The sequence below is a fragment of the Mixophyes fleayi genome, chromosome 1 (genome assembly GCF_038048845.1).
Source record: "Mixophyes fleayi isolate aMixFle1 chromosome 1, aMixFle1.hap1, whole genome shotgun sequence".
NCBI classification, from domain to species: domain Eukaryota; kingdom Metazoa; phylum Chordata; class Amphibia; order Anura; family Limnodynastidae; genus Mixophyes; species Mixophyes fleayi.
This window is the reverse complement of record NC_134402.1, coordinates 443,855,595-443,927,683: the sequence shown is the minus strand read 5'-3', so window position 1 is coordinate 443,927,683 and position 72,089 is coordinate 443,855,595. Positions and strand designations below refer to the sequence as shown.

Here is a 72,089-nt window from a genome sequence, read left to right as displayed (position 1 = left end):
AATAAACCATCTTGCTTCAAAGTCCTGCTTGGAAACATCTTCAATATTGCTGTTTTCCTATGATTTACAGATTAGACCCTAAAATCTAATCCGTTCTCCGGCTGACTCCGCGGTTTGGACCCAAGTTTTTCCAGTACCAATACTCTGCCTGCTACCCATGCAGCCCTGGTCTATGTGATAGGCCAGGTGGGATCCATTCACAGCAACCTCGATCCATAGTAAGAGGTCCGGAGTTACCGGCCCAGGTACATCAGCAACGAGGTACACTAGCAGCGTCAGTGACCCAGAAGAAACCCGGTTCTGGATGCCGGTATAGGAGTCCAGTGGTGGCAGCAGCCTAAGCCCCTCCTACTGTGGTAAGAGGGCGCTTTTTGGATAACGAAAGGAAATGGTGACAAAGTAAGCCCTGTCGGTTCCCAGCAACAACAGACAGGGTGGCTTAGACGGTCCATCCTGTCACACACAGGTTATGCATGATCCATCTCTGACGCTCCTCAGGGGTCAGTCTTGAGCACCCCAACTGCATGAGCTCTTCAGGTGGTTGCAGCAGTTGAAAGGGAGGAGCCAACTTGATAGTTGGATGTCGAGGAAACTTTTTCTCACAAGATCTTTCCCAAAAGTGAATATCCACACGGTAACAGAGGAATATCAATGCATCCAAGGTAGAGGATAGTTCCTAGGAGACAAGAACATTTTTGATCCAGTCAGAAGGCCGCTACCAGGGCCTCATCGTACCAACGTAACTCAGAAAATATTATTTGAAAACGAATGACGTACTGGGCCACGGATGTAGAACCCTGGCATAGTCTAAGAATACAAGTGAACATTGGTTGAGAAACTCACGACAAGCTTTAGTATCGCCAGAAAATTTAGGAGGCAAAAGAAGTTTCAAAGTAGAAGAGGCAGCCGATGCTTGGGGTGCCTGAGGTTCAGCAGCAGGTACGGGAGCAGCCCAAGGTAGGGCAGCCTGTAGAGGATCTAGGCAGGTAGAGAGGTGCCTGTAAACAATGTACCAGATGTTGATTGGCATTTTGTTGTTCAGCTCACCCTACCAAATTTTGCAGCAACTCTTTAGCAGAGGGTTCTCCAGCTGGGTCCATACTCATACTGGCCAGTTCTTAGTGTCAGAAGTCAGGAATTGGGTAGGACCCTTTAGACCTGCCTATCTGGCACTACCTCCCAAGAGGCACGGAGTCTAACGACACAAAAGGTTTTCACCAGTGACCCTCGCAAGGGGACATGGTCTTGTCTGCTTTTGTGCCACAGGTCACGGCCCCCCTGCTAGTGGAGACATTGAGGTAGAGAAGAAGATGATGTAGGACAACAGGAATAAAAGGTCAGGAGTCTATGGTGCAGTAAGTACTAGGTCCAGCTATGGTGGAAGTACAAAAGCAGAGTTGGTAGGAGAATAGTGATAGTAGTAGAGGTCCAGGTGTAATTCAATAGTTAATATAAGTACTGGTGGAGATATGGATCTGCGACTAGATGTACACTTGGGTCAAGATATGCTTCGGAGCACTGAGGCTGGATCATGAGGAGTACAGCATTCATGGCAGGGATCCACATACTATTTATAAGACAATACAGGTACTGGCAATGATTATGGATCTAAGGCTAGATGTAGACTTGGGTCCAGATATGCTTGGGAGGACTAAGACTGGATCAGGAGGAGTACAGCATTCACGGCATCAATCCAGGTAGAACAGAGTACACAGTATTGGTGTAGCAGAGAAGGCAGAACTGCGGCCAGGCAAATGCTACAGGTACAAATAGACTGGAGGCACAGTAGTAGCTGTCAAAGCAAACATTAACCAGAATTACATCAATAAACTAGGAGAGACTCAAAGAACTGGCAATCAATAGTAAAAGGAGGTGTCTTAAATAATGTCAGGATGAGGGCATAAATGTCAGGGCCCAAATAAAATATTACATTGATACATAGAAGTGAAGATGATTTTCCCTTCAGATAAAAGTTTGTTTCCTTTTTAAAACATTTAGTCAATGAGCCCAGTAAGACGTAATTAGGTTGAGCAGACTCTTTGTGAGAAAACCAGCTTAAGAAATGCAGATCCTAGCCATCCATTGATTTGTTCTTGTATTCCACTTCCTAATTGACTTCCTTTCAATAGGTATTGTAAACCCAAAAGAACCACTAGGTGTAAATTAGAGAGAGCCATATGCCTTGGTGAGAATCTTGGAGACAGAGGCAAAATCTGAAGGCTCTTTATATATATAGGTATATAGAAATATGAACTTAAAAGAAAAGGCCTTCATATTTTATATTTTGGGAAATTCGTGAGGCTCTCCATACTGAGGGGCAGAAGTCACACCAGGGTTGTGAATTATACTTACCAGTGGTGCCAGGGAACAGCTATAGTCACATGTCTTTGGGAAAGATATGTCATATTGTCATAATTACATCATGTTTGGTATTTAAATGTGCGGGAGATTATGACTGGTTTATTGATGGGGGAGTTATGTCTCTGGAATATACCAAAGGAAAGTTAGGTCACATAGTAGAATTGGGTAGTAAATCAGGTAATATGCCAATGTTGATTCTACGCTGTAAGTAAATTGTTGATTATTAGTTAATTAGGGTCTCACTGAATCCTTTATATGATCTGTAAAAAAATCTGTGTAAATCTTATCAACTGATATTCTTCTGTTTCACCTCAAATTATTAAATCAAATATCATCATACTGATATCTTATAAACTGATATTCTTCTTTTTCACTTCAAATTATTAAATCAAGTATCATCATGGGTGGGTTTTTCAAAGAGGAGAGGAAGTGACAACAAAGGAGCAGTCTTTTGTGTGACAAAGGGAGAGACACACAGGCAGCTCTGAAGCAACAACAGCAACAGAAGCAGCCCACAGAGAAGATTCCAGAACGGAAGTGTTTTCGAGAGCAGCTGCGGAAGGACTCTCAGTGACCAGGAAGAAACAGGTAAGTGCTCTTTGTTTGTGTGTGTGCCCCAGCATAGTTTCAGGCCTCCACCCCCAGCTCCCATCCCTGGCCTCTTAACCCTTAGACCGGCCATCCCTAGTCTCCTCTCCCTTAAGCTTAGTCCTAGGCCACAGCCACTGCCCACAGGCCTGATTCACAGTCACAGGCCTGCTTCACAGTCACAGGCCTGATTCCCAGCCACTGCCCCTAGGCCACAGCCACTACCCCTAGGCCTCAACCTCAGCCCATTGGCCTCCCTACGTCTCCCGGCCTGTACCCCTACCCCAGGAACACCTTAATAGGCCACCCCTATCTTAATGCCCATAGTGAGTGTGTTTTATTGTATCGCCTAGTGTTTATACTCTGTACCCTCTGCCTCTATCTCTGATTGTCCTCTTCATTGTATCATTGCTGTGTTGAGTATATCTTGTTGCAAATTGTGTATGTCAGATAGTTGTCAGGGTTTGGTGCGCAAGCGAGTTTAGAAACGTAGCAGCAGTTAGGATAGGGACAGCCTAGGTAGGAAGTCTGTGCTCTGTTTACAGGCATCAGTCAGCAGACAAGGACACTGTAAGACCCCTGCCAGTGAGAACCCCCTGGAGTAGCAGGGACAGAGGGAGTCGCCATAGTGGACCAGCTTCAGTGAGTATAGTCTGGCAAGGACTGTTCCCTGTGGTGCACTCACCATGTGAAACTGTCCTCCCTGCCTTTCACCGCACCACATTACATTAAGAGGAGTGCCCAACATACGAAATAAGGGACTCTCTCCCCTGTTGCGTTTGGGCACTCGGACATCCCCACCCTCTTCTGCGCAGACACCGATGAGGAGAATGGAGACTCTCCCGAGGACAACCAGAGACCGGCGCGGTGTGTAGTGTAAGTGTCAGTTCCTTTCCCGTCCCAGGCCCCCATCCATAACCCCACCCCACCAAGCATTTAGGAACAACAGCCACAAAGCGGAAGACCACTTAAAATCACAGAGCGGGGTCAACAACTGCTAAGGCGCATGGTGCGTAAAAGTCGCCAACGCTCTGCTGATTCCATAGCTGAAAAGTTCCGAACTTTCACTGGCATTAATGTAATCACAAAAAATGTGCAGTGGAAGCTTAATGGAATGGGTTTCCATGGCCAAGCAGCTGCATGAAAGCCTCACATCACCAAGACCAATGCCAAGCGTCGGATGAAGTGGTGTACCGGACACCGACACTGGACTGTGGAGCAGTCAGATGGGCGAGTCTGGGTTTGGCGAATGCAGGGAGAATGTTACCTGCCTGACTGCATTATGCCAACTGTGAAGTTTTGTGGAGGAGGGATAATGGTATGGGGCTGTTTTTAGGGTTTGGGCTAGGCCCCTTATCTCCAGTGAAGGGCAATCTTAATGCTTCAGCATACCAAGTCATTTTACAGAATGCTATGCTTCCAACTTTGTAGCAACAGTTTGAGGAAGACCCTTTTCTAGTCCAACATGACTGTACCCCAGTGCACAAAGCGAGGACTACACAGACATGGTTTGATGGGTTCAGTGTGGAAGAGCTTGACTGGCCCGCATAAAGCCCTGACCTCAAACCCATCGAACACCTTTGGGATGAACTGGAACAGAGATTGCAAGCCAGGCCTTCTCGTCCAACATCAATGCCTGACCTCATAAATGCTCTACAGAATGAATGGGCACAAATTCCCACAGAAACACTCCAACATCTTGTGGAAAGCCTTCCAAGAAGAGTGGAAGCTGTTATCACTACAAAAGGGGGACCAACTCCATTTTAAAGTAGAGATGGTCACTGACCCCCGTGTTTTGGTTTTGGATTCGGTTTTGGATCTGGATTACCGTCGTGTTTTGGTTTTGGTTTTGGTTTTGCAAAACCGCCATTGCGTGTTTTGGTTTTGGTTTTGGTTTTGTTTGGTTTTGTTTTGCTTTTTTTTGGAAAATCCATGTTTTTGGGCCTAAATTAACCCAATTTAGTGCTCCAACTGTTTTAGAGACAAGTAATCTAATTGTTGAGGTAATAAATCATCCAAAAAAACAGTTTAATTCTTCGTTGGTAGGCCTATTCTACACACAAAACAGATTGTCTTCCTCTCCATCTATGCATATTGGCAATGCAGCCATCGTCTTTGAATGTATATTACACCCTACACTTATAGTTAAATATGTAAAGAAATGGAAAAAGCCAGTTTGGTTTCTGTCTCTCAAGGCCCCCCTCCACTTGTATAAAATACCAAAAAATTCAGCCATTATAGACTGTACAATATTAATTGACATGGAGAAAGCCAGTTTGGTTTCTGTCTCTCTAGGCCCCCCTCCACTTGTATAAAATACTAAAAAATTCAGCCATTATAGACTGTACAATATTAATTGACATGGAGAAAGACAGTTTGGTTTCTGTCTCTCTAGGCCCCCCTCCACTTGTATAAAATACCAAAAAATTCAGCCATTATAGACTGTACAATATTAATTGACATGGAAAAAGCCAGTTTGGTTTCTGTCTCTCTAGGCCCCCCTCCACTTGTATAAAATACCCAAAAATTCAGCCATTATAGACTGTACAATATTATGAAAAATGGACAAAGCCAGTTTAGGGTCACTCTGTCTATGACACCCTACCCTTAAGGATAAATTGCCCTAACAGCAGCCTTTCAAGATGGTATGTGATATGGAAATGCCACAAGTCCCTTTCCTCTTTGGGGGTAGATTGCACCCTACACTTACATAGAAAGTTTTAAAAAGATGTTATCGGCATCATCTTCAGCTTAATCCTCATCCGCCATTAGAGAACAGTCAGTGCTTGGATGTCTTGGATGGTGAAGGCCTTCCTCGTGGAAGATGTAGTTCATTTTTATAAACATCATTTTCTCCACATTTTTGGGAAGTAACCTTCTACGGCGATCACTGACTAAGTTCCCTGCTGTGCTGAACACTCGTTCAGAGTACACACTGGAGGGTGGGCAGCTTAGGTATTGCAAAGCAAGTTTGTACATGGGTTTCCAAATGGCCTGCTTTTCTTCCCAGTAAGGAAAGGGACTGTCTGACATTTCCATATCAACTACCTCTTGAAAGTAATCCTCCACCATCCTTTGCATGTTTATACTCATATTGGATGGAGTTATGGGCAAAGTGACACATTTTTTTGAAAAATCCTTCAAACCAGCCCAGATGTTAAATTGTTCTGGTCTGCCCCCTGTGTCTTCCCTGCTTCTTTTTTGGAAATTTAATTTTTTACGAGCAACAGCTTGAGAAAGTGAAGGAGGACACGTCGTCAAGCCGAGGCCCAGTTTAGCGGCCAACTTGCTGAGCAATAGCTCCTTGCAAAAGTTCACATCTCGCTCATTTACAAGTAAAGACTCAATGTAGATTTTAAACCTTGGATCAAGCACAGTGGCCAAAACGTACTGATCCGAGTTCAAGATCTTAATAACTCGAGGATCATTGTGAAGCGAATTAAGTACTTGATCGACAAGGCCAACATACTTTGCTGAATTGCTTGCTTTCAGCTCCTCCTTCATTTTCTCAAGCTGCTTTTCCAATAGTCTAATTAAAGGAATGACTTGGCTCAAACTAGCAGAGTCTGCACTGACCTCACATGTCACAACTTCAAATGGTTTCAGCACCTTGCACAGCACTGAAAGGATTCCCCACTGTGCAAGAGTGAAATACATCCCCCCTCCTTTCCCAATGTCATGACTTGTGCAATATGCTTGGATGGCTTTGCGCTGTTCCTCCATCCTCTGAAGCATGTACAGGGTGGAATTCCACCGAGTTACCACCTCTTGCTTAAGTTGGTGGCAGGGCAAGTTAAACTGCTCTTGGAGCTGCTGTAATCTCCTACATGCTGTGGCTGAATGCCTGAAATGGCCTGAAATTTTACGGGCCACCGAAAGCATCTCCTGCACCTCACGGTTATTTCGTAGGAAGCTCTGCACCACCAAGTTGATGGTGTGAGCAAAACAGGGAATATGTTGGAAATCACCCAGCTGTAATGCTCGCACTATATTGTTGGCGTTATCTGAAATGACATACCCTGGGGAGAGTCCGAGTGGTATAAGCCATGCATCAATCACATCTCTCAGTTTGCGTAACAAATTGTCAGCCGTATGCCTGTTAGTGAAGCCGGTGATACAAAGAGTGGCCTGCCTGTGACAAATGTTACGTAGTGGTGTACATGCTGCTGCTGTTCCTGCTGGTGAAGGTGAATGACCAACCCAGTGGGCTGTCACAGTCATATAGTCTTTGGTTTGGCCACTTCCACTTGTCCACATATCTGTGGTTAAGTGAACAGTGGGCAGAATGGCATTTTTCAGCGCAATCTCTACATTTTTACACACTTTTTGGTATAGTTGTGGAATAGCTTTACGGGAGAAATGGTGTCGCGATGGAATTCTGTAACGCGGACACAAAACCTCAATTAACTGTGAAAAACCAGCTGCGTTTATTGTGGAGATTGGACGCAGATCTAACACTAACATTGCAGCCATGGCGTCTGTGATTCGCTTGGCGACTGGGTGACTGCTGTCATATTTGCTTCCCCTCGCAAATGATTGTTTCACAGTTAATTGCTGAAATGTAGGACTGCTCATTTTATTAACCTGCCTCTGGGATGACGATTCACCCCCAGCAGCAGCAACAGCAGCAGCAGGACTAACGCTTTCTTCAGAGGAATCAATAATAGTGCCGGAGTCATCCAGCCTTAAGTGGGATGCCGGGCTAACTCCGAGCGCTACTGAGGATATTGATGAGGATGGTGTGGTGGGTGTATTTTGTAGCCGTCGGTATGTCGGTGAGCGGAGGGTCTTAGCTGATGAGGGAGTGCTTGTATTCTTTTGGGAAGAACTTTCAGCTTTTCCCAACACTTTGCCATGAACTCTCGTTAAATGGCGTAACATAGACGAGGTTCCAAGATGGTTAAGGTCCCTCCCTCGACTGACTGTGGCTTCACATACACTACAAATGGCTATACAATTGTTGTCTGGATTTGGGTAGAAATAATTCCACACATAAGAAGTGGATTTTTTTGTTTTATGCCCAGGCATGACAATGGCCTTTTTCTTGTCACGTGCCAGAACTGCTGCCACTAGTGCAGGACTTACACAAACAACCTCATCCTCATCAACATCCTCATTAGCGCCCTCGTCGCCTACACAAATCTCCCCCTCATCCTCTTCTAATTCCAAAGTGGCATCCTCAATTTGGGTATCACCGGCTACACTCGGGCTATTAAGGCACACATCAGCAGAATGCTCACGATTAGACATCCTACTGTTGGATGGACTCTCCACAGGGATTGTTGTCATTTGTGAATCAGAGCAAATATTCTCCTGTAATGCCTCACTGTTATCTTGCAGCTCGGCTTTGACGCGTAACAGTAGTTGTGCACCAATTGTAGGCTGGGTAACTTTTTGGGATCTGCCACTAATAGCCAAAGGTGAAGGCCTCATTCTCTCTTTGCCACTGCATGTGTAGAATGGCATGCTTGCAATTTTTTTTTTATCGTCACTTAACTTTTACTCAGTTACACTTCTTTTTCGCTTCAATACAGTAAAAATTTTTTTGGTTTTTGTTTTTTGCACTAATTTGAAAACACTCTGTTGTTTGACATCGCCTTGGCCAGATGACATACTGGGAACACTAACATCAGGACTGGTGACAGAACCTGGTTGCTCATTCAGATCATATGTGGACTGCTTTGAATCCATTCTGAGCGCAAACCACTGGGGAGTGCTAAAAATTATTAAGAAGATACTGCTGACAGATATGACTTTTGACAGCCAGAAATATTAATGCACAATTAGGGAGGACACCCCAAAAGCACTGAGGAGTGCTAAAAATTATTTAGTAGATACTGCTGACAGATATGACTTTTGACAGCCAGAAATATTAATGCACAATTAGGGAGGACACCCCAAAAGCACTGAGGAGTGCTAAAAATTATTTAGTAGATACTGCTGACAGATATGACTTTTGACAGCCAGAAATATTAATGCACAATTAGGGAGGACACCCCAAAAGCACTGAGGAGTGCTAAAAATTATTTAGTAGATACTGCTGACAGATATGACTAGTTTTGACAGCCAGAAATATTAATGCACAATTAGGGAGGACACCCCAAAAGCACTGAGGAGTGCTAAAAATTATTTAGTAGATACTGCTGACAGATATGACTTTTGACAGCCAGAAATATTTATGCACAATTATGGGGGACACCCCAAAAGCGCTGGGGAGTGCCAAATATGAAGAAAAAATAATAAACCTCTCTGCACTAGCGATTTTGGTTAGAGCAATTGCAAGAACAATATTGTATTCTCTGTCCCTGCTCTAATTAGCCTATGACTACACCCTGCTCTCTCCCTCTGTCAAATGGCGATGGATTGCTGTGGAGGCGTGTATTTATAAAGTTGAAGTATCGCGAGAACCGAGCCCCGAGATCCGACGACGTCACAATGACGTTCGGCCTCGATTTGGATTCGGAACGGGCGGGAGAGTACCGAGCTGCTCAGCTCGGTACTCGGATACCCAAAGTTCGGGTGGGTTCGGTTCTCGGAGAACCGGACCCGCCCATCTCTATTTTAAAGTATATGTATTTGAATATAATTTCATTACAGTCCCTGTTGGTGTAATGGTCAAGTGAATACTTTTGTCCATATAGTGTACTTAAGGAAGGGTGATGTTAACAAATCGGAGCTCTCCTGTTTCTTTGATCTATTATCTGTGTATTTACTGCTACTACTATGTGTAGGACCATTCCAGCAGTTTACTGATTCAGCTGGTTGCTAGATAAATAGATACAAGCTTTATTCAGGTCTCAGTCTGGCAGCTTCAGGTGTGCAATCACCTACCACACTAATGCAGCTAATCATCCTGCAGTTCTGATTGGTGCTGCTGCCTTTATAAACCTCTTCCTTGCAGCATACTAATGCTGGTGATAGTTCCTGCTTGACCTAGTGTGTCTTGTTTCCTGACCTGTTCTGCTATCAGTGTTTGACCTGTATTGTTTATAGGAATTTCTGTCTTCTCCATTCCTGACTTTTGGCTTTGTTAAATGGATTTGCTCTCATATCTCTACCTGCCCTGACACCTAGCTTGATTAAAGGATTATGCTCTCTTCTCTACTCCTGATCCCTGGTCCACTCCATTAGACAAGTGCCAGACTACTCTGCAATAACACTTGCCTGTCTGGCTCAGAGTTCTACTGTGCTCTGTCCTCTCCACCAGGCTGGTGCTAGATCAACAACTGCTACTACCTGTTATGAGCCACTGCTCCCCGAAGGGCCGCCGCGACTCACTTCTGGCGGTCCCAGGCGTCCCGGCCGTCTCTATGACGACCAGGGCGTCACTTCCGCCTCCTGTGTCCCGGTTGCCTAGGCAACAGCCGGGACGCTCTGACCCGCCTGCCACAACGCCCGGCCGGCTGTCATACAGCCGGGCACAGGCGAGCAGGAGGAGATTATGAATCGCAGCTGCCAGGGACTCTGGAGGACGGTAGGCGGTATGCTTCTTCTCTCTATTTTGTATTACAGTACTTTAGGAACTATTATGCTGTCAGGGATGGGCTACATGTATGGGAGGAGATTCTGCACGTTGCCTGATTGGTTCCTCTCACTATTTAAGGCAAGTGAGGACATAGCCTCATTGCCAGTTATAGCTTCCTGTTTAGCTAGGCTCCTGTTCCTGTTTCCCTGCTCCTGTGCTTATTCTATTATTGGATTTCCCGTGTATGACCCCTGGCTTGTTCTTGGACTTCGTTGTATTGCCTGTGACCCCTGACTTCGGCTCGTTTTCTGTTATTCCTGTCTGCTGCCGGCCCTTGACCTTTGCCTGGATCTCACATCGCTGTGTTCTACTACGCTGCCTCAGGGTTCTCCCCAGTCAGTGCACACTACACGACCCTCCGTTCGTCTGCTGCCAAGTCTGTCCCCACCACTAGGGGCTCCAGTGAACACCAGACAGCGGAGCAGATTCCGGGTTCTGTCGTGCTGACTGAAGGAGTTCCTAACATTATAACTGGCCGAAAATAAAGACGATCCTATTTTCCACCGATGGAACCCAGTCCGGCTCAAGTCCTGGCAGGGCAGATCCAAGTTGTGTCGCAGATGATTCAGGATCTCTCACACAGGCTTTCTGCTCAGGAAGAAGCCGCCAAGGCCTCCCAAGCAACTCCTGCACCTGAGCCAAAGTTAAATCTTCCGGACCGGTTCTCTGGAGACAGGGCCTTATTCCGAAATTTTAAGGAGGGCTGCAAGCTGTATTTCCGTCTCAGGCCCCGCTCCTCGGGCTCGGAGCAACAGAGGGTCGGTATTATCATCTCCTTACTCCAAGGCGATCCCCAATCCTGGGCATTCAGTCTGACTCCTGCTAATCCAGCTCTGCAGTCTGTAGACGCCTTCTTCAACGCACTCGGTCTCTTATATGATGACCCAGATAGGGTGGCCTCGGCCGAGTCCCACCTAAGAGCGCTGAAACAGGGACGGCGGACAGCGGAAGAATATTGTGCCGAGTTCCGACGTTGGTCGGTCGACAGTCAGTGGAATGACCCCGCACTACGGAGTCAGTTCCGGCTTGGGCTCTCGGAGCAGATAAAGGACTCCTTAGTCCAATATCCTTCATCACCTTCCTTGGAGGCCTTAATGCAACTAGTTATTAAAATTGACCGTAGGATCAAGGAAAGAAGCTCCGAGAAGGAGGCCGCCTCACCATCCTGGTCCTCTCCAGCCGTCTACCCAGTTCCTCAGGATTTACCAGAGGCCATGCAGTTAGGGGCTTATCGCCTGTCCCCCGAGGAAAGATCCAGGAGACGATCGCTGGGACTATGTCTATACTGCGGCAATAAGGGTCATCTCTTGCGCACCTGTCCTAACAAGGCGGGAAAAGACCAGGCCTAGGAGTAAAGGAAGAGGTACGCCTAGGTCTCCAAATGGTCTCTTCCAAGAATTCTGTTCTCATACCTGCCCGGGTCATGTATGGAAATCGGTCTGTTTCCATCCCTGCTTTCATAGATAGCGGTGCAGCTGGGAATTTTCTGGATGTAAAATTCGCCCAAGTACTGGGGATTCCTTCTGTAAACTTAGACTCGGAGATCACGGTCTGCGGATTGGATGGTAAACCGTTGACAGATGGAAGGATCTCATTCAAAACTCCGCCTCTGCACCTTACCGTGGGAGCCCTCCACTCCGAAGTCCTCTCATTTTTCCTGATTCCCTGTTCCTCTGTGCCATTGATTTTAGGGCATCCTTGGCTCCAACTCCACAATCCTCACCTCGATTGGGGCACCGGGGAGATCCTACGATGGGGTAAGACCTGTTCATCAACCTGTCTCACCCTTCCCCTTTGGGTGGTTCTGCCTAGTCCGGAAACTCTACCTTCATCATACCAGGAGTTCCACGATGTGTTCTCCAAGAAGGAGGCTGATTCTCTTCCCCCGCATCGTAGCTACGATTGCTCCATTGATCTGGTTCCAGGTGCCAAGCTTCCTAAGGGAAGGTTATATGCTCTGTCCATTCCTGAGACCAAGGCTATGGATGACTATGTGGAGGAGAACCTACGTAAGGGATTCATTCGGCCGTCTAAATCCCCCATAGGAGCCGGTTTCTTCTTTGTGGCCAAGAAAGACGGGACCCTTCGACCATGCATCGACTATCGGGGCTTGAATGGGATTACCGTGAAGAATACCTACCCTTTGCCTCTCATCTCTGTGCTCTTTGATCAGCTCAAACAGGCCACGATCTTCTCCAAGATTGATCTGAGAGGAGCATATAATTTGATCCGGATCAGAGAAGGGGATGAGTGGAAGACGGCTTTCAACACCCATTCAGGCCATTACGAATATCGGGTCATGCCCTTTGGCCTATGTAATGCCCCCGCGGTGTTTCAAGATTTTATCAATGATGTCCTACGAGAATTTCTGGGAAAATTCGTTGTGGTCTACCTTGACGACATCCTGATATATTCCAAGTCATTGGAGCAGCACCGTATACAAGTTAAAAAGGTCCTCCTCAAACTGCGCCAACACTGCCTTTTTGCCAAACTCGAGAAATGCGAGTTCGAGGTCACCCAGGTCACATTCCTCGGATATGTCATCTCTCCTTGTGGCTTCTCTATGGACCCCAGTAAGGTCCAGGCAATTCTTAATTGGGTCCGGCCTAGCAATCTAAAGGCCATTCAGAGGTTTTTAGGATTCGCTAACTACTATAGACGATTCATCCAAGCATTCTCAGTGTTAGTGGCGCCTATCACTGCCCTGACCCGAAAAGGGGCCGATACTGCTAATTGGCCTTCCATTGCGGTGACATCCTTCCAGGCTCTCAAGGATGCTTTCGTCTCGGCACCCGTCCTCAGACATCCCAATCCAGAACTACCATTTGTTATCGAAGTAGACGCCTCGGACATCGGGGCTGGGGCCATCCTCTCTCAGAAGGATATTGAGGACCACAGGCTGCACCCCTGTGCATTCTTTTCTAAGAAATTTTCTTCTGCTGAGACTCACTACGATGTGGGTAATCGGGAATTGCTAGCAGTTAAATGGGCATTCGAAGAATGGCGACACTGGTTAGAAGGGGCTAACCATGCTATCACGGTGTATACCGACCATAAAAATTTGCAATATATTCAATCCGCTAAGATTGTGAATTCCCGACAAGCCCGGTGGGTCCTCTTCTTTTCACGTTTCAAATTCACTATTACATTCCGGCCAGGATCCAAAAACACGAAAGCTGATGCCTTATCTCGCAGCTTCGTTGCCTCACATCCTCCTTCCACAGAACCCTCTTTTATTGTTCCCGCGTCCAAGATTATTCTTGGTCTGACTCAGGATCTCAGTACGATTCTCCATGACCTTCAACATTTGGCGCCTCCGGCTACGCCTAAAGGTAAATTATTCGTACCTGACCATTTGAGGAAAACGGTTCTAGTGGAATGTCATGATAACAAGACTTCGGGTCATCCTGGAGTATCCAAAACGGTGGAACTTTTGTCTCGTTCAGTCTGGTGGCCTTCGTTATCTGCGGACACCAAGGAATTTGTCTTATCCTGTGAATCCTGTGCCAGGAATAAATCCTCCCGCAAACTTCCTGCAGGTCCCCTGATGCCTCTGTCTGTTCCGGTAAGACCCTGGACACACATATCCATGGACTTCATCGTGGAACTGCCTCGATCATCCAGTTTTAACACCATCTGGGTTATAGTAGACAGATTTAGTAAGATGGCTCACTTCGTTCCCCTTGCAGGACTACCGTGTGCCAGAACATTGGCTTCCCTATTCATTCAGCATGTTTTCAGGCTCCATGGACTGCCCATTAACATTGTTTCAGACCGTGGCTCCCAATTTGTTGCTACTTTCTGGAAAACGTTCTGTACTCAATTGGGGATCAAGGTTTGTCTGTCATCAGGGTATCACCCACAGTCCAACGGACAAACGGAAAGGGTTAACCAATCCCTTGAGCAATTTCTCCGTCTTTATGTAACCAAATGCCATAGCGACTGGGCTGCTCTGCTTCCCTGGGCAGAGTTTGCCTATAACAACTCGTGCCATTCTTCTACTCTGGTATCCCCATTTTTCTGTAACCTGGGATTCCATCCTCGGTCCAACTCACTGGAAGTTCCGAATCAAGCTAAACCTACTTCTTCGATTTCTCATCTAGGCCGGATATGGAGAAAGGTTCACATTGCCCTCAAACAAGCTTCATTCAAGTCTAAACATTATGCTGATCGGCATCGTGGACCATGTTCTTTCAAGGTTGGGGACAAGGTGTGGCTCTCCACCCGCAACATTAAACTTAAGCAACCTTGTAGGAAGTTAGGTCCCAGGTTTATTGGACCCTTCTCCATTATTAAACGGATTAACCCTGTGGCTTTTAAGTTAAGACTTCCTTCTTCACTCAAGATTCCTAATACCTTTCACTGTTCTTTGCTAAAAGCAGTCGAATGGTCACATAAGTTCAGACCACATCAATTGCACAGACCTCGTCCTGTCTCAGTCAGAGGGCACCAGGAGTTCATCGTTGAAAGAATTCTAGACTCCAAAAAAGTACAAAGCCAGATCCACTTTTTGGTCCACTGGAAGGGCTACGGCCCGGAGGAACGGTCTTGGGTGCCGCGGAAACATCTCCACGCTGACCAGCTCATTAAAGACTTCTTCAAAAAGTATCCTGGGAAACCTGGAAGTCGGGGTGCCTTGACCCCTCCTCAAGGGGGGGGTACTGTTATGAGCCACTGCTCCCCGAAGGGCCGCCGCGACTCACTTCTGGCGGTCCCAGGCGTCCCTATGACGACCAGGGCGTCACTTCCGCCTCCTGTGTCCCGGTTGCCTAGGCAACAGCCGGGACGCTCTGACCCGCCTGCCACAACGCCCGGCCGGCTGTCATACAGCCGGGCACAGGCGAGCAGGAGGAGATTATGAATCGCAGCTGCCAGGGACTCTGGAGGACGGTAGGCGGTATGCTTCTTCTCTCTATTTTGTATTACAGTACTTTAGGAACTATTATGCTGTCAGGGATGGGCTACATGTATGGGAGGAGATTCTGCACGTTGCCTGATTGGTTCCTCTCACTATTTAAGGCAAGTGAGGACATAGCCTCATTGCCAGTTATAGCTTCCTGTTTAGCTAGGCTCCTGTTCCTGTTTCCCTGCTCCTGTGCTTATTCTATTATTGGATTTCCCGTGTATGACCCCTGGCTTGTTCTTGGACTTCGTTGTATTGCCTGTGACCCCTGACTTCGGCTCGTTTTCTGTTATTCCTGTCTGCTGCCGGCCCTTGACCTTTGCCTGGATCTCACATCGCTGTGTTCTACTACGCTGCCTCAGGGTTCTCCCCAGTCAGTGCACACTACACGACCCTCCGTTCGTCTGCTGCCAAGTCTGTCCCCACCACTAGGGGCTCCAGTGAACACCAGACAGCGGAGCAGATTCCGGGTTCTGTCGTGCTGACTGAAGGAGTTCCTAACACTACCCAAGCCTAAGTCCTGGGGGCAACCGAGTACTGTGGAACTTAAGATCCTCGGAAAGGGGGTTGCTAAAGGTGGACAAAGCAGTTCTTGCAGTTGAGGATCTCACGCTCCTCTGCCCTTAGCAGGTGGGACATTTATGATAGTAAAACACTATAACACAATGCTCAGGTGGCTTACTCTCTGGTACCTAACGAGTGGAGAACAATCACTGCATGACAGGTCATATATATCTGGGGGCTGATGTTAACACCCCATTATAAGTTTACTGGCCCAACAGACAACACTAAGAATGCTCATAGTTTTGCCAAGCAGCCCACTGCAATAACCCAGCCAATTGTGAATATTAGTCCCAAAGATCAGGAGAGAATGTAACTGCTTATCAAATGATCATAGTGTTTTTACTAATTATTTCAGAGCTGGCAGCCAGGGAATGCTGCATTAGTAGTAAGCAGACCATGCCTAACCTCCCGCAGCCCAATTAATTAGTAGATCCCTTCCAGCTCTGAAGCAATTGGTGTTCAAAACAGGAAGGGTTCTAAATATTTTTGCTGATAGCGGCCAGTGTCTTTTCTGTACAGTAAGTACTGAAGCAGAAGAAAGAGAAGTCCTCATAAGAAGCTGGGATTGGTAACTACTTGACATTTTTTTTAAAAAATGCCTCCAGATATGGCTCAGCATATTATTGGTGGCCCCAGATATGGCTGGGCAGATTATTGCTGGCTCCAGCTATGGCTCAGCACATTTTTGTTGCCACCAGATATGGATCACTTTTCTCCATTATACTTATTTTATAAGCATATAACAGTGTGGTGATCAGGTCTGTACAGGGATGGATTGGCCACAGACCTTAACGCAGGGGGGGCAGCCCCAGGGGGGGGGTGCGACCCACCGTGGAGGGGCGCATGGGCAGCAACAGGCAGCCAATCGCTAGGCTGCCTGTTGGTGTATGGGCTCTCAAAGTGCTGTTTGGCAGACCAGAAGTCTGACTTCACTTCCTGTCTGCCTAATTTGAGGAGAGCCTATGCTATACGAGGGGGGGGCTGCCTATGTTATACTATAGAATGGGGGGCTACCTATACTATAGGAAGGGGGGCTGCCTATATAGTATACTATATGAATGTGCGGGGGACTGCCTATATACTATAATATAGTAAGGTGGGGGGCTGCCTATATACTATACTATAGGAAGGTGGGGGGACTGCCTATATACTATACTATAGGAAGGTGGGGGGGACTGCCTATATACTATAGGAAGGTGAGGGGGACTGCCTATACTATAGGAAGGGGGCTGCCTATATAGTATACTATATGAATGTGTGGGGGACTGCCTATATACTATAATATAGGAAGGTGGGGGGGCTGCCTATATACTATACTATAGGAAGGTGGGGGGACTGCCTGTATACTATAGGAAGGTGAAGGGGACTGCCTATATACTATACTATAGGAAGGTGGGGGGGACAGCCTATATACTATAGGAAGGTGAGGGGGACTGCCTATATACTATACTATAGGAAGGTGGGGGGCTACCTATACTAAACTATAGGAAGGTGGGGGACTGCCTATACTAAACTATAGGGAGTGTGAAGGACGGGGGGGTACTATAATTTGTGGAGGAAATGGGGGATATGTTGCTATAATGTGTGATATGAGGGAAGGAAGGGGGGCTGTCTTAATAACACACCGGTGAAAGGTAGGCTATTAATTTAATGGTGACGTTTAGGTGGGGGGCTAATTTTTTAATGTTTGCTATTTTATTTGTGGGGTGATGGTGGGGCAATTTAATTTATTTGCGGGCTATTTCATTAAATAGTGGGGCCTATTAAATTAAGATGGGGTGGCAGGACCTTTAATTTAAAGCTAGTGTGATATGGGGCTATTAATTGAATGGGGGCTGAGTTTGGGGAGGAGAGTTATTTACTAAATAAATGTGAATATGAATTATTTAATGCCTGGGTTTGTTGTGGGAAATGGTAATATTAAACATAAATGCTATTAATTTGTTGCTGGGGTTGATTGGAGGGAAGTAAGTCTACTTATTAAATATGTATACTATTCATTTATTGTCAGGGCTGGTTGGAGGAAAATAGATCTATTTATCAAATGTGAGTACAATTATTTTAATATTGGGGCTGGAGAGTGGCCTAATTATTTAATGTGGGTGCTATTGATTTAATGCTGGGACTGGTTGGCATTTTCTAAGTTTCATGTACCCATTGTTTTTTTCCAAATAGGGCCGCCAGCATTCCAGGATCCAGACAAGCAGCAACTGATTTAACCAGCTGCCACAGATAGTGAATGTGACAAGAACAGGTAGGAGAGAGCAGGACAGTCTGCCAACTGTCCTGAATCTGGTGGAGCAGTCCTGAATTTGGGTGACTGTCTTGCTTAGTATTTGGTCAGACAGCAAGGATAGTTAGGAGGTATGTCCCGCTTCACACTGTACTGCTCGTGAAGGCAGAGCTGCGTGTATCTAACAGTAGCCTGTGTATTTGTCTAAAATAACTCCCCTGTCTTAAGTGCCCCCCCCCTCTCCGGTGCCTTATTCCAGCTCTGGTGATACTTTGGTGGTTCTTACATTGATTCCATTGCCTCCTTCTACCATGCACTGGTCCCATACTCAGATCACTTTGTTGAACATATGGCCAGCCCCCATTGCACTGACAATATCATTAATCCTGCCTCCTTTGCACTTTGTATATCACCAGCAAACACTTGCAATAGCTTTCCCCTTTACTTATGCCATTGTCTGTCAACCCTCCCTACACTGTTAACTCAACCCCCCCCTTCCCCCCCAATCACTGGGCACATTTAGGGCTCATACACATTTGTTGCAAAAGAAGTGTTTTCTTGCAGATGCTATTTCATCTTTGCGATGGTCGCACCTGGACAGCCATTTATTATAAAGATTATTATTAATTCATTTTTGAAACACACAGTACATATATTTATATATTATATATAGAGAGAGATTTAACTTGTAGTTTGCAACTCATGACGTCAGGGAAACAACAGTGCGTGAGGTGCTCATATGCTGCTCTGGGGAATGTTACATAATCCACCACTCCCTGGCCCCTGGATATATCTCCACCCTATCCCTGCAGTGTTCTCTCTTCTGCCCTCTTCTCAAATAACTCTGCATTATGAACCTATTCTCTTCCCTGAACACTGACAACACACCGAACGGACCCCTGCAGTTCTAGGGAGCTGTCTGATGTGTATTTCATTTAATAAGCAGCTTGCTTGATACCCTTCTGTGGGCATATTCCATCTGAATCCAGAATACTGAGAGGTCAGAATTGGGTTTAATTATTAACTCACGATGCATTTACATGTGACAGTGTCTGTGTAATGTGACTGTATAGAAGAGTGTATCTGGTAACAATTTCTGTAGCATCTGGTGAGCATTTACATAAGACTGCAAATGACCTATTATTACTTTATACCTTTATAGCACCAACATATGTTGCAGTGCTGTACAAGGAGAGACAATTGAGCACACTGACCTGGTGTCTTACGGTCTCCTTGGTAATGGAACGATTCTGTGAAGATTTGCGGCTTCTAGAGATGACCTGTGTTCCACAAATTGTCATAATAGTTGTATTTATGGTGAATAACTCGCTTATTTTTTATTTTCTTTATTAAGCTGTCAGACCAATGAACTTTATTGTGTTGGCATTTCAGGCACTATATAAACACCTGAACTGACAGGGCAATTTGCTCTATAGGTTTTTCCATAACAGGTTGTGTATATAAAACATTTGCTAGATATACCATTTGTAGTATTTCTAAAATGTATATTGTCACAAACACCCCAGTCTGTCTAAGAAACAGCAATCTGAACAGCTGGTGTTACCTTAGTTAATTAACAATGAATACACCTTTTCTGCCACCACAAAGGATTTATTATGGTGTCCTTACGTTCACCAAAACCACTTATTAATTTTTCACACTTAAATCACATACACATGTAGCATGAGCCTCTCTGAGCTCCGTAAGTTCACAAAGAATCATGGAGAGGGATTTACTATGGCTTCCTTACGTTCACCAAAACCACTTAATAATATTTCACACTTGAATCAAATACATATTTAACATGAGCCTTCCTGGGCTTTGTAAATTCACAGAAAAGAATCACAGAGAAATGCTCTAGATTAAATATGTTTAACCTGAAAAATATTTCCAAGGCTTAATTACAAAAATTAATAACAAGACATACAAAATGTTGCAGAAATGAGTTTCAGAAAATAAAATAGGAAATAAAATCAGAGTTACTACTTATTAGTTAAGACCTGATGTGTGAGGGAACACAGTTGAGAAGGATGTGACATTTCAGTCTTGCTAGACTCCCTCAAAGAAATGAACACTGTACTGCTGATACAAGGGATTTTTAAACCATTTCCTGTTGGCTCTTCAGCCCCCACCTTAGGAAATTCACTTTCAATTAACTCAGATTGATTCCCAAAATGACATGGAGTGCCCCCCCCAAAAGTAAATTATCCATCACTAATATATATGCTTGGGCACCACAGAGAATCTCTCACCTCTGCTATTTATGTTGAAATGAAGTAACGAAGCTTTCTTAATTGCGACATAATTGCCGTCCAGTACCTGGGGAAGGTCTGCGAATGGTTACAGAGCTTTCCTTCTCAGTTCAGGGGTTAAATAGTTGGCCCACTTTAAACTGTCAGCAAGGCCTTTCACAGCCCCTCAGGAATGCATCAAGGTCACCCTCATTTTTCCAACACGGAAATTGGTCGCGCCTGGGTTATTTCCTACCCGGACTTCGGTCCACCAACTGACTGTTGAGTCTGGCTAGTTCCAGCTGGTGTTCACACTCGGCTTGACTCCCTGTCTGCAGCAGCACTGCGTTCGGCAGCCTTCCTGTCTGCTCGGTGTTCGGCAACCTCTTGTAGTTACTGGATCAGCCACAGTGAGGCTGTTTGAGAGCAGTATGAAGGTAACTGTCCAGGGTAGACTCCCCACTTGATTAAGGACTGCAATTTTTTCTTAAACTGCACTACACAGTGTACCACTGATGTTTCTGGGGTGATCCCTTCCCACTCTTCTCTAATCAAATCTGGTGCCCGTAGAGGAATTCAAAGGATGAGAAGCCAGTGGATTCCTCCGGTACCTCGCGGTATGCCAAGAGAAGGTGTGGCAGAAACCTCTCCCAGTCTCTTCCCTGTGACTTCACAAAAGTCCTAAGCATTTGTTTTAGGGTGCCATTAAGGTGCTCGCACAGCCCGTTGGCCTGCGGGTGATACGGGGAAGTAATTAAATGAATCCCCTGATTTTTATACAGACGCTGCATGAGGTTAGACATAAACTGGTTACCCTGATCCGTTAACATTTCTTGTGGGAAGCCCACCCTGGAGAAAATAGTTATAAGGGCTTCTGTTACCTTGTCTGAACGAATGGAGGAAAGAGCTACGGCTTCTGGGTACCTAGTAGCATAATCCACTACAGTCAGAATGTACTCTTTCCCTGATCTATTGGGAATAGCTAGGGGAGCCAAAATATCCACAGCAACCCGTTCAAAGGGTTCTGATATGACGGGCAGGGGCATAAGAGCGGGCCTCCCCACATCACCAGACTTCCCAACGACCTGGCACACATGGCACGAGGGACAGTAATTGGCTAAGTCAGTCAGCATGCCAGGCCAGAAAAAATTATGTACCAAATGATCTTTAGTTCTGGCAACAACCAAATGTCCTACTAGGGGTATTTAATGGGCCACTTTCAGCAACCCTTCCCTATAGGTTTGTGGTACAATGTGCTGTCTGACAGTAAATACATCTGGATGCATGCCCGGGACATTTTTCTCTCTATACAAAAGGCCATTTTTCCAAAAACTTCTGTCTTCTTCACGTTCAAAACAGGTTTGGCTGACTCTCCCCCTCACTGCTGATAAACTAAGATCAGTATTTTGTTCTGCCTTAAGGTATCACTTCCAGGATTGTCAGTGTGGAACACAGCATTGGGTGACTCATTCAAATCACTGCCTGAGCCTGCAATTTCTACAGTGAGGGATGGGGTTGGAGGGGGATTAGTTTTTAGTGAACTTCCCTCCACACTTTCCAGGGCTAATGCACAGCTCCTCTGTGCTGCTCTCATGGTCACTACTGCTAATACATTTGATACACTTTGGGACACCTTCAGAATTGGGTACAGGTAAATTGACCTGCTTACCTAAAACATTAGCAGACATTGTATCACATTTAGGCACAATCTCACACATTTTGCCCCCCCCCCACCCCAAAAGGTGCAGCAATAGCTGGTTTGGTTGACAGGGAACTCAAGGGTGATCCTCCAGGTTGCCTCCCTTTCCACGTAGTTTGCCCTGGTGCTCCCCAACTCTTCTTTGTTACAGGAGCCCTGGTCTTTGTGTACTTGTCGGCCAGGCTAGCAGCCACTTGCGCTGTCTTAGTGTCATGATTCACATCCCATTTCCTCACCTCAGCTGGGCACAGTGTGAGGAACTGCCCCTAGAGAATAAGATCCTTTAGCTTATCATAGTCCAGTACTTGCAATCCCTCAATCCGTTAATGGATGATAATTGCGCTAACAGTCCGGCATAAGTATCAGAGGGACTGCGCTTTGAGTTTCCGAATTTCCGCCGTTAAGCCTCAGGAGTTATGTTGAAACAAAGTAACAAGGCTTTCTTAATTGCGACACAATCGACGTCCAGTTCCCGGGGAAGGTCTGCAAACGGTTCCAAAGCTTTCTCTCTCAGTCCAGGGGTTAAATAACTGGCCCACTCACTGGGGTCCAGCTCAAACTGTCGGCAAGTCCTTTCAAAGCCCATCAGGAACGCATCAAGGTCATTTTCCAAAATGGGAAATTGGTCGCAGGTGGGTTCTTTGATACCCGGACCTCGGTCCACCGCCGGGCTGTTGAGTCTGGCTAGTTCCAGCTGGTGCTCACACTCGGCTTGATGCTAGGCAGGGGCAGCCTCCCTTTCTGCAGCAGTGCGGCATTCAGCAGCCTCTTTGTCTGCAGCAGCGCTGCGTTTGCCAACCTCCCTGTCTGCTCGACATTCGGCAACCTCTTGTAGTTACTGAATCAGCCGCAGTGAGGTTGCAGGGTCAGCATCCTTCAGCTGTTTGAGAGCAGTATGAAGGTAACTGTCCAGGGTAGACTCCCCACTTGATTCAACAGATGTATTTGCAGTAATGTCCAGTGCTGACTGTTCGTAAGAAGCAGAGAGGTTGTCTCCTGTCTACTCCAGCTTTTAGATTCTGATCAGGCAACATAAGCGCTTGAATCAGTTGCAAAAAGCTTGCCCTTTTTCATCTACTTATAGTCAGTGGCCATCCTGGACTTCACACTTCCACCAAATAAAATATAGAAAAGAAAAATAAGAAAAGGGGCAACAGTATCTCCTTTAAAATTTGTACGCCTTGAGCGTAATAACCTGTCAATTAGGATGCAGATTCTCTCGAGAATCACACCCCACTAATTCACTTAATTTCTTATGATATAAAGCTAAATATTATCAATGTCACCAAGCTGTCAACCAGTTTGTCACGAACACCCCAGCCTGTCTCAGATACAGCAATCTGAACAGTTGGTCATGACTGATCTTACCTTAGTTAATTAACAATGAATACATCTTTTCTGCTATCACAAAGGATTTACTATGGCTTCCTTACGTTCACCAAAGCCACTTATTAATATTTTACACTTAAATCACATACACATGTAGCATGAGCCTCCTTGGGCTTTGTAAATTCACAAAGAATCACAGAGAAATGCGCTAGATAAATGTGTTAAATCTGAAAATTATTTCCAAGGCTTATTTACAAAAATGAATAACAAGACATACCAAATGTTGCAAAAATGAGTTTCAGAAAATAAAATAGGAAATAAAATCAGAGTTACTACTTACTAGTTAAGACCTGATGTGTGAGGGAACACAGTTGAGAAGGATAGGACATTTCAGTCTTGATAGACTCCCTCAAAGAAATGAACACTGTACTACTGATACAAGACAGTTTTAAACCATTTCTTGTTGACATATAAACCTTAGGAATTTCACTTTCAATTAAGTCAGATTGATTCCCAAAATGACATGGAGTCCCCCGCCCCCCCCCCCCCTTGAAATAAATTATCTATCACTAAGATATATTATTGGGTACCTCAGAGAATCTCTCACCTCTGCTCTCTCTGCCTGGCTCAGTCTAACTCCTCTGCATACACAAACTACTCAGAGAGTTTATCTGTCTCTGGGCGTGGCTACTTTCACAAGACCACTGACACTTGCCTAGGTCAGACTCAGGTAAGTTAACAAAATACACTTTGAAAGGTTACTTAAAATACTCAGTGTGATACATAAATTCAACAGAAAATAACAGTCATTAGATATACTACATTTCGTCACATATATGCAGAATATTAATATTGTGATAAAGGGCAAAATTGTAGTCCACACTGAAAAAAAATACATACATTTTTGCACTGGTGCAAGTAGATTTAAATTAATAGTGGTACTGTACTTTCTGTGACAAAATGCTTTGGTCTGTTGCGTATACTGATGTCATTTGCTAGAGATAAGCCATGTAGGACAAGGAAGAGTAACATCTTCCTCCACTTTAAAGTGGTCTCTATATCCAACGGAATTCCTCTGAGGGCCGGTGATTGTAGCTGCGTCCGGTTGCAGTGGGTGTGGCTCATGCTAGTACCAGGAATGAGTTGTAGTTTCATATGGGCATGGCCAAGCCACAGTGGCTGATAGATAAGTATATTTATTTTTAAATCTTGTATGTGCTGTTGCATAGTGCTTGACACAAAGCTATGCTGTTATCCACAAATGGTGAAGAGCAATTAAACCAGAGGTGTCCAACCTTTTAGCTTCCCTGGGCCACATTGGAAGACGACGAGTTGGTTTGGGCCGCACATAAAATACAAACAAAATATACCACAAGGGTATGTAATGGGGAAGCCTAGGTGACCTCCCAAACATCATCATTGGCGGAACAAATTCCATAGCACCATACAGCAAGGAATAGAAACACTATTAACAACTATTTGCCAAATAGATTTCCTTTACATATGCATTTTCACTGGAATTTGTACTTGCGTCTTGTCATGCAATACCAAACGAAAGTGTATATGAGATCTAAGAAGCCAAAAAAAAATGCACATCTAAGGGAAGCATCAAATGCGGTGGAAACTCATAACTCCTCTTCCATATGTTGTTGTGTTTCCCCACTCTCACTGCATTTATTAAGTTTGTTCATATTTTCCTTATTACATTCACCTTATTATTCTGTTACTTCTCTTTACATTTCTCCTCTTTGGTATAACTCTTCTTGATGCACTGCTGCTGATCGCAAGTTCGCGCTGGTGATTCCTCTGTGCTGCCCTCCGCAATGGATGTTGGGCGTGATGAACTCACTGCGAGTGCCGCATGGAGGAGGAGACCAGGGAGGGAGCCGGAGCGCCAGCTGACGTGGCCGCTTGACCGTCAGGTAAGTATTTTCTTTTCTTTTTTTCATTAACAACGCTTCCCCCTTGCCACAACCAAAACTCCTGCTGGGCCACATTTACAGGTGCGCTGGACCGCATGCGGCCCGCGGGTTGGACAAGCCTGAATTAAACCATCAACTGCGTGAGATAGCTGAAATCTCAAAAAAGTGGCCATAAAAAAAACAAAACAGCCTTCAGACCATGATCAAGGCACTATTGATAAATAAACCCCTATGTATAAATTTGTGCCTTGTTGTTACCTTGGTTTGTATATGCATTTATACACACGTCCCCATATAAATTGCACTTAAGGAAAAAGGATGTGGCAGAAGGACCTCAAATCCACCAGAGGTGCTGCTGTTCTGCTCCTGAACTTTACACCATGCAATAGGAATTAATCTCCTTACCTGATTAGAACTGCACCTGTCTTACAGCTTCAAATACCTGCTTCAATCTGTGCTCTGTGCAGTCCATCGTTTATCCCTGTCTGCTGCTTGTTTCTCCCTGTTCCTGTGTTTGCTATACTGCTGCTTGATCTCTCGTTGTGACCTCGGCCTGATTACCGGTTTACGCCTATTCGCTTGTGACCCTGAATTCTGCCTGGATACTGGAAACTGCTAGAACTCTTGTTGCACCTGACCTCGGCCTGATTACTGATTTATGCTGGTTTGCTTGTGGCCCTGAATTCTGCCTGGACACTGGTTTCTGCTTGAACTTTTGTTGCTCAGACCTCTGCCTGGTCCCTGGACTCAGCTACTCAGTTTGTCTGCTTCCCTGGACAGCCTCGTGACTCCTGGCAATTGCGTAACTAATTATACTTGTCCCTGCATTTTTAACTGTATCTATCATTGCTTGGAACCTTTTGCTCAGTGGAATTTCCTGCCATTCATTACACCTGTTCATATCTGTATATTGGAGTTATATCTGTTTATACTGCTACCTGAAAATCTGCATATCCTACGAATTGAGTCCTTGTTCATATATTTCCCTGAATAAAGACATTTGGTTTATTATACTTCTGTTACCGCTTCCTGAATCTGCTAGGAATCATAACACAGGGAGAGTGTGTTGCCCGGCCACTTTGATTGTGTTTTAAAACACAATCAGAGCAGCCTGCCTCTGCCGAATGGACCTGCACACAGTGTGCAGCCGCAGGCAGCAACCACCTACTAGCAATTGAACCAATCGCCCCACCCACCCCCCGGATCCGCCTGTGGATACCCCCCGGCCCCCTTTATCTGTGCTAGTAACAACTCCTGCTAGGGAGACCTGGGATGCCCCTATCTATGCCTTAACATCTGGTGACTGCTGTGTATCTCTGCATGCAGTTACTTGGTAGTTGCTGTCCAAGTCTGAGAGATTTGGACCCAATACTCCATTGTCACATCCTGCTTCAGGGGCTCTGATTGAAGATTGTCCGGTATGGTGGCGCTGAGGAGGAGTGTGAAGATACTCCCCGGAGACTATACATTCTGTTTGGTCAGATTGTAGTCTGCAATTAAGGACTTCACCTGTTGAGACTGCTGTGACATCTCGGAGGCATCACTCGGGAGCTGTGACCACTGAGGAAGGCTAGAGAGACTGAGCAAATACCCTGCATTCGATTGTGGTGATATAGTTCATTCAATTTACTTGGAAGAAAAGTATTGCAAAAGAGATTGGTGTTCTGTCATTAACCAGTTTTAGTTCAATATTACAGTACTTTTATTTGCAGTTAATACTCTTCACTGCCACCTGGTGGTCAGCATCTAATTTTGTAACATTTGTAAATTCAGCCTGTAGAGAAATACTATACAATACTGTCATCTAGTGGTAAACTCTGAGATAGTATCATTACTTAAATATATTATATTTATCGCATAGATATGCTGACCTAGAGTATCACAAAGCATTATCTTATTGTTCTGATTTTGAAGACTGGTAGTTGAGTTTGTGCCTCACTAACTCAGCTTCCACCTATAAATAATATTTGCAAATATTTATACTTTGCTAAAACATATTTAAAATACACTATATTGACCGCACCACAATTATTAAAATTTGGTTCAACTAGCAGGCCAGCTGTGTGTAGGGTCCAGTGGTAGGGGATGTGGACCCAGGGGTTACGCTCTACTTAGTGAGTGATTTTTTTATGTAAGTTCCGGGGGAAGTGGGTACGGAACTGTTCAAAGGAGCCTTATAATACACTGCAAATTTTGGGTATTTTATGTCCACATTTTTATTAATCTACTTCAGTTGTCCCCGGGTAGATTGTTTAAACCTGACTGCTAATACTAGCATTTTTGCTTCACCTTATTATTTTGAACTTATTGAGATATTTTCAGGGTGTAAAAACTGACGATCCATGTATACTAACTATATTATATTGCCTCTTATATCGTATTGTACTGTGATAATTTACCAAGTTTACAAACTACAGTACAGGGTGGCCGTCAGCTGGTGATTTTAAAAACACTACTTGAGTTATTGTCTCAATAACTAGAGACCATTACCCTGTCTTCTCGTGGTTGAAGAAAAAGTAGATTAACTTGTTAATTGACACACTGTAACTATTCACAATATTGTGTTAGTATTTTGATATTGTCCCCTCTCTTCAGGCTATATTAACATATATTCTTGTTTATATTGATAAAATGTAATTTCGATCAGATTTCTTTAGGGGGGAGTCATTTTCAGATCTTTTACAAAAAATAAATAAATAATAATAATTGAATACTGCGTGACATGTGATCGTGAGAGGAGAAATGTTGTGAGTAATTAATTATCGAGATTGCTAATAGGTATCAAGAGCCGCCACTTGGATGATCAACATAAGTCCTAGAAGCAGACGACATGAAGGGAACAATATCTTAAATCATATAATTCCCCTCATCACAGCATCATGATGGGTTTAATGTCTTTTCATTATTGTCCACGCTGTCATGCAGTCGATGCAGATTTATTCCATCGTCGTCAGTCGTCAGTTCATCAGTTGTCCTTCCTTTTGGTAGGTACTAACTGTTGGCATGTAGGAGCGCCTTTCTCCGTCTCCTTGTCCGTTGGCATGGCAACCCTGCTTATCCCAAGTGGTCCAGGAGGAGAAAGGAAGTGGGGCAGTCTGTGAATGTCTGTTTTGCGCTAAAGCGCATGCGCGGATGTCCAAAACTGGAAGCTCGGCTTTTCGCGCTGTTCCTCCACCAGCCTTGATATGGACCAGTCGCAGTTTTAGTATCTCTATTGCCTGAACTTCTGTACTGCAACAGTGAGTAACTGTATACTACTGTGTTATCATCTTTAATAAACAGCAACTTGTTTAAGTTACAAAAGTGTTGTGGCTTTACATCCACATTAACACCGCTGAAAACCTTTAGTAACATCAGAATGTGATTATCCAGATAATTGTCACATAATTGTCACATACCCAATAAAACTTGCACCAGCTTAGCTAAGTTTAAGGATCCTAATGGCCATGCAACATCTAAGTATCTTAAAGAGCTCTGGAAGGTACATATAGGGTGAATCTAGCCCACTTTCGCCTGAGTTTGAGTTGACACAATTCTCTTTTAGTGTTACGAGCTGCCGCGGTGCTCATAGCCGCCGCTGCGACTCGCTCTGTGCTGCCCAGCGTACCGGCCGTCTCCTTGACGACCGGGACATCACTTCCGAATCTGGCCCAACCGTTGCTAAGGCAACGGTTGGACGCCAATCCTTTCAGCGCGAGCTTATTAATGTCTATTTATTTATTAGGCAGACGCTGTGGGTATTTCCAGAGCTAGGTTGCATTTAGTACTTAAGGCAGGGTGGGCTTTGCTGATTTTATTTCCTCTGACCATCCATTGCCTTCTCTGCTGTCTCCAGGCCTGCAGCCGTGGTTTAGTATAACGAACCTACACTACATTGGAGATAAGTCATGGGGGCATCCGAGTACCTGTGAGTGCAATTAGCTCTACGGGAAAGGCGGCTGCTATAGATGAAGACCTCCGTCTATCAGTTCTGCAGGTTCGTTATCTGACCAGGCAGCCTAACATTTAGTTTAAATTACAACTGTCATAAAAGTGTAAATAAACCGCATACTTGCCTAGTTCTCATACCTTGCTTCTGGTGTCACCATTTGCTTCAGGCAAGGCAAAGTGTATAAAGAATAAAGATACAATTTGCACCAGCAATGTATGTCACCGCCCACCTTGCACCATTTTGGGAGAATTGCGTGCTCTCCCGGGAGTCTGAGAGATCTCGCTCTAATTTGGGAATCCTGAACATTCTGATGACTAAGCAACTGTGATGCTCTGTCAGGTCCTTATCAACTTAAAAGTAAGTCTGTATAACTCAACACTTTGTAATCCTTATTCTATTAGGTTCACTTGAAACTTTGCTACAGCGATATGCTAATTAATCTCAATATAGCTTCTCCTTTTAAATCACAGAGAATCTCTTTACAACAGATGTTTGAATACTTCGGCAAAAGAGTTTATGAGAAAATATAGTGTCAATAGAAACTATATTTGTCAATCCTTGTATAATTTTGTCCCACAATAATATGCATTGTCAGGGATAAGCCCCCTCTAGCTACTCCCTGATTAGATATCTTATCATGTATTCCAACAGTCATACAATATATCACCTCTATTTTGTCAGGAGACTGCTCCAGAACCCTTTTATCGGTTACAAACCGCCCTCTGCGCACTTGTGACTTGGAAACAGAACTATTAAATTGTTAGATTTAATATACAAAAAGTATAATGCTTACAGAGAATAAAAAAAACAGTTAAAGATTTGACATACAAGTAAAAAATTGCAAACAGTTATAAAAACAAATGGAATTAAAGTACAGGGCATAACTTACTTATCGTAATCTGTATGCCTGGGGGTAGGCAGAAAAGATGAACAGTCCTTCAATTAGATTGATCCCCAAGAAACTAACAACTTGACCCTTCCCAACACAGGCTTTTTAAAAATGAAAGGGGACATTCTTCACAGTGGAGTGTTAAAACTAACAGGAGGGCAGGGATGTCCCCTGGGTGTCACTATAGTTTTCTCACAAATATTTCCGAAGTTTTGCACTTTGGGTAATTCTTCACAGGTATATCCCAGAGACATAACTCCCCCTTCAATAAACCTGTCATAATCTCCCGCACATTTAAATACCAAACATGATGGAATTATGACAATGTGACATACCTTTTCCAAAGATATGTGATTATAGCTCTTACTGGATACTGCCAATACCTGTCAATCTCAACCCTGGTGTGATTTCTGCTCCTCAGTATGGAGTGCCATCCAGATTTCCCAAAATATGAACTATGAAGACATTTTCCTTTGAAGTCCATATTTCTATATACCTGTATAGGCATTCAAGTGTGGCCTTTGTCTCCAAGATTCTCACCTAGGAATATGGCTCTCCCATTTACATCTAGTGGTTCCATGTGTTTACACTACCTATTGAAAGGAAGTCAATTAGGAAGTGAAACACATAATCAAAAACAATGGATGTTCGTGATCTGCATTTCTTAAGCAGGTTTCCTCAACCTAATTACCGCCTACTGGGCTAATTGACCAAATGTTTTAACACATTTGGTCAAACATTTCTTATTTCATATCTGGGTTGAAAATCAGGTTCACTTTTATGTATTAATGCAATATTTTATTTGGGGCCTGACATTTAATATTCTATTTCATCATATCAGATTTTATGCTCTCATCCTGACATGCATGTTTAAACAATATCTATGCGTTGCTTCTTTGCAGAGCAGCAGCTGCAGATGCCAATACAATAATCCCATTGAAATCCATAAGATCTGTAATTCACATCACGGTGATTTTGGGGCCATATTTTGGCCAGCTTAAGCTGCGCTAGATCATTCAAAACTTGTTGCTGAACTTGTTATGTTCATTACTGCACATTTGTATTTGGTTGCTAAATATACAAGGTAAACGTTGTAGCTATGAGTTCATTAAAGGTGGTCCTCATCCCTTATTCAATTTTAAATGAAAAATCAGATCACATTTTAGATTAAATTCCTGCAGCATTACAGGTAATTTTTAAGGGTTCATAATCTTTCTCTTTCCACTGTACTGTATTTTATAATGTAACATCATTATGTATTGTCCCTCATTTAAGATTGATCCTGTTTTCCTGGATCTTCAGACATGATTGGTCTCGCAGTCACACCGGAGAGCTCGTTAGCGGATGAGCCGGTGAAGATCCAAGCTTGGGGTCTCCCATCACAGAAGGTAATCACTCTGAGAGCATGGCTGAAGGATGAGAAAGGGCAGATTTTTTACTCCAGAGCTTTCTATACGACTGATACGGAGGGGAAAGTAAATCTGGAGAGCTCGCCAGCGATTGGCGGAGATTTTCAAGGCGTGTATCCTATGGGATTGTTCTGGTCTCTGAAGCCAATTATCCCATTCTTGAGATTGATAAAACGTGATGTGATGGGAAGTCCCTTCCATATTCATCTGGAGCTCTATTCTGGTATGGTGATAAGTCCACTTCCTGAAGAAACTCCTGTTGTCAGTAAAGTTGTGGAAAGATGGTACGTGACTCCCGGGGTACAGAGACTGCAGATAAGAGAAGGAAGGGTCAGAGGAACACTCTTTCTCCCTCCAGGTAGGCAAATAAAGAACTTCATTGCAGTAGCTGTTACTTCTGAGCATGCCGTTTATAAGTCCATGCTTGGTCATACAGGTTTGCTTCCTGCATCTTCTAGGCTGGGATTTTGTTTTACGTATCCTGTGACTGTTGGGATTTTTTCTATATCTCAACAAGCATAGATAGGGCTGATTGGTATTCTGCATTAAACAAATTAATGGGAACAGTATAATTAGAATGTACTCTCAGCAGACACCAGCAAAAGTTTACGGGTCAGTTCAACCCGACAGAGATTTCCAGTATTGTTCTGTAAAGCTTACTACCCACTGATCTTGACCATTGCAGGCAACCCATGGAGAATCAACACAAAGCATATAGTGCCTATTTCTCCAAGTACTCCACATTTTTTAAAAATTAGCCCGTAGAGGCCAGACACAACACCTCTAGTAAGATGCTTGTAAGGGATATGTAGCTTAGAAGTTACAGTTACTTTTGACTCGCACCTCAATGATGTCATTAAATGCAGGTGGACTGTTTAGCTGTATTTTGATGGAACATCATATAAAATGTCTGCTTTCTTTTGTTTTAGGTGAATTGGCATAATAAACAGAAGAAACATGACTGAGGAATTGTTTTGTGTCCTTATTTGACAGGTGAAGGTCCCTTCCCGGGAGTTATTGACATGTTTGGTGGTATTGGAGGTCTACTGGAGTTTCGTAGTAGTCTCCTTGCCAGCCGTGGATTCGCCTCGCTTGCTTTGGCCTATTTTGGCTATGATGATCTTCCAATATATCTACCCCATGTGGATCTAACATATTTTGAAGAAGCCGCTAAGTTTCTACAAAGTCATCCAAAAGTAAGTTACATTTGTTCCTTTATGTTAACAAAATAAACTTTAAATCTTTATTTCACTCCTGCATCATATGTAACACTGTCTGTATTCTAAAAAAGGCAAGTTTGTCTTGACAATCCATCGCCACTTTCAATTTCCCCTGCGGAAGACTCTCTGGCTGCGCTAGATCCCTCACGGATGAACAGAAAAAAAGCTTTGTTGAGGACAATGGTCTTTGCCGGGGCGTAATGAGCAGCCCCATCATGGCAAATTGCTGTGGTACTTCTTTATGTATCGCTGCAATTTGCAACTATACATGTTGATAGTTACCACACTGGGGTCGTAAATACACCCATATGTCTTTTACTGTAATTTTAATACAATTAAACTACACTGCATCTGCAAATGTTCTCGTTCAAATAGGTTGTGATATAATTTCTTTACACAGGACCTGTCCAAGTACAATATTAATATGCTGTTTTAACAATCATTCTATTTCAAATGTCTAATCAGTGACATGGTCCCTTATGTATGTAAGGAGCTGACGATTGTCTTCAGATGTTCCAGTCCTGTCTTGCAGCGTGAAGTTGCTCCTTTCATGTGCACTACACGGGAGCAGGTGTACTTAGCACAGGTGAAAGTTTACGCTGCGACTTTGTTGTTTCACAAGTGGGTTTCCCATGTAGTCACTGGCTCTTTTACCACTGTAAACAGTGGCAGGATCAGCCTCTGCCAATGTAAAGATGCTTGTGATAGTGCAGAATGTCTTTAGTATAACTGTTTTCAATAAGCAACGCATTTCACCCTATTCTATTCAGAGCTTCCTCAGGAATAACATATGTAGATATAATAGGGTGAAATGCGTATGGTCATGTGCAATAGTGATAGTTGCATATAGATGTGCTTGCATTTTAGGCTAATGAAAATTTCTGCAGACATTATACAGTGTTTTAAGACAGAGACAAGAAGGAATGGATTGTTCCGTACCTTATCTCAGCCTCAGCCTTATCTCAGCCGTTGTATTTCTTTCAGGTGTCGGGAGCTGGAGTTGGAGTTATCGGTATATGCAAAGGAGCAGAGATAGGTCTGGCTATGGCTACTTATTTGCCCCAGGTTCTTGCTACAGTATGCATCAATGGAACCAATGCTGTGAATGGCAACACATTTAGCTATGGTGATCTCTTTCTGAACGGAATGCCCTACCAAGCGGAAAGGTTTCTGGTCACAGACATTGGGGCCCTCACACTTACTAACGCAATGAAAGACCCAAGAAAGCCAGAACACCAGGACTCTGTATTTCCTGTGGAGAAAGCCAGGGGTTCCATCCTCTTCTTGGTGGGAGATAAAGACCAGAATTATAACAGTTTGTTTTTTGCTAAGGAAGCAATGGCGAGGGCAGAAAAGTATGGTAAGAAGGATGTCTATATGCAGTGTTACCCAGGGGCTGGGCATCTCCTAGAGCCCCCAGGTTCCCCTTTTTGTCCAGTGTCCCAATCTCCTTTCTTCCCAATTCCTTTGATGTGGGGCGGGGAGCTCCTGGCTCACTGCAGAGCACAGGAAATCAGCTGGAGAGAGATGCAGGACTTTCTGCGCAAACACATACCATGCTCTCGCCGGAATAAATTATGATGTTGTTAATTTCAACAGTTTAAACCAGTTGCCAAAGAAAAGGTGGGGAGATCTAACTGCTGCTATGGCTGTGAGTGCCAGGCATGGAGAGTATAAAGAAGTTGATTTTGATGCATGGTTTGGATTGAAAGGACTGTCTGACCCTCAACTCTATATATACATTCATACACACACACACATATATATATATATACTTCTATATACATATTGGTATGTATACATACATATATATATATACTTCCATACACATATTGGTATACATATATATATATATATATATGTATAGTAAGATATATATGGTGAAGGGCGGCGCCTTCAGGTGTATACAATGTATATAAACATATAAGCACAGATGTACACAAAGTAGTCCAGAGGAGTTAGAACAGGACGGTGTCTGAATAAATGCACCGCAGGTGACTCATAAATACTGTAGTGCAGGATAAAGTTGATCTGTAATTGATCGTGCAGAATAATAAAGGTGGTGTGCGTACCAGATATATAAAATCAAACCGCTTATCTGTATAGTAGCTCCTTAGAAATCCCGGAGTATGATCTGCAACCAATTCTCCTTAACGATGGATAAAATGTATGTTCTAAAACAACCGCGACACCAAACTTATCCGCTCATCTGAAAAATTGTTTTCCACGTCCTTTGGCAAAATGATTATTGCATCCGAAAGGTACAGAAGTCATAGGCATGCTTAAGTATGTCACCCTAATAACAAATGTAATGTATATAAATATATATGTATATATATATATATATATATATATATATATATATATATATGTATATATATGTATCCCTGGGATCCTCTTTTAGCACACACACACACACAGGTGTTCCACATGGGTGTGATATTGGTTTTGCTTTGCTGTGATTTGTTTGTAGTGCTTGGGGTGGAGGATAAAGTCACTACCTGTATGTGTGGGTGAGACCACCGATGCCAGTAAGTGGCCGGCTTGCAGACAGGGAAGTAATGTCTAGCCAGATGTAGGTGGTGGGGATTTTTGGTGTTACTGTTTCTGGATGACTGCTGTAGCATTGCTGAAACTGTTTATCATCCTGACAACTGCTAATAAACAGTTAAATGGTGCAGCATACCTGTGTCGGATTCCTGTGAATGCTCTACTTTCTCACAATATATAAATATATATATATATATATATATATATATATATATATATATATATAGTGATAAACACACTGGAATACTGTGTTTGACCTAAATTTTTGTCTGCAGTTAAACAGTTTGCTAAGAGCTGTTGGCCTTCAGTAAAAACTGGAAACTGGTAAAGGGTTCTTGAGGTTATGGATGTAGAGTGAGGGCGGGCTTCATCCACTAGGCCCCATTTCAGGTCTTTTGGGCCTCCAGCCTGAGGATAGGCTGATTAGCACTTGCACCTGTGTAAGGGTGTGAAAAAGCCATCAAGCTAGACATCCTCTCTGCTCTGCCTGGGCGAAGGGACTGCAGAGTCCCAGAGCTTTCACTGTCCTTATTGTATCCTAGGAGTAGTTTTATTCCCATATGTGGCAATATGTTTAAACTGACTGTGTTTCTCATTAAATAGTGCTTCACTAAAATAGGTATTTTAACAGTTCAAAGTGTCCAAGCATTCATCCATAAGACAGGCTGATGTATGTTGGCAAAATAGTTCTTCACTCTGAAAGTCCTGTTGACTATTTATAATGTAGTATATTTTTACTGACCAATTCACACAGTAGTTGTATAATATACTGGTAACTCAGTTTAAAGCACTTCACATTGCTGACATATTAACCTATCTCTCTGTGGTTAAATAGACTGTTGTATGCTGCCCAGAAATTACAATATCCTTCATTGTTCATGTAACACCCCCTTACTTCAACTAATGGGTGTATCTGTAAATTCTTTGTTTGTGTATCACTTACTTCTTATTGCACAGTGCCTCCGCCAAGTCTTCTTAGTCTGGGTATGTATGGACATGAATATAATGACCAGAGACGTCTCAGGGACCCCCTGTAACCACACCTACTTCACACAACTCTGACACACGATAGGATTGTTCTTTTATATAAAAATAGTTACTTTGAAAATATATATTTTAAATAGAATTACAATTAGGGAATACTTAATAATTAAAATCACAAACACTTTTATGAGTTTTAGTATTCAACTATAAATATATTAGTAAATTTGGATGTTCTAGCATCTAGATAATTTTGACATTATACTACTTCTAATAGACTACAAAATTCTCTCTATAACCTAATCCTAACTCACTATAAAATATCACTATGTCTAACACCTATATAAAAATCATATCACGCTAAATTACTTTATAATAGCCAGCAAATAATTACTAAATTATTCATTACTTAGAATAAATATTAACTAGTTAATATTATAATACACTAAAACATTTACAGTGCAGCCATTGAATCTTGCAAAATCCCTCAATTCCTGGCCAGGCTGTCGTTCCATTGCTAGCTGCTTCTCATTTAGTTTTATATATATATATATATATATATATATATATATATATATATATATAATTATATGAGTGTGTGTATATATATATATATATATATATATATATATATATATATATATATATATACAAGTTATCCCGTGCATGATACTCATGCATTCTAGTCAAATCAAGCTACTTAAGGTGTTAAAAAGGTTCTTGTCATGCATTTGGGCCATAGCCCAGGCCTCCACCACCAACCACTCCCCACTGTCACCCCCGGCAACCACCAACCACTCCCAACTGTCACTTCTCCTTCAAGAAATATATATATATTTTTTTAAAATCTTTATAAACACTTTTAACAATTAACAAATTAAATTACCAAATTAAAAACATCTTAGTATACCAAATTTCAGCCCTTTCTGAATTTTTTTTCCCACACACACTAAGAATTTAGTAGGTCAGTGTATAACTCTGCCCAGCAGGTGGCGCTGCAGCTTGGTTTTATTTTTTCGACACACACACACAGACAGACTAACACACGCCACTTGACATTTATATTATAGATATATATAATAGTATCACTACTGAGGTAGATTAAATATTGAACTGTAACCCAGTCTCTGAAATCTGTATAATATAGATGCAGATGGTGTACTAAACAAATTAATAATCTCAGTCTATAAACTTCTTCAGACATGATATACTCATGTAGCTCACTCTCACCGCTGCTTCCTGTTATTAATGTGTATCATGGTTTCTCTTATTTACTAACAAAATCCTGGGTTCGATTTTATAAATGCAGCTCTCCACTTCTCCTTATAGATATTTATCATTACATAAATGTCTCCTCACAGATGTTTCATATCCTTACAGAAATTCCTCTTCACTGGTGTTACTCATCATATGATGATCTGTCTCATCACATACATATATCATTAAACATCTGTCTCTATCAATTTTGTCCTCATCACAAATATTCCTCACTTATACAGTAGATGAGTCTCAATAATTTTCCTTCTACTCCTCCAGGTTTTGTTTGTTTTTGGGGGGCTTTTTCTCTCTCCCTCCCTCTCTTCTTCATACTCCTTTTTCTCCTGTGTATTGGTGTGGCAGGTGCAGTACACCGAGGCCCATGGAGATAATGGGGCCCACTGCATGGCAGATGCAGTGGGCCCTCCTCCCTGCACCAGGGCCCACAGCTCACTAGTTCTGACTCTCTCTAGCTCCGACACAAGACCCGACACCCAGTCTTGCGCATGTGCGATTGAGGAATCTCTGGCTGGCCGCTGGGGACTCTGGGAAATGTAGTCCTAGCTGGCTGGTAGTGCGTCTAGATATTGTATTGTGCCCTGTAATAGACTGAACAAAATAAATATGGTGAGTAGCACAACTAACTCTCGGGTGTAATACACAACCAGGTCCATCCTCATAGGCAACACACATCTCTTTCAATGAATTCTAAGACTGGGTACACACTACAGGGTTTTCAGGCAATTATCAGGCCAATCACCTGATAAACGGCTGTTCTGTCCAATATTGCATTAGTGTGTACACTGCAACGATGAGCGATTATCGCTCCAAAGCTCATCGTATCTGTCAGGTACCGTCTCCGCACTGACACTAGGTTTAGGAGACGGGCACCTGCACCCTTCCGACAGCCGTGGTAGACAACGGAACCCTCCCTTGTTTTCCTGCACGCTGTGCGTGCGCATGCCCAGCCGACTCGCGCCCTGTTACTAGGCATTGGGGCGCTTACCTGTCGGCAGTCAGCGTGTCTGACCGCAGAATCTCCTTCACCCAATCAGGTGCACCTTGATTGGGCATCCTGGTTTACTCCCTACTCCAGTGTCTCCTGTTACTTCTGATCCAGTATTCTCCGGTTCTGACTCAGCTTCCTACTATTCTCCTGTGTTAAGATTTGGTACCTTTTTGCTCAGCTGGTTTGATTATTTGGGTTGACCTGACTACTCTCTGGATCCTCCCTGTGTAGCGCTCTACTCGTGTGGCTTTGACTTGGAAAGCCTGACTACGCCTGTCTACTACTGTCGCTACACCGGTGACTGTCTTTGAGAACCGTGACCTGCGTACCCTATGCAGCTAAGCCCAAGCTCCCTTGCAGGGATCCCTGGTGAATACCGGGGGTACGTTAGACTGCGCGCCTCCCTGTTCAGTTGCGCTAATACCGGTTAGTGGCCATCTCTGCAATCACTGAACTAAAAATCTTGTTCAACGATGGAACAATCTTGTTCCAATCCTGCAGTGTGTATGCACTCATGATCCGGATCTCCATCGAGTTTACAGAGTCACGATCTTTTCAGCTGATGATTTTGACAGATAAAGAGCACAGATTGAAGGTAAATCATGTAAAACATGTATAGTGTATGCACAGGAATCAACATGCTGATTGGGACTTTTTTTTTATTATCAGTCATTGGTAAAATTGTTATAGATAACATATTGGGAGAAAATATCTGTAGTCTGTATGCAGTCTTAGTGAGGACAAACTATTAAATCATACGTTATCTGGTTATCATGAACACACAAACAAATGCATAATACATAATCTCTTTTACTTCACAAGATATCAATATCAACTAAACAGTACAGATAAATCCATACATAGTGTACATAAAGATAAAATATAATACCACTAAATCACTTTCAGATGGGATTTTCCAGTTGACAAGTTTATACCCAAAAATGCTCTTCCTTTTCTGTTATAAGTGAACTTATGTATTTGTGTCTTATGCAGCTATCCCTGTTTTCCTGTATCTGGTATGTATGTCCTTTGCATGCTCCTGTTTCTCCCATGCGCCTCTGTGTGTCTCTGGTGGTAGTGGGCAGTGGGGTGAAAGGGCAGGAGATGAGGGTAAATTTGCTGCTTGTATTGCAGGGGTGAATGTTTGGTCCTGTTTTTTTGTACAAGTGAGTATAAGTGGGCAGAGCCTTTACTAAACAGGAGGCAGCCAGTTTACAAAGAAGGTGAAGATTGGAAGATCATACTGTCTGGATTCCCAATATAAAACCACAAAAACAGTGTAATAAATGAAGTGTTTTTTTATTAAACACTGGTTACAAAGGTTTTCAAGATGCAGTATGGTAGGGTATGGCAGAAATGGCAAAAGAACTTAGAAAATAACATATGCAGAAGGCGATGGTCTGCAGGACTTTATCACGCAGTAGTGGAGATAACACACTAGTGGGTAAATGTATGAATCTCCGGATTCTTCATCTCCGGCGTGTTCAGCCTCTTCAGCGCTTAAATTTAAAGCGGCGCTGCATTGTAAATGGAAGTTTATACAATGTATAATTGTGGATCCACAATATTTCTGAGGTTTTTTATTGATATGTTTTTATAGTAGATAATAAAAACACATTTTTTTACTGTCCGCAGTGCAGATATAATTGATTTGATAGCGCAAGTGACCATTGCTATTTCTTTCTTTACTTTATGTGTTTTTGAGGATGCAGACCTCATGCATTTGTGACCCGCGTTTACTATCATAACAAGCACGAAAAGGTTTTTTTCTTTCTTTTTGTCATATTTATCTGCATCCTTGGGTGCTGTTATGGCTTCTTTGTCCTGTTTTGAGGAGAGAAATAAAAGAAGACAGTCTTATTTATTGAATGAGAAAAATCCCCCCCGGTGCCTCATCTAGAGATCATAGTCTCTCTAGAGACTTTAATAAATTAGAAAGCTTGCTTAAAGCAGAGATGAGACACTGGTGGGATGGAATTAGTCTACAGAAACACGGACTATTACTCCCTTATTAACCCTTTCTTCCTGTCATGGATCTTGCTCTGCTATTTTAGGATATTATTTAAAGATCTCCAAAGATCTAGCACAATGTTGGCTAACCTGTGACACTCCAGGTGTTGTGGAACTACAAGTCCCAGCATGCTTTACCAATATATAGCAGCTTATTGCTGGTAGGGTATCCTGGGACATGTAGTTTTACAACACCTGGAGTGTCACAGGTTAGCCAACACTGATCTAGCACGAGTAATTGTTATAGCGCTTTCTTATGAGAATTATACCGACATCATCACTATTTACAATACCTGGTTTGAGAAGCTTGATTAACTATCTATATGACTACTGTTATACGACTATTTATATGATTACTGTTATATTATTATCTATATGAATACTGTTATCAATCAATATAGGTGCACTTTAAGTTTGGATTCTTTGTGCTTCAATATTTACTCAGGGATATAGTGGTATAATAATTCAATATATAATTGTGGATCCACAGTATTTATGAGTTTTTTTTATTGATATGTTTTTATAGAAGAAATAAAACACATTTTTTACTGTCCGCAGTGCAGATTTAATTGATTTGGTAGCGCGAATGACCATTGTTATTTCTTTCTTTACTTCATGTGTTTTTGAGGACGCAGACCCCATGCATTGGTGACCCGCTTTTACTATCATACCAAGCACCAAAAGGTTTTTCCTTTCTTTTTTTTTCATGACTAGATCAGGTCTATGACTGGGTGGAACAGAGACAAGCTGAGGAAGACAAATTAAATTTATTTTGGGCCGGCCCATCTGGTGATGCATGAGTATGTGTTATGTACTACAGTACAATATTCTATTAATGAATGAAGTGTCCACACTGAGTAATATGCCATTCGGCCCCCTATGCCCGTCCTCAGGATAGGCTGCCTGCATCGCTCTGTTAACAGTGTTAAGTAATACGTATATAGTGCATTATTCATTTGAAACTTTGGCTAGGGCGCCGAGAAACCTTGCACCGGCCCTGGTCCCAGGTATCCAGAACGTCCCTTTAAAATATGCTGAAGTATGCCTCACATTAGGGATTTCATATTATATATCCATACACTAAGATGTTCTTTATGGTTTTGCTAGAAAAGTCCCAATATTATATTGATGTATTTATGTATGTATTTCTATGCATGTCATGCACAGCATTTTATGTAAATATATATTACTGTTATTAATTAGCCAATGTCTGTAGGAGTGGGATTACCCAGTGTGTGGCCAATGTACCTGCACCGTGGTCAAAAAGGCTGAGAAATCAACCATCACCATTACATTATTTTACACTACGGGTATGGGATCTATTATCCACAGTATATGCTTTCTGATGAAGGTTGTTTTCTATATTTGGAAGCACTTTGCCTTAAAGATACTAAAATATAAATAATTACACCCCTGACATTCCTTTCCTCATGACTGTTTACAAGCAGTGCTCCCCACAGTAACTGAAGAAGACACTTTCTAAACATGTCTGTGTGTATGACATCACCACATAGCAACAAATATTTACATTCTTTCTTTCTGATTTTCAGAATTATCTGGTTAATGGTTTTCCAGGTAAAATATTCCATAACTGTACCTGTAGTCATAATGATTAACTAGCCCTCATGTGACCATTTCTTACATAATAATCACCCTCATGTGACCATTTCTTACATAATAATGACCCTCATGTGACCTTTTCTTACATAATAATCTCCATCTGAGATTTATGCAGAATCAGTCACTTTCCCGTAAATTCCTAACATGAGATAGCACCAAAGAGTATTGCGGCATGGGAACGACTCACGTCTGGCTGACCCACTCCATACATCAGCTGGCAGTCTATCTCCGTGGTACTAAGGGCCTCCAATAGTATTCCAGGGCCCTTGTGCAAACACTGCCAGCGCCCAGGGAACCCCAAGTATCTAGGTGCAGTCATTTTGACCAGTTCACCAGTATTTCTGTTATAGTAGCCATTGTTCTAGTCATGTTTGGGGCTCCCTGGGATCTATTTTCAGAGTTATTCATCTATATAGATCCAGAGGACAGCAAAGAAAACCCTTGGAGACATTTCATTTTTCTCAAAGAGGGGAAAAAAATTCCTTCCTGAGTCCACGTGTGGCGATTGATTTTTCTCCTGGATCACATGTATATAATTGCATATTTCTGTATATCCCTGTAGTGATATAAGGGAAGGGAGCGCTGCTCGTAGGAGCTTACAATCTAATGAGATGAACCTTGCCTGCTAGGGCTTACAGTGTGATTCATCTACACAAATGAGGGGAGGGAGTACTGTTCGTAGGAGCTTACAGTCTAATGAGATGAACCTTGCCATTTATGGCTTACAATATGATTCATCTATATAGAAGTGGAAAGGGATCCTATACAGATACAATGACATGCTTATCACTCACACTTACATTAGCGAAGACAGAATATCATCCATATATTATAACTGGATATAATGTGAGAGGTAAGCCATCAAAAGCATTGGTGGTCAGTGGACAGCAACAGGCAGCTAATCGCTAGGCTGCCTGTTGCTGTATGGGGTCCCACAGTGCTGTGCGGCAGACAGGAAGTCTCACTTCATTTCCTGTCTGCCTGATCTGCGGTGCGAAGCTGGCCAGAGCAGCTACAGGTAAGTGAGTGGGTTGCGTATATTAAACTATAGGGAGTGGGGGGCTGCCTATACTAAACTATCGGGAGTGGGGGGCTGCCTATACTAAACTATAGGGGGGCTGCCTATACTATGGGGAAGAGGGGCTGCCTATACTAATCTATAGGGGGGCTGCCTATACTAAACTATAGGGGGACTGCCTATACTAAACTATAGAGGGGGCTGCCTATAATAAACTAAAGGGAGGAGGGCTGCCTATACTAAACTATAGGGACATAAGGGGGGGCTGCCTATACTAAACTATAGTGGGGGCTGTCTATACTAAATGATAGAGAGGCGGCTGCCTATACTAAACTATAGCAAGGAGGGGCTGCTTTTACTAAACTATAAGGAGGGGGGCTGCCTATATTAAACTATAGGGAGGGGGGTGCTGCCTATACTAAACTATATGGAGGGGGGATGGCTGCCTATACTAAACTATAGGGAAGGGGGATCTATCATACAAAACTTTATGGACGGAAAGGCGGGGCTGCCATACAAAACTATATTGCTGTCATACAAAACTATAGGGAGGGAGGGGTGGGGGCTGTCATACAAAACTATAGAGATTGAGAGGGGGCTGCCATACAAAACTATAGGGAGGGAGAGGGGGGATGCCATACAAAACTATAGGGAGTGAGAGGGGGGCTGCCATACAAAACTATAGGGAGGGAGAGGGGGGATGCCTATATCAAACTATAGAGAGGGGGCTTGTTAAAATGTGTGAGGGAAGAGAGGTGTATGTTACTATAATGTGTGAGGGAGTGGGGGGGTTCTTAATATATTGTGTGATATGAGAGAAGGGAGGGCAGCTGTTTTAATAGCACTTTGGTGGGAGGTAGGGTATTAATATAATGGTGGAGTTTAGGTGGGGGCTAATTATTTAATGAGCACTATTTTAATAGTGGGGTGACGGTGAGGCAATTTAATTTATTGGTGGGTCCTATTAAATTAAGATGGTTGGTTTGGGGCTATTAATTGAATGTGGGGCTGAATTTGGGAAGGAGGGCTATTTATTAAATGTGAATATTAATTATTTAATGCCAGGGATGGTTGTTGGAAATGTTTATATTAAACATAAATGCTATTAATTTATTGCTGGGGCTGTTTGGAGGGAGGGAAATAGGTTTATTAAATAAATGGGAATACTATTACTTCTATGTCCGGGCTGGTTGGAGGGAAATAGATCTATTTATCAATTGTAGGTACTATTACTTTAATATTGGGACTGGAGGGAGGCCTAATTATTAAATATGGGTGCTATTGATTTAATGCCGGGGCTGGTTGGAGTTTTGCACCCATATTTTTTTCCAAATAGGGCCTCCAACATTCCAGGATCCAGACATGCAGGAACTGAGCTAAAGACACCATCAGCCACAGGTGATGAAAGTGACAAGAACAGGTAGGAGAGAGCAGGACAGTCTGCCATGAATCTGGCAGGGCAGTCCGGAATTTGGGTGACTGTCTCGCTTAGTCAGGATTTGGTCTGACTAAAAGGACAGTTGGGAGGTATGTCCTACTTCGCACTGTACTGCTTGTGAAGGCAGAGCTGCGTGCAACGAACAATAGTACACACAGATTTGCCTGTGTATTTGTCTAAAATGTATCTAAAATGATAACCCTCCTCTCTTAAGTGCCCTGCCCCCCCCCCCCTTCCCCACCCCCAGAGCCTTATTCCAGTTCTGGTGATATTTTAGTGGTTCTTGCATTGATTCCATTGCCTGCCTTCTACCTTGCATTGGTCCCATCTTCAGTTCATTTTGTAGAACATATGGCCAGTTCCCATTGCACTGACAATATTATTAATCCTTCCTCCTTTGTACTTAATATATCACCAGCAACCCTTGGAATAGCTCTCCCCTTCACTTATACCATTGTCTGCAACTCCTCCCTGCACTGTTATTAATTCAAACACCCCCAATCACAGCTCACATTTAGGGCTCATACACAATTGTTACAAAAAAAGTGTTTTCTTTTAGATGCTTACAAAATTCCACCTTTGTGGTGATCGCACTGGATAGCCATTTATTATAAGCATTATTTTTAATGTCATTTTTTAAAACACACAGTACACATATTCATATATTATATAGAGAGAGATTTGACTGGTAGTGTGCATCTCGGGACATCAGGGAAAGATGTAACACTGGGGTAAGGAGCTCATATGCTGCTCTGGAAGACTGATCAAATACAATTCTGCCATCATGTTTTGTAATAGTTAAGCTTATTAAACAAAGTCAGATATGTTTCTATTAAAGGAATATTGGAAGGATGTGTTAGTAGGCAACTAAATAAGTTGTAGGAGGCATAAACCTATTGCAGATCATCCAAATCCATTCCTGTATTTATATAACACAGTGCTGGCAGGTTTTTCCTTGCATTGTCTTAGAGATGACCCACTGTGTCTTAAGTCATCACATCTAAGTTTTCCTTAATGTTACTACAACCAAATCCCAGTAGTTCTAAATCCCAACTACTTTTGTGTTGGCCCCACCTCCAGTTGACTTGGTCCCTCCCACATGAGGCCACTGCAAATTATTTTTTCCAGGGCCACTTTAAGTTCTCAATCCGCCCCTGTATCAGTCTCGTGATCATTTCATCATAATGGTCTCCATGGAAACTATGTCACCAGCTATGATGTCATAATAGGCTCTTACCTAAATGGTTCTAGTAAGTGATGAAAGTATAAGCCAGAGCTGGTGCAGGTTGTAAGCCTAAAAGATAAAAAGAAAATCACATTCATGCCATGAGTCGATCAGATCTAGGACTGAGTGGAACAGAGGCGGGCTGGGCCAGACAATTTAAATCAATTTTGGGCCAGCCCAGCTGGTGATGCATGAGTATGTGTTTCTGTACTACAGTACAATATTCTACTAATGAATGAAGTGTCCGCATTGAGTAATATGCAATGCAGTCACCTATGCCCGGCCTAAGCATAGGCGGCCTGCATCGCTCTGTTAACAGTGTAAAGCCCTGTAGCACCAAATTGTTGTGGGCCAGAGTGTCAGAGTGAAACCCTATGCTGTCCCTCTTCCTCCCCCCACTATCACTCCTCCCCATATGATTGGGCAGCCCTAATCATAAATACATTACATACATGGGAGTCTCAATCGCACTAGGAGGCTCCTATGAAATAGCGATACAAATAAATATGTAAATTAATATCTAAATTAACAAATAAATATAGAAATAAAATAATTTCCCCTGGGTTTAAACAACTGCACTTCAGCCAGATAAATCACACCAGTCCAGCTTTGGTTTAAATAGCCTCAACTAGTTTTATTAACTAGCATGAAAATAAACCAAAACATAAACAACACCCTTGCGGTCTGGCTTCTAACTAATACACAGGCACTCCCTCTTTAAAGTGAGGGACCTAGTGTCCCACGAATATACAAAACAACAGAACTCACAGATCCCAAATTTTAATAGCTCTCAAGAACCATCTGACCTCCTCCCCAGGTATCGAGAGGGAGAATGGACTGCCTAGCAAGTTTGTAACAGCACCTCATCAGGTGCAACTCCTGATTACTAGCAACTTGCTAGCTTGTTGGAAAACTGGGTCTTATGATTGGAACCCACCCTTATCTCTCCATTCATAACCCCAGGGACACTTACCAGTTTTTACTAATGCTGAAAACAAATTTCAAGCAAGTTTTACAGTAGGAGCCTACCATTTAGGCTAGGGCAGCTCATACACCCACAAATTAGAATCACTTTTATTTAGGTAAGTGTATGTTCAGTTTTTTAATATAATCTTTTTCATTTTTATTGTTAAAATGCATTTTTTTTTGTGAGCATAGATCATCATACAAATGGCATAAGGAAAGTAGCTATTTAAAACATACCATATAACCATCAGTAAGCTTACCCAGATTTTTTTGTAGTTATGGGGAGACAACTGTGGGACTGGAGGAGATGCCCAAAAAGGAAGGGTGAGCTAGGTAGTCTAATCATCTTTTATAAGTTTTATATACATTGATTTTTAAAGTAAATGAAAGTTATTTAAATGAGTAATGTATTTGGTAGGTTCATTGGCTGCTTTCAATTTGACCTTAGTCTGTGTGTGTATGTTAGGGAATTTAGACTGTAAGTTCCAATGAGGCAGGGACTGATGTGAGTTCTCTGTACAGTGCTGCGGAATTAATGGCGCTATATAAATAGCCGATGATTATGATGATTAAGACTTCCCCCCTTCCCTCACATATTATATTAAGACTCCCCCTTCTGAGGGAAGAGAGGGAGGTATGTTAATATAATGTGTGAGGAAAGGGAGGGGTCTATGTAACCTCCCTACATTATGCATAGAAGGTCACATGACGCAACTGTTGTCAGTCAGACGCACTCTCAAAACTGTGCCTGTCAGCCCCTGGAGCACTGCTGACAGCCACAGAGTTTCTAGAGTATCACCCAGCCAACCAGGATCCTCAATTTCAAAGTCAAAGAGCCGCATGTGGCTCGAGAGCCGCAGGTTAGCCACCGCTGGTCTAATCCTCTTCTCCCTCCTCAGCCTAATTACTCATTTGTTCTTAATATTTTTCATTATCCTCTCTCTCTAGAATGGAAGCTCTCATGGGCAGGGTCTTCTACCATATGTCTCACGTCTCTCTCTGTCTTCCTCGCTTTTCCCTGTCATATCCTATCTGATGATGGCGATACTGAGTGTCATGATTATAGCATAATCTTAAATTTAGAAGTTCAATATAAATGTTTACTCCCATCCTATAAATATATAAGTGTCTTCTCCCAACAGAGATGTATGTGCGAAGTCCCTGTCTGCTGGTAATTTAGGGGTTAATTAGGCTGATATCTCCTGTCATATAGCTGGTTTGTTCATATTTCAGATAAGATTGAAATGTTACAGGATCTACAGTTAAGATCAACATGTCATCTAGCTTTATGACCCAGCTCAACAGATAAAATAAGATGAAAGGTCCTTTGTGGTCACAACAGGATACAAGCTGTGAAGTGCAGCACGTTTTCTATAGAAGCTAATATGCACTAAATCAATACTCCATTTGTAATCAGGGGGATGATTAACATCAAATATGTCAACTGTAACTATCAGTCTGATATGAAACAATGTGAAATAACATATCTTCCTAAGGCATTTATATTTCATAATAATGTTTCATATGAATATGTATGGAAATCCTACTCTGTTGATTAGAAGCATTGATATATTTCTAGTATTTCACAGAGCAAATAAATTTTATTTATAACATTAGTTAGGTTTTATTTACACTGTCCTTACTTCTTACCAGAATGTCCTACAAAGATGATATTACCTCCACACAACAGGTCAAAGGTTTGCCTTCATTTATATACTAAACATGTAAGTGTGATATTTGACAAAATAAGACAAGTAACTACTCATTTTTTTCCCCTGCTGCAAGTTGTCATTTTGTTGTGTTTTTTGATAATTGCTTTTTATTGTACCTGACCCGCAGCTGTCCCAACCCCGACAGTACTGAACTGTTAACAAAGCAAGTTTCAGCTTTTGAAAATATGTTTTCTTAAATAACTTGTCTATGACCAATTAAATTTTAAATAAAATAATGTAAAATAATGCATTTAGAAGTTTCATGAAAGTGAAGGGAACTTAAATGGTGAATGTCTGCAGTGAACACTTTTCAGTGACATTTCTTATTTGTCGTTAATTGACATTTGCTATTAAATTATATCACTGAAGTTGCACAACTTTCAGTTTTCCCCCTATTTTTCGGATCTGTTCACATACACTATATGGACAAAACTATTTGGCCACACCTGGTAATTAATGAATTGAGGTTTTTCAATTAGACCCATTGCCAGAGGTGTATAAAATCAAGCACCTAGCCATGCAGTCTCCATTTGCAAACATTTATGATACAAAATGGGGCATTCTGAAGAACTCAGTGACTTCAAGCATGGTACTGTGATAAGATGCCACCTTTGCAAAAAGATGGTTCGTGAAATTTCATACCTGCTGGATATTTCATGCTCAACTGTAAGTGATAATATTAGAAAGTGGAAGCATTTAGGAACAACAGCAACTCGACCCCATAAAATAACAGAGAGGAGTAACGCTAAGGTATATGGTGCATAAAAGTCGCCAATGCTCTGCTGATTTCATTGCTGAAGAGTTCCAAACATCCATTGGCATTCATGTAAGCACAAAAACTGTGTGGCGGGAACTTAATGGAATGGGTTCCCATGGCAGGACGGCTGCATGCAAGCCTTACATTACCAAGACCAATGCCAAGCGTCGAATGGAGTGGTATACAGGACACTGACACTGGACTGAGGAGCAGTGGAAACATGTGCTGTGGAGTGACGAGCTCATCTGTGTTCACCTGTCCCGCTCATCCATTGGTTACCTCTTGTTTATAAGGCTCCTCCCAGCAAGTCACCTATTACCTGCTTCACTCATTAGTGGCAACTACTGCAGATCATCGCTACCATCTCTCCAAGTGTGCTGCTGCAAATCACCTATTACCTGCTCCACTCGTTAGTGGTAACTACTGCAGATCATTGCTACCATCTCTCCAAGTGTGCTCCTGCAAATCACCTATTACCTGCTCCACTCGTTAGTGGTAACTACTGCAGATCATCGCTATCATCCCTCCAAGTGTGTTGCTGCAAATCACCTGCTATCTCTCTGTGGACTATCATTGAGCATCACTCATTAATCCTACTCTTTTGTGGTAATCTAGTGCCTACATTCTTCTCTGTACTAGGTTCTCTATCACTGCTCACTGGGAACTCCCCCAGAGGGCCGCGACCTGCATGGTGGAAGTTACCAAGTACAAATTCCCTTGCGGGAACCTCTGGTGAAAACCTTCCACTCTGTTAGATTCCGTACCACTGGGTGAAGTACCACTAATCCCAGGCAGAACAGAAGGATCCCACTCATCCTAGTGAATAATGACAGTGAGTCTAGGTTTGGCAGATGCCAGGAGAATGTTACCTGCCTGACTGCATTATGCCAACTGTGAAGTTTGGTGGAGGAGGGATAATGGTATGGGGCTGTTTTCCATGGATTGGGCTAGGCCACTTATTTCCAGTGTCATTTTGGACAATGCTATGCTTCCAACTTTGTGGCAACAGTTTGGGGAAAGCTGTTTTCTGTTCCTACATGACTGTGCCCCAGTGCACAAAGCAAGGACTACAAAAATATGGTTTGATGAGTTCGGTGTGGAAGAACTTGACTGTCCTGCACAAAGCCCTGACCTCAACCCCATCGAACACCTTTGGGATGAACTGGAACGAAGATTGTGAGCCAGGCCTTCTCGTCCAACATCAGTGCCTGACCTCATAAATGTTCTACAGAATGAATGGGCACAAATTCCCACAGAAACACCCCAACATCTTGTGGAAAGCCTTCCAAGAAGAGTGGAAGGTGTTATTGCTGTAAAAGGGGGACTAACTCCATATTACAGTATATGTATTTGAATACAATGTCATTACAGTCCCTGTTGGTGTAGTGGTGAAGCGTCAGAATACTTTTGTCCATATAGTGTATGCTGAGCCATACCTGTTACCAAAAATTATTTGCTGAGCCATATTTGGTGCCATTAATAATATAACTAGGGCCAGCAGTAATATGCTGATCAATATCTCATCTCATCTGGAGAAAAGTGATCCATATCTGTGGCCACCAATAATGTGCTGAGCCATATCTGGGGGCAATTTTTTTGAAAATGCCAAGTAGTTACCAATTCCAGCTTCCTATGAGGCCTTCTCTTTCTGCTGCTTCAGTACTTACTGTACAGAAAAAACACTGGCCGCTACGATCAAAACTATTTAGAATCCTTCCTGTTTTGAACACCAATTGCTTCAGAGCAGAAAGAGATCTACTAATTAATTGGGCTGCGGAAGGTTAGGCATGGTCTGCTTACTACTGTCACAAACTTACCCCCTCCTGTGCTGCTGATTCCTCTGCCTCTGTGTACAGCTCAGCACTTTCTGGTTTGGGAGGTCACATGATCGTCGCTGGGGGGCGGCATATACTATCTGCAGACTATATAAATCTCACCTGAACACTGCAGCATTGTCAGAGCAACAAGTTACCACTTTGTGTCTGGCTCTCCCTGTGTAACCTGTGCTGTTTCTGGTGTTTCCCTGTGTATGAACTTTGGCTTGTTTAACCTCTGCTTCTGAATCCGCTGCTGCCTGTAGACATGTGTATCTGACCTGGCTATCCTTATTGACTACGCTGTTGCCTGTATACCTGTGTGTCCGACCCAGCTATCCTCATTGACTACGCTTCTGCCTGTTCACCTGTGTATTCCGACCCACAGTTCCACTGTATACGGCTTGGATTCTTCCGTTTGTGCTGTTTCTTCAGCTAACTGATCCTGTTCCTCTGTGCCGTACTACACTTCCTCTACAGAGTCTATTCTCCTTTATTCTGTCGCATCTCTTACCTACTGTCGGTCACCTATCCCGCCAGTGGGCTAACCTAAGGGGCACGACCTGCGGACCTACGGCAGCACAATCCATGCCGCCTCGCGACGGTTCTTGGTGAAGACTCCGCACCTTAGGAAGGCCAGCACTAACACTGACTGACAGGAAACTCCTGAGAACCGTAACAACTACTCATACAGCATTCTCTGGTTGCCAGCACAGAAATAATTAGTAAACAGACTATGGTCCTTTGAACAAGCAGTTACATACTCTCCTCATCTTTGGGACTGATGGTGGGCCAGTAAACTTATAATGGGATGTTAACATTATCCCCCAGGTTTAAATAGATTGTCATCCTGATTAAAGATATATATGACCTGCCATGCAGTGATTGTTCGCCACTTATTAGGTACCATAGAATTAGCCACCTGAGCATTGGGTTGTTGAATTTTAGTGTCATACGTGTTCCACCTGTTAAGGGCAGAGTAGCGTGAGATCCTCAACTGCTAGAACAGCTTCACGAGATGTTCACCTTTAGCAGCTCCCTTTCTGAAGAACTATTTACTTTCCACAGTACTCAGTTACCCCCAGAACTAAGGCTCGGGTAGTAGCATTTATTCATCTAGCACCTGTCAGGTGGAGAGGACAGAACACAGTAGAAGATAATGAGAAACCAGGATATATTAGCAGAACTCTGAGCCAGACAGGCAAAGGATATGCAGTGTAGTCTGGCACTTGTCTAATGGAGAGGACAGCTCATGGTAACAGGTAGTGAGCAAACAGAATGTATTTGGCAGAACTCACACAGTCACACAGGCAGGGATCAGGAGTGGAGAAGACAGCAGAATCCTTTAAACAAGCTAGGGGTCAGGGCAGGTAGAATTATGAGAGCTGCTTGGCCATAGAACCCCATTCCATTAAGCTCCCGCCGCACAGTTTTTGTTGTTACATTAATGCCAATGTAAGTTCGGAACTCTTCAGCTATGGAATCAGCAGAATGTTGGTGACTTTTACGCACCATGTACCTTACCAGCCATTGACCCCGCTCTGTGATTTTACATGGTTTTCCGCTTTGTGGGTGAGTTGCTGTTGTTACTAAATGCTTCCACTTTCTAACAAGATCACTTATAGTTGATCGTAGAATATCCAGCAGGGATGAAATTTCACGGACCGTCTTATTGCGAAGGCGGCATCCTATCACAGTACCACGCTTGAAGCCACTGAGCTCTTCACAACAACCCTTTTTGTATCACAAATGTTTGTAAATGGAGACTGCATGGCTAGGTGCTTGATTTTATACACATCTGGCAACGGATCTGCTTTAAACACCTCAATTCAATAATTAACAGGTGTGGCCAAATACCTTTGTCCATATAGTGTATATTGTTGGCACCAAATATTGATCGTTTTCCTCCAGATGGCATCAGATATTGATCAGCATATTATTGTTGGCGCCAGACATGACCCACTTTCTTGTCCCCGGATATGACTAAGCACATTGTTGCTGGAACCATCCTGTGGCATTATAATACTGGATTTTGTTTCCACAATTATACATCAGTCTGTTCCACTCAAAATAATAACAAACCAGCCCGTGTCCCCACACTAGAGGACTACACCAACCTGTGCCACCATAACATTACACACCAGTATCTCACCCCAAATAAATATCATGCATCAGCCTTGTGTAAGCCTCACTTATATACTGACACCATGTCATCAGATGGACTCTTGTGCACTATAACTGAACATTGTGAGGCTATTCCTGCTTTTATTGGGGTGTAGTGCACTTTGCTGGATCCCCCTCCCCTGTAAAATAATAGGGCACCAGATCATTTTCCACAGACCTTATGTGAACTCAGTATTTAACATAAATAGTGACACTGATATTTATATGTAAACAAGAAATACAGTACTAGCATGTAATATATCTGTAAAGGAATAGGACAATCATACTGCTGTTGGTATTCGTGAAACAAGTCAACCAGTCCACCTACATTACAACAGGCCTAATCAAGTTCTAAAGGAATCACAGCAACACAACGTACACATGCAAAATGCATTGCACAGATATACTGTTAAACAGCCACATTATACTTATCTTATAAGCGTATAACAGTGTGGTGATCAGGTCTGTACATGCTCATTACAAACATGTAATATCAGTAGTAGCTTGGAAGAAGAACGTCACATAATCCACACCTCCCTGCCCTGGATATATCTCCACCCTATCCCTGCAGTCTGCTCTCTTCCGCCCTCTTTCCCAATAACTCTGCACTATGAACCTATTCTCTTCCCTGAACACTGACAACACAACGAACGGACCCCTGCAGTTCTAGTGAGCTGTCTGATGTGTATTTCATTTTATAAGCAGCTTTCTAGAAACCGTTCTGCAGGCATATTCCGTCTGAATCCAGAATACTGAGAGGTCAGAATTGGATTTAATTATTAACTCATGATGCATTTACTTGTGACAGTGTCTGTGTACTGTGACTGTATAGAATAGTGTACCTGAGAACAATTGTAAGTGTAACGTCAGATGAGCGTTTATAAAAGACTGCAAAATGCCCTATTATTATCCTATACTTTTATAGCACCAACATATGTTGCAGTGCTGTACAAGGAGACACCAGTGAGGATACTGTACTAGCCACTGACCAGTTGTCTTGCGGTCTCCTTGGTAATGGAACCATTCTGTAAAGATTGGCGGCTTCTAGATATAAATATTTTGGTAAAAGGCAAAATTTTTGTTACCACTGGGAATTGTTTTTTTTTTGCAGTGATGCAAGTAGATTTAAATTATTAGTGGTACTGTACTTTCTGTATTTTTAAATCTTGTATGTGTTGTTGTGTAGTGCTTGACACAAAGCTACGCTGTTATCCACAAATGAAGAGCAATTAAACCATAAACTGCATGAGATAGCCGAAATCTCACACAAGCGGCCATAAAGAAAAGAAATCAGCCTTTAAACCGTGATCAAGGCGCTATTGATAAATATGCCCCTATATATATATATTTGTGCCTTGTTGTTACTTTGGTTTATAGATGCATATACACACACTTACCCATATAAATTGCAATGAGATAGGGCAAAAGGTAATCCATTGACAGTATTGTCCAATGTGCAATTACCATCACCTCTAGTGAAGACTGCGCAAATTTCATGACGCATAGTATTAATTCTCGTTTTTATAGCAGATGGAACAATCAAGTGCTTTACAGTGCTTTAGTGCACATTCAGCACGTCCTAAGGTCCTCACAGCTGACCAGCTCTTAACGAACAAAACTAAATTAATTAATAATAATGAAAAAACAGAGTCCTGTAAGATAAGATCAAATTCACTTTAGTAGACTATAATAGTGCTCAATCACTGAAGTATAATTGGATTTATTCACTATAACTCTCACATAGTTTTGGGACGCAATTACACCCCAGAAGAAAGGCCCATAGGGCCTGATTCATTAAGGATCTTAGGCAAGAAAGTTTTCTTACTTAAGGTTTCTGGACAAAACCATGTTACAATCCAAGGGGTACAAAATAGTTTATTATTTTGCACATAAGTTAAATACTGTCTGTTTTTCATGTAGCACACACATATCAACTTTAAATTTCTCTGTACAAATAATTTATCAAGTATTTGTGTGCTACCTAAAAAAACAGCCAGTATTTAACTTCTGTGCAAAATAATAAACTCATTTGCACCCCTTGCATTGTAACATGGCTTTGTCCAGAAAACTTAAGTAATAAAACTTACTCAATTTCTTGCCTAAGTCCCTTAATGAATCAGGCCCATAGTCATTAATGTCAAAGCATAAAAAAATAAAAAAGGTTCTTTTTCTTTTGTTTCCCCGCCTCCCATAAAATACATTTATTTTAAATTTATTTTGAACAAGCTCCCTCCCTCCATCAGAACTTCCCCTAATTGGTCCAGCTTCAAACGAGCCCTAAAAACTCACCTTTTTCTTAAAGCCTTTCTGTCTCCCACTTAACTTCCTACCTTATCTTCTGCCTCTGTCCCCCTACTCTCCCTCTCTCCCCTGCGTCTCTCTGTCTGTCCACCCCTCCCCTTAGATTGTACGCTCCTCTGAGCAGGGCCATCTCTCCTCCTGTTTCCACCACTTCTAACTCTGCTCTCCAGCTACTTAGCCCTCCTCCTCGAGGGTCCTCCACCCCACGTCCACTCTCGCTCCCTCCTCCCCCCTGGGGGTCTCCCTGTCTTCCGCGCCCTCCTTCTTGGGCCCCGTCGTTTGCGGATCCTCCCTCCTCCTTCCCTGCCCTCTCCAGCTGTGCATTGAGCGTACTGAGTTGCTGTGTTTACTGTACTGTGCTGTCTCCCATTGTATTGTGATTTTGTTTGTCTCTGTACGGCGCTGCGGATGCCTTGTGGCGCCTTATAAATAAATATTAATAATAATAATAATAATAATTTATTAGGATGTTATGAATGTCTCTAGTACATAAAATACATTTTTACAGTTGCTCCTGATTGTACACACATGTTCTAGCATGCAAACCAGACTGTCATCATTATCACACGGCACTTACACCCGAGCTGTAGCTGGTGCAAGTGATACAACAGAAAATAACGTATCTTAAAGATGCCCAAAGCTTTAATCTGACGATGCAGCGTGCACTTGATCTTAGCACGTCCTTCCTGTACATTGACTACGTACATACGCCCATTCCCGGCTTTGGTCCCTCCATGAAATCGTAGGCTGTAGTACGTTTCATTGCGCTGAAAGATGAATTGGACTTTTCTGCATTCTATGGTTTATGGTTCAGTTCTGGGGATGCGCAGAGTAATTGTGCGCAAAATATGCCACGTATCGCCATTTATGCTCCTTAATGAATGAGGCCCAATGTGTCCAGCTGTTCATCACAAGCATAAGCACCAGGTGTACGTCAGGAGCTTACGCAGCACGATAGCGTAGAGATGAGGCTGGACAGTGTTAGTAGTAACTGTGAAAGTCGTATTATCTTATTTGTACACTTTATAATATTGTAATGAAGTGTCATATACACAAGAGATAATAGTGACTGGACAGTGTTATTAATTAAAGTCACATTTATTAAAACATAATTAAATACAAATGCAAATTAAAGTAAGTAAAATGAAAGTAAATACAAACATGTTATTTTCCAGTTTAAAAATCAAATAGGAATCTTCTTTCCTGCCGCCGTCCAAATATAATCATTAATTGTGTGATGGGAACAAGACAGCTGTGACTTCATATAATACAGCAGCCACAGTAATTAATTAAATACTATCAGCTGGAGAGGTCAATCCACAGTCAGCCAATCAGAAGCAACTAAGTAGTGGGTCATTGCGTCTTGTGGCACCAGCCCTTCAAATCCCTGGTTTCACCACTTAATAAATTGTTACCTAGACTGGAGACCCAAGTTATTATTATTTATTACTATTATTACCATTTATTTATATAACGCCACTAATTCCACAGCACTGTACAGAGAAATCACAAACATCAGTCCCTGTCCTATTGGGGCTTACAGTTTAAATCCCCTAACACGCATGCACACAGACACACACAGACAGACTAGGGTCAATTTGTTAGCAGCCAATTAACCTACCAGTATGTTTTTGGAGTGTGGGAGGAAACTGGAGCACCCGGAGGAAACCCACGCAAACACGGGGAGAATATAAAAACTCCACACAGATAAGGCCATGGTCGGGAATTGAACTCATGACCCCAGTCACGTAAGGCAGAAGTGTTAACCACTTAACCACCGTGCTGCCCACAAAAAGCATGGAGTGTCATGTTTTCAGCATACCCCACCATAAACATAAGCGTTAGGGGTCTATTTATGATGCCAGTGCTGTAGACATCAATATATATTGCTGCAAATTGAGCAACACTATTTAAAGTGTTAATCAGCAGCCTAATGCTGCCAGTGAATGGAGAAAGTGCTAGGCGCGTGTGTATAGAACGTTCTCAAGGGAAGGAACCAGCAAAGCCGCAGAGGCTTCATCTGGATCCCATTGAAAAAGACCTGCTGCTTTTTGCAGTTTAATAAATTATTGAATTCTGTTGTCCCCATAGAGGTTTAGGGAACAGCAGTAAGTGCTGGTAATTATCTTAATGCCAGAGAAATCTAACAGATATTTTGGCCGTGTTAGTTTATCGCCCCCTTCGGGGGGGGGCGTTGAAGCGGCAAATGGCTACTGCACATTTATATTTGTTTGGTAAATATACAAGGTAAACGTTGTAGCAATGAGTTCATTAAAGGTTGCCATCATCCCTTATTAAGATTTAAATGAAAAATCAGATCACATTTGAGGTTATATTCCTGCAGCAATACAGGTAATTTTTAAGGGTTCCCAAACTATTTTATCATGTAACATTGTTGTCTCCTGTCCCTCATTTAAGATTGATCCTGTTTTCCTGGATCATGATTGGTCTCGCAGTCACACCGGAGAGCTCGTTAGTGGATGAGCCGGTGAAGATCCAAGCTTGGGGTCTCCCATCACAAGAGTTAATCACTCTGAGAGCATGGCTGAAGGATGAGAAAGGACAGATTTTTTACTCCAGAGCTTTCTATACGACTGATACGGAGGGGAAACTAAATCTGGAGACCTCACCGGCGATTGGCGGAGATTTTCATGGCGTGTATCCTATGGGATTATTCTGGTCTCTGAAGCCAACCATCCCATTCTCAAGATTGATAAAACGTGATGTGATGGGAAGTCCCTTCCATATTCATCTGGAGCTCTATTCTGGTATGATGTTAAGTCCACTTTCTGAAGAAACTCCTGTTGTCAGTAAAGTTGTGGAAAGATGGTACGTGACTCCCAGGGTACAGAGACTGCAGATAAGAGAAGGAAGAATCAGAGGAACACTCTTTCTCCCTCCAGGTAGGAATTGCGGTAGCCGATACTTCTGAGCAAGCCGTTTATAAGTCCATGCTTGGTCATATAAGTTTGGTTCCTGCATCTTCTAGGGTGGGTTTTTGTCTTACGTATCCTGTGAATGTTGGGATTTTTTTTAATCTCAACAAGCATAGATAGGGCTGATTGGTACTTTGTAATAAACAAAGTAATGGGAACAGTATGATTACAACTGACTGCAGATCCCTGTACTCTCAGCAGACACCAGCAAAAGTCTACGGGTCTGTTCAACCCAACAGAGACTTCCGGGATTGTTCTGTAAAGCTTACTGCCCACTGAACTTGACCACTGCCAGCAACCCATGGCAAATCAACATGAAGCATCTAGTCCCTATTTCTAGGAAGAAATCACCCCGCGTTGTTTTAAAATGACCCCTTAGAGGCCAATGGACAAACAAGATCTTATATCTTTTCCAGACAAGACATCTCTAGTAAGATGCTTGTAAGGAATATGTTGCTTAGAAGTTAGTTACTTCTGACTCGCATCTCAAGGATGTCATTAAATTATGGTGAACTGTTTAGCCTTATTTAGAAGGATCACTATACAAAATGTCTGCTTTCTTTTGTTTTAGTTGAATTTGCATAAATTAACAGAAGAACCATGACTGAGGAATTGTATTGTGTCCTTATTTGACAGGTGAAGGTCCCTTCCCGGGAGTTATTGACATGTTTGGTGGTATTGGAGGTCTACTGGAGTTTCGTAGTAGTCTCCTTGCCAGCCGTGGATTCGCCTCGCTTGCTTTGGCTTATTTTGCCTATGATGATCTTCCAATATATCTACCCCATGTGGATCTAACATATTTTGAAGAGGCCGCTCAGTTTCTACAAAGTCATCCAAAAGTAAGTTATATTTGTTCCTTTATGTTATCAAAGTGAACCTTAAATCTTCTCATGTATTATGTGTAAGACTGTCTGTATTCTAAATTATCTGGAGTACATAATATAATCAACTTACAGGAAAGGCAGCGTCCTGCATTGGTTATATTTTAGTGGCCACACACTGAGCTTTTTATAGCTAATTGGGCTGTTTCAGAGCTAACTGGCTGCAAAATGACTGCCGATCCCAACTGACATCTGTTTGGAATGTAACCCCCTGTCACTGTGTGTGCAGTGGGGTGCAAAGGTTACACAGTGCACTTCCTTCTCAAACTCTGGCTAGCTGATGGGCATGGGTGTAAATGACCAGGGGGTCCCTGCACAAGCAGGTGTTTCTTTACGAGTAGTGGGACACAGGTGATATCACTTTGTGGTGCAGTGCAATAAGAGTCAGAATAATTTGGGTGCCAGACCATCTCTATCACAAACTGAACTCTTTATTTACACTCCTCTTGCTCCAGCCCAATAATCATAATGGTTGTACAATACAGAATCATATAGAGCTCCTTACTCCTCCTGCACAGTTCTTACACTGCTGATTAAATCACAGTACATACCAGGTTCTCCTGGTCGCAGTAGTTTAACAGCTACTCACAGTTCAGCCTCTGTCTGTTTCCAGTATACAGACAAGCAGGATTCACTCTGTCTATTTCCAGTATACCCAGGCAGGATTCACAGTGCAGGGGTAAAATCCCATGGGCTAAAACACTCTTCTCTAGTGTTCCTGTAATGCCTGCGGGGAACAGGACAGATGCACACAGATAACTTAAGTTACAAACGATGGTCACCTCCCGTCCGCTTCCGATGCACCCCAGCCGCTGTCCTATCCCAGCACACCAGCAACCAAACCTTTGTCACCTCCAACCACTTCTCTCTGAGGAAGAAACAGAAATTAAGGCACTGTCTACCAGGAAAGGGCTGTACGAGACCACGACCATGAGCGGAGACACTCACGTCAATCTCGATTGCCGCTACCTCGTTTCACTCTTGCCAAAGGCACGGGATTACAAGCACTTGAGACCAGGAACAGTCCCGCCTCAAGTACCCCACTCACTTCTCGGTGAGGGCCTAACCGAAAGAAGGAATAGAGCGTTCTCTCACCGGACACTCCAACTTCCGGTCCCTGCTCTCCTGCTCCTCTCTGTCACCTGTGGATGACAGACACAACACAGCCTCCCTCTACTCTACCAGTGAGGCTAGTATGTACACCCACACAACTGACGCTAACTAACAACAGGCGACCCGACCTAAACAAACTAACTAATGGTCAGGAACGCAACTTGACTATAAACTGGGTGTAGTGTACTACCTATACCTCCTCCCTTTACTTTACGGGGAACACCAGCCGGTGTTCACGGTCTACTCCGGAGGGCTATTCCTAAACCCTCACCCAGGTTGTCCCGAGAAGACTATCTGCTCACTATGGGGTCAATCAAGGAATCCTAAGGACCAGACACACACATGGCACGAAAGAGGCCCACTGGAGCAGAGTGTCAACTGCCGCATGGAACCGCCAGTCGTCGGAACTCGAAATGGCTGCCTTCACTCAAGCAGAACACCGCCCCACTCTGAAACCGCCATAGAACCTGCCGGAACTTAGGACTGGAATACTCAAATAGAACTAGAGGATGCCCCTGGAACTCAAATGGGCTGTGCTGTACTGCCAGTGAGTTGCCCAATCACCGCCTCTGGAAACCGGCGTAACCACAGGGACCTAGGGGACGGGAAGACTACTGTGTGTTCTCCCTAGCTATGTGTATGCTCTTAACTACACCTTGTCCCCACAGACACAGGTTATTGCAGGAAAACAGTAAAGAACAAGAGCCTATCTTTAATGGGGGCCTGGTGTCTTGCAACTGTAAAGAAACACACACAGCACAACCAAAATACAATGCACAATGCAATATTCGTCGCACAGGCGGAATCACATTTCGCTAATGTATCTGGCAGGCTGACCACGTAATACACACACCTGCTATCCAACCAGACGGTTTAGTATAGCACTAACAGGAGCCTTCTGCTCTACTGTTACCTAGGACTATCACCTAGCGTACTCACCACACCCTGGGACTGCACCCTACTCACTCAGGGCTCTCACGCCGCTGCCTACATGGCCTGGTGCCCTCTTTACCAAGGACCTTATGCCCTACACCATGAGCTTTCTTCCCAGCTAACTAAAGGGCCTTGTGCCCTGACCATGGGACTTTTGCCTCCTCTCTGCCTTGGGCTCTGAGCCCACTAACTAGGGCCTTGTGCCCTTCACTATGGGCTTTAAGCCCTTACCTAGGGCCTTGTGCCCTGTTACACTATGGGCTCTATGACCCTGACTAGGGCCTTGTGCCCTTTGCTGGCAATGAGCTTTAAGCCCTCTAACTACCTATTGTCACAGGCTCTAGGAGTTTTGCCCAGAATTCACCAGCTGTAGCTACACTTACCAGAAGTGCGGACCTCTGGGTAGTGTGGTGAATCAGTGGAACCATACAGTAGAATAGAGGAAAGGAATGTCAATAGTATAAATGCTCAGTCTTGGCACCGTGGAACTGTGATGGTACAGCAGTTTAGTAAACAGGATAAAATGAGGAAAGAGTCCAAGTGCCTTAGCACGCAGGTAGCATATAGCAGGCCAGTACTTGATAACTGGATAACGTTAGGCAAAGACCAATCAACAATATAGTAGAAGAGTCAGCGACTTGCAGCTACAATACAGAGGCACTTGTAGACTTTAGTCCAGCTAATAGGTACCATACAGAGTAGTAGCTATATCACAAGGAAACATGAATGGTCTACAGCTGGTAAGTTTCACCACGGATATGTAGAGAAGACTTGTCCAGCGCAGGTGTGTAACAGAATAGCGTGAGTGGTCTGCAATTGGCAAGTTGTACCACTGATGTGAAGGGAAGACTTGTCCAGGCGCAGGCCTGGAAGGGAGTAGCGTGAGTGGTCTGCAATAGGCAAGTTGTACCACTGATGTGAAGGGAAGACTTGTCCAGGAGCAGGCGTGGAACGGAGTAACGTGAGTGGTCTGCAATAGGCAAGTTGTACCACTGATGTGAAGGGAAGACTTGTCCAGGTGCAGGCATGTAACGTAGCAACGTGAGTGGTCTGCAATAGGCAAGTTGTACCACTGATGTATAGAGGAGACTTGTCCAAGAGCAGGCAGGTAACGGAGGTAGCGAGAGTAGTCTGCAGCGGGTAAGTTCTACTACCGATGTGGAGAGGAGACTTGTCCAGAGCAAACGGATAACACGAGCAAAAACAGAAAACACCTCAGAGTCTCAAGGAATGAGAACCAAGAACAGGCAAAGGTAATAGGGCAACAGGTGCCTTAAGTACTGAGAGGTGATTAATTAACCAATGAGACTAGAGGCGAGGTATTAACAATTCAGGGTTTCTGCACATGCGCCATCTTAGTCAAGATGGCGGACGGCCGCGGCTCAGGAGAGGCGCCGGCAGGAGCGAGAGAGACCCATGTCCCAACCTAGAGGCACTAACAGTCCGGTGAGTGACACCTATATGGGCCCTGTGCCCAATTTACCCTGGGCCTTGTGCCCCTAACTGTTGCCAGGGGCCTAGTGCACGATTGTGCCCATGGGCCTTGTGCCCGACCTTATTGCTGATTATACTTACTTGCTCTGCGCAGGTTACTCAGCTTGACCGCACCGTCTTCTTTTCCGGGTCTTCCAGACCCTCCAGCCGGCGTCGCCTCTTCTCCTCTTCGGCATGGTTGTCTTCTGGGCGGGGGCGCTCTTAGCCCTTACAAGGGCTCCCCGTCGATGTCTCCGGCAGTGATCTCCTGTGGCAGAATAGCTCATTGCCCTGACAAGGACACCCTGCCACCTTCGAAGGCGTTTCTGTCTTGATCCGGTGCTCCGTCCTCTTCTCTCTCCGCCGACGAACTTCATCCAAGATGGCGCTGCCCGGCGGCTTAAATACCCGCCGGCGCAATGTCATCACTGGCTGCCGCCACGAGCGCTCATTGGCTCACCACGGCGCCAATAATTTAAACGGCCGGAAGTGAGCCAAGATTGGCTCATTCATCTGGCTCATCTTCCCTCTGCCGACAGGACCTGCGAAAAGAAAGAAATACTCACCAGCGCTGGATCGCAGGAATGGTAAGTGTATTTCCATTTCTTTCTTCACCCTCTTCACAGGCACATCAGCGGGATGATTCTTCGCCCTCTTCATGGCACAGCATTCGGATCCGCAGGGCACATCTCTACATTCCCTCTGCCCCTCTCAGGGTTTCCCACAACTCCCCAACTGCTTCTCTTTGCTACAACGCTCTCTCCAGGGGTCTCTGCTGTTACATCCCTTAGTGTCTGCATGCTGCCACTTGCAGCAATCCCCCTTCTCTCCAGGGGTCTCGGCTCAGGGGACTCTCCACCTATTCAGGGCATACTTACTTGCCCTTGTGCAGCATTCACTCTCGCACTCCAAGGGAAAGACCTCTGCTCTCTCACTCTCTACTCTGTATATTTTCCGCACTTACTACAGCTGCTCCTTTTTCTCAGCCACTAGCAGACTGGGATGCAACGTCACCATAGCAACCAGCTTGAGTCCCTTCTCTTTCCACAAACAACTAACTCCTCCAGGTGACCCCTCCTGTATTCACTGGGTGCATGGTTTACTAAAATGCCACTAGAGGGCGTTACAGGAATGTTTAGATGTATATCAGGACTGGTGGAGAATGGAGCCCGGTGAAGACTGCTATCTCTCTGTGCATGGGCATCGTCTGACTGTCCATGCTAGTTTTAGTATGGATTGTGACATTGTAAGCTTAATTAGGCTAGTAGAACCTGTTATTATATCATCATCATCACTGTCACGAACGTCCAGCCTGTCCCCTATTCAGCAATCTGAACAGCAAACCATGACTGGTGTCACCATAGTCACTTAGTAATGAATACACATTTTCTGCCACCACAAACTATTTATTATGGTGTCCTTACGTTCACCAGAACCACTTATTAATGTTTCACACTTAAATCATATACACCTGTAGCATGAGCCTCCCTAGGCTTCGTAAATTCCCAAAGAATCACGGAAAACACACTAGATTAAATTTATTTAATCTCAAAAATGTTTCCAAGGCTTAATTACAAAAATTAATAACAAGACATACAATTTGTTACACAAACGAGTTTCAGAAAATAAAATAGGAAATATAATCAGAGTCACTACTTACTAGTTAAGACCTGGGGGTAAATGTATGAACCTCCGGATTCTTCAACTCCGGCGAGTTCAGCGTCTTCAGCGCTTAAATTTAAAGCGGCGCTGCCTTGTAAAGGGAGGCTTTAAATTTAAGCGCTGAAGACGCTGAACTCGCCGGAGATGAAGAATCCGGAGGTTCATACATTTACTCACTGGTGTGTGAGGAAAATGGAAACAGGTGTACTTGGCATACGTGAAAGTTTACTCGGCGACTATGTTATTTCACAAGTGGGTTTCCCGTGCAGTCACTGGCTCTTTTACCACTATAAACAGTGGCAGGTTCAGCCTCTGCCAACGTAAAGATGCTTGTGATATTGCAGAATGTCTTTGGTATAACTGTTTTCTATATGCAACGCATTTCACCGTTTTATTCAGAGCTTCCTCAGGAATAACATATGTAGCTACAATAGGGTGAAATGCGTATGGTCATGTGCAGTAGTGATAGTTGCATATAGATGCGCTTGCATTTTAGGCTAATGAAAATTTCTGCAGACATTATACAGTGTTTTAAGACAGAGACAAGAAGGAATGGAATGTTCCGTATCTTTTCTCAGCCTTTACAAATAGTAACGTTGTATTTCTTTCAGGTGTCGGGAGCTGGAGTTGGAGTGATCGGTATATGCAAAGGAGCCGAGATGGCTCTGGCTATGGCGACTTATTTGCCCCAGGTTCTTGCTACAGTATGCATCAATGGAACCAATGCTGTGAATGGCAACACATTTAGCTATGGGGATCTCTTTCTGAACGGAATTCCCTACCAAGCGGAAAGATTTCTGGTCACAGACACTGGGGCCCTCACACTTACTAACGCAATGAAAGACCCAAGAAAGCCAGAACACCAGGACTCTGTATTTCCTGTGGAGAAAGCCAGGGGTTCCATCCTCTTCTTGGTGGGAGATAAAGACCAGAATTATGACAGTTTATTTTTTGCTAAGGAAGCAATGGCGAGGGCAGAAAAGTATGGAAAGAAGGATGTCTATATGCAGTGTTACCCAGGGGCTGGGCATCTCCTAGAGCCCCCAGGTTCCCCTTTTTGTCCAGTGTCCCAATCTCCTTTCTTCCCACTTCCTTTGACGTGGGGCGGGGAGCTCCTGGCTCACTGCAGAGCACAGGAAATCAGCTGGAGAGAGATGCAGGACTTTCTGCGCAAACACATACCATGCTCTCGCCGGAATAAATTATGATGTTGTAAAGTTGAAACCAGTTGCCAAAGAAATGGTGGGGAGATCTAACTGCTGCTATGGATTTGACTGCCAGGCATGGAGATTATAAAGAAGTCAATTTTGATGCATGGTTTGGATTGAAAGGACTGTCTGACCCTTAACTCACTCTTAAATTTTAAAGAACTAATTTATCAAAAATTAAGAAATATAATTGTTTCCTATTGCAGTCGGTGACTGATTGATATTGGTATTCAAAGTACAGCAACAGTAATTTATTATAGTTATATCAATAGTGTTAATAGTTAGGCAGTCATTTAAAGGTAGTTAGGTAATTAAAGTTTACTTAACAGCATTAATAGTTTGGTAGTAGTTGAAGGGTATTTTTGATTATAGTTAAATTAACAGTACTAATAATTATATAACTATGCCTCAGTGGTTCTCTATTTCTGTACTGCAGTTATATGTTCCAATGATCAGGGGTCCCATATTGTATGTAGTGCAGGGAATATGCTTGCGTCTAGGGCAGTGTTGGCTAACCTGTGACACTCCAGGTTTTGTGAAACTACAAGTCCCAGCATGCTTTGCCAATATATTGCAGCTTATTGCTGGAAGGGTATGCTGGGACTTGTAGTTTCACAACATCTGGAGTGTCACAGCTTAGCCAATACTGGTCTAGGGGTACATGGAAGAACCAAGTAAAGTGCTGGTGGAGCCGAGAGAATGGGTACACGGAAGAGCCAAGATAAGTGCAGGAGGAGCCAAGATAAGTGCCTGAGGAGCCAAGATAAGTGCCTTGGAGTGGCATATTTGCTTCCCCAGTGGTCCATAAGAGTAAAAAAAGAAATATTTCTGTATATCTGTATATAAATAGTTGTTACCGTTGGGATTTGGAACCACAGATCTCGATTCGGATCGCTTGACCACTTGTGACTTGTATCACTTAGCTTATTAGTTTGACCTCTAAATACTGTCAGGACACCAACCCTTCCCTCCCGGCAGAGAGGCAAAGACCTCCCAAGCAATGAACGGACAATAACGGTGACTCAGGGAATCAGAATTTGGAATAAATACTGTCTACATTTATTAAATGGCTACAGGATTTAGAACTTTAGTTAAAAAGGGGATTATAAATGAATTAAAGAGAACTCATCTTCAATTATGCACCCCAATAAATAAGCATAATATTACTCTAGCTCATCTATAATACCCATCAATAAAGTTAAGCCTTGCAATAATTATATAATTTGAAAACTATTCATCCATCTGTTAATAAATATTTGAATTATAATATAACTGGTTATGTGCTATGTGTGTGATAAATCCATAATCACTAAACATATTTTCTAATAGTGCTTTAAGACTATTGTGTGAGCTAAGGAGGTAATGCCCATAAATAACGAACTCATTTGTAATTGTGTTAAAAATGAATAAATATCTAAAATACTACAACAATTTACTATAAACCCTACAATAAAGAGACTATTGTTGGTAAGAAAACGTAGTACAAAAAGAAATACAGCTAACCAATAATATAAATTACAGACTGATGTTTCTTGTTAAACGGTAAGATATATATATATATATATATATATATATATATATATATATATAATGACAAACTCACTGGAATAGTGTTTTTGGGCAGGCATGTTTTGAAACCACAGGAAAATTGTTGTCTGTAGTTAAACAGCCTGCTAAGAGCTGTTGACCTTTAGTACAAACGGGTTATAGGGGTTATGGATGGAGAGTGAGGGCGGGCTTCATCCACTAGGCCCCATTTCAGGTCTTTTAGGCCTCCAGCCTAAGGATAGGCTAGTTAGCACTTGCACCTGTGTAAGGGTGTTAAAAAGCCATCAAGCTAGACATCATCTCTGCTCTGCCTGGGGGAAGGGACTACTGAGTCTCTATAACAGAAAGCCTGATATTTTGTTGTGAGTAAACTATGCCTGCTGGAACTTATAATATTTTCTTTTATAGTTTGAAAGTCAGGAGCGACTTGTGTTTGTTAGTGCAGGACAGACATGGTGTTTCTTTTAAAGTTTTTCTTTATTTTGTCTGCTTAATAAAAGTGGCTGAGGTCAGTTGTACCAAAACCTTGGACTTGTGTGATTTCTTGGCTGCTGAGAGAGCTCTGCAATTTGGTACTATATTTAGGGTGGTACAGGTATATACTGCTAATGTTGCAGCCTGTTGTTGTTTCTTGTGAAGATGACAAATATTATCACAAATTGCTCCTATGGGTGCAAGTCAATTTAGTGAACATAGATACTTGCCCGTTTTCCTAATGGTTTCTTGGTTGGTTTGTCACCGATTCCTTTGGGAATTTATTGTCAAAGTTTGGTCTCTAATCCAGTCTTTAAAGAAAAAAGTAAACCGTGTTACCCTATGGCAATATATATATATATATATATATATATATATATATATATATATATATATATATGTGTGATCAGGTAAAGCATACATTGCTGGGCTATGATAGAACACTCAGGCAGCAGCAGAAAGTCAGGTTCTAAGATGATTGACAGCTGTTCAAAAGCAAAATTACTGTTACCTGTACCTCATGGAGCAGGGGCGGACCCAGACATTTGTCCTACCCCGGGCGATTTTAGGGGGGCGATTTAGGCCCCGCCCCCTTTCTAATTTCTAAGGCTGCCGGCGGCTGCACAGTATGTGCAGGTCCGCTCGGCAGTGACAGTGTGCTGCCCCGCTGCTCTGATTGTGTTTAAAACACAATCAAAGCAGCCGGGCAGCACACTGTCACTGCTGAACGGACCTGCACAGTGTGCAGCCGCCGGCAGCAAGCCCCTGCTAGGGGGGGCGATCGCCCCGATCGCCCCCCCATCCTGGATCCGCCACTGTCATGGAGTCCCAGAGCTTTCACTGTCCTTACTGTATCCCAGGAGTAGTTTTATTCCCATATGTGCCAGTATGTTTAAATTGACAGTTTTTCTCATTAAATAGTGCTTCACTAGAATAGGTATTTTAACAGTTCAAAGTGTCCAAGCATTCATTCATAAGACAGGCTGATGTATGTTGGCAAAATAGTTCTTCACTCTGAAAGTCCTGTTGACTATTATGTAGTATATTTTTACTGGCCAATCCGCGCAGTAGTTGTATAATATACTGGTAGCTCAGTTTAAAGCACTTCACATTGCTGACATATTAACCTATCTCCCTGTGGTTAAATAGACTGTTGCCCAAAATGACACTAGCCTTCATTGTTCATGTAACACCCCCTTACTCCAACTAATGGGTGTATTTTTAATTTCTTAGGGGTGGAATTCAATTGGCTGCGTTACTGTAAAAAGTAACGCGACCTGCGCACTATTAACATTATTACAGTAATAGTGCGTATAAATACCGGTATTACAGTAGTTTGAACACCAGCTTTTTACTCGCAGCTCCCTGAGCTACGAGCAGAAAGCTGGGTTAAATTTACCGTTATAACGGTAATAGAATTATAGCGGCGCTACTACTATGTTTGTGCATCACTTATGTGCAGTGCCTCTGCCAAGTCTTCTTAGTCTGGGTATGCAGCGTCGGACAGGCCCAGCGGGGTCCCGGGAAAATCACCAGTAGGCCCCACTGTTTGATGGCCCCACCCCCTTTTGCTAGGGGGCGGGGTCAGAATTCAATCGTTACGGAGGACAGGTGTAAGGGGCTCTGGGGCATATTTATGAAAGCACGGTAGTGCACTATCGTGGATATCTGCTGCTTTGCACTCCTCTTCGGTTTTGGGAGCAGTCACCATTCAACAGTATGGTGACTGCTCCCAGCTCAAATCTAACAAGATCCGAAAAAACATTTTTTTCGGAAACTTATCTTGATAATGTATGCCAGCTGAAGCTGGCGTACATTATTATAATTGAAGAAATCCAATGCTGTCAGCTCTGCTCCGAAGAGCAGAGCTGGACAGCGAATGTGTGGAGGGATCACATGATCCCTCCCTGTCACTCAGCGCTCTCTCTCTGCAACTATAGTTGCAGAGACAGAGCAGGGATATTTGTGCGCATATGCAGTTCTTGGAACTGCACATGCGCAATTGAAGAATGAATAGAACGAGGAGAAGATCCGGAGACTGCGCTTCCGAAGAGAGGGGTAAGTATGAATTTTTTTTATCACAGAAACAGCAGTTTTTCGGAACTGCTGTTTCTGTGATCTGTTGCTCATAAATTTGAGAAATAGTTCAATCCTTATCTATGCAATAAGGGTTGATAACTATTTCTCACTTTTGCCGAACATTGATAAATGTGCCCCTCTGACTTGTTTGAGGAACTTTCTGTTCCTCTATTATCCTGGCAGCGACCCAAACTGCTACTATTCCCGGCGAAGTGCATTGGAACAGGCACACAGTAGTGATCTATTTTGACCCTAACAGGCATCCTTATCAGGCAACACAGTGCGTTCCACAGTGGAACGCATGAGAGAGCTATGAAATGACACAAGCGTAACCCTGTTCCTATCCTCTGTTTTTCATCCAGCAGTCCATTCTCCCTAGGCAGCCCACAGACTGAGTACATTTATTGCTTGATGACAGCAGGTCACGAACAGAAGAACTATATAATCTGTGTGGAAGGTACAGAGCTTGTCAGAAACTTGTGATAGATTTAGCGCTCCTGCAAGTCAGGGTGTTAAACTTTTCTCAATTTCTTAAGTCTTGTCCTCCCTTAAGTATGCTGAATGATTAAAGTCTCACTGCATTTAACCACAGTACATTTTGGGGCATATTTAAGAAAGCACGATAGTGCTTTTAGCGAGTAATTAAGGTGCCTCCGTGTCCTCCGCAAATTTATTAAGGGTGCATCGCAGCAGATATCGTGGATATCTGCTGCTTTGCATTCGTCTTCGTTTTTGGGAGCAGTCACCATTCAACAGAATGGTGACTGCTCCCAGCTGCAATCTAACAAGTTCCGAAAAATATTTTTTTACGGAAACTTGTCTTGATAATGTACGCCAGCTGAAGCTGGTGTACATTATCAGAAATGACAAAATCCAATGCGGTCAGCTCTGCTCCGAAGAGCAGAGCTGGACAGTGCATGTGTGGAGGGATCACATGATCCCTCCCTGTCACTCAGCGCTCGCAGAATTGCAGAGAGACCGGGATCTTTGTGGAACTGCACATGCGCAATGGAAAGAAGAAGAGGAACGAAGATGACGTGAAGGAGATCCTAGAGACAGCGCGTCCCGAAGAGAGGGGTAAGTATGATTTTTTTTATCACAGAAACAGCAGTTTTCGGAACTGCTGTTTCTGTGTTCCATTTTTAATAAATTTGAGAAATAGATCAATCCTTATCCATGCGATAAGGATTGATAACTATTTCTCATTTCTGCCGATGATTGATAAATGTGCCCCTTAGTCTGTTGAATACACAAAGTCATATGTGGCACTTTTTGAGAGTAAAAGAGAAAACACCATATAGAAACAGAAATTAATGAAATTTAAATGTAAGGATTCCTGTAGAATTATAGATATTATACTTGTTTATCATGTTTATTATTATTACAAGACTTTACTGCTTATTTTTTTTTCTTTCTGTTCATTTGCTGTAAATCTTATTTTCCTTATCCCTTTCTCACGAACTGAGATAAGATCCCTCTCCTTTGGTGTGTCTCCTAACTGTGGCCATAAATGTAGAAATTCCATAGATAGCCCAGGGAGAACCAGGCACATTCTAGTTTTAACGGATTCTCTACCAGCATTGAAAAACTGTTTATATGTTGTAGAATGTTAACAAAAAAATGATAAATAGTCATGATCACATTTTTAAAAGAAAAGTAATGAATGAACAGGAATGTAAATAACAATTGGCATACATAAGCAGGGCTAATATGAATTAGTTAATACAGTGCGTTCTCTTTACATTACTCCCCTACGCCAACCACATTAACCACTAGTTAAAGTATATCTAAATTTATTTGTTTCATTATATGTTCACCACTTAATAACACTGCTCTCAGCATAATACCAGTTTTAAGCTGGTATTTTAATAAGTGGAGAAATAATTATATCTAGAGATTTATTTGGACCACAATCTGACCACTATCTTAGAAGTTGTGCTCCAGCCCTCTTTTCACATATTTGTTTTGTTAACTTACCAAATAGTAGTGTTTGGGTAATTTGTATACACTGCATTCTTATATGCTACAACATGGCACTAGCCATGTCCTCGGTGGGCTGACCATGCCCCCTCAAGTCATACATACAGGTGGCTGGCCACACCCCCTCTGGTGGGCTCCTACCATGACATCCCCTAGTGGGCCCTTCACGCCCCAGGC

General features: G+C 43.0%; 2 protein-coding genes across 5 annotated transcripts; both read left to right on the top strand.

Moving 5' to 3' along the window:
- The first annotated feature begins 19,037 nt into the window (after positions 1-19,037).
- Positions 19,038-34,863, top strand: LOC142101296 (acyl-coenzyme A amino acid N-acyltransferase 1-like). 4 transcript variants are annotated; one of them, XM_075185667.1, is made up of 5 exons: positions 29,055-29,331; positions 29,453-29,643; positions 31,451-31,942; positions 32,578-32,780; positions 33,789-34,863. In XM_075185667.1, exons 3-5 carry the CDS (start codon positions 31,480-31,482, stop codon positions 34,383-34,385), a joined length of 1,263 nt encoding a protein of 420 aa, XP_075041768.1. In that variant the 5' UTR covers positions 29,055-29,331; positions 29,453-29,643; positions 31,451-31,479; the 3' UTR covers positions 34,386-34,863. The 4 variants fall into 4 exon arrangements, with proteins under 4 accessions (XP_075041777.1, XP_075041785.1, XP_075041768.1 ...); XM_075185676.1 differs by lacking the exons at positions 29,055-29,331; positions 29,453-29,643 and adding an exon at positions 19,038-19,174; XM_075185684.1 differs by lacking the exons at positions 29,055-29,331; positions 29,453-29,643 and adding an exon at positions 25,182-25,355.
- Positions 34,864-53,895: 19,032 nt separating this feature from the next.
- On the top strand, positions 53,896-67,413 carry LOC142101286 (acyl-coenzyme A amino acid N-acyltransferase 1-like). The gene is made up of 4 exons (XM_075185647.1): positions 53,896-54,083; positions 58,044-58,528; positions 59,198-59,400; positions 65,235-67,413. Exons 2-4 carry the CDS (start codon positions 58,066-58,068, stop codon positions 65,829-65,831), a joined length of 1,263 nt encoding a protein of 420 aa, XP_075041748.1. The 5' UTR covers positions 53,896-54,083; positions 58,044-58,065; the 3' UTR covers positions 65,832-67,413.
- Positions 67,414-72,089: the final 4,676 nt, after the last annotated feature.

What these genes read in the sequence shown, in the direction of transcription:
- LOC142101296 (XM_075185676.1), top strand. Translation starts at nt 31,480, where the DNA reads ATGATTGGTCTCGCAGTCACACCGGAGAGCTCGTTAGCGGATGAGCCG. An exon ending in AACACTCTTTCTCCCTCCAG is followed by an intron (nt 31,943 to 32,577) that starts GTAGGCAAATAA and finishes CTTATTTGACAG; the next exon opens with GTGAAGGTCCCTTCCCGGGA. An exon ending in TTCTACAAAGTCATCCAAAA is followed by an intron (nt 32,781 to 33,788) that starts GTAAGTTACATT and finishes TATTTCTTTCAG; the next exon opens with GTGTCGGGAGCTGGAGTTGG.
- LOC142101286 (XM_075185647.1), top strand. Translation starts at nt 58,066, where the DNA reads ATGATTGGTCTCGCAGTCACACCGGAGAGCTCGTTAGTGGATGAGCCG. An exon ending in AACACTCTTTCTCCCTCCAG is followed by an intron (nt 58,529 to 59,197) that starts GTAGGAATTGCG and finishes CTTATTTGACAG; the next exon opens with GTGAAGGTCCCTTCCCGGGA. An exon ending in TTCTACAAAGTCATCCAAAA is followed by an intron (nt 59,401 to 65,234) that starts GTAAGTTATATT and finishes TATTTCTTTCAG; the next exon opens with GTGTCGGGAGCTGGAGTTGG.